Source organism: Pholcus phalangioides, unplaced genomic scaffold, assembly GCF_987345545.1.
Source record: "Pholcus phalangioides strain wild (caught in Gottingen) unplaced genomic scaffold, Ppha-v1.0 ptg000015l_1, whole genome shotgun sequence".
NCBI classification, from domain to species: Eukaryota; Metazoa; Arthropoda; class Arachnida; order Araneae; family Pholcidae; genus Pholcus; species Pholcus phalangioides.
Genome location: NW_028301608.1, coordinates 61,515,664 through 61,586,232, shown reverse-complemented (window position 1 = coordinate 61,586,232; position 70,569 = coordinate 61,515,664). Strand labels below are relative to the sequence as shown.

The following is a 70,569-nucleotide window of genomic DNA, read 5'->3' as shown; positions in this document are numbered from 1 at the left end:
TTTTTTTTATTTAATTACAATTCCATATCTTTTCATTAAAAAAGATTTGACTCTTTTACATGAAATCCAATTCCATTTTCTCAAATATATGTCTCTTTTAAAAAAAATCTTGCTTTTATTCACCTGAGCTCAAAGCGAACAAAATCATTAAAAGGAAAAACAAAATTGTATCATTAATTTTAACCTTAATATCTTTACATTTTTTCAGTCCCAACTGTTATGTTTCATACACCAGTCATTGTGTAAAGAGTTCATATATTATTTATGAGTTGATAACCTAGGCCAGGATTACACTATAAAAGTTTAGTAAAATCCCTTTTATAAAACTTGAAAAATCCAGCAATAAATCTCATAGGTTACATTCAAGCAAATGCAACCAAAGCGCTTATTGGGTGAATTTTTCAAATTTTATAAAAGAACTTGTATTATAGTGTAATCCCACCTTAGAGAAACTGTCAATCTTTTTGTTTTTGTCTTATGTCTTTTTGCTATCGTAAATTTTACAGATATCCCAAACACAAGTGGAAAATTTCTTGCATGCTCAGATTTAGTTTTTAATGGTTAAAGATGATATTTTATTTTAGATAGATTTTTTTAGTTTATCATTCGAGCTATTGAGTGAAAGAGTGGTAAGTCATTTTTTCCGTGTAGTCCTGACTAACACCATATGTGGGTGGCTTTACTTTCAATCTGTTTTGTGTACAAGGGGTTTGACTTTTGACTGTAGCTCAACTGGTTATCGCCATATTGCAGCAAATATTTATTAGTAAAAAATTAAATGACAATGTTTCGTGCAAAAGTGGTGCAAGTCATATTACAAATGAATGAGGCACAAGTTGGTGTCAGATAAGGCTTGAATGAACATGTGGGATGAGGTGATCACATCTGGTAGGGGGGTGCCAGGAAATAGCTTTTTGTCTCGCAAAGCATATCTTGAACTAGAAGCAGCAGCAGAAAAATGCCTTTTATTGTTCAATGACAGTTGCACTGGGAAAAATCATAATATCAAATTACCTTTAACATGGATGGAAAATGTCATAGGCCCAAATAATACTTTACTATAGTTGATCACAGCATATTTGTATCGGGCCACAGTTTTATGAGGAACAATTCAGACTTTGGAAAAAGTGAAACTGCTGCCAGAAATAAGATGCATTATATATTGGATTGCTTGAATATATGATGATGACGACCTGAAAGTTAATAAAGCCAAATCACATAAATAGCCCCAAAATCTTCCCGAAAGAAGGAATGATTGAAGATTTTTCCCTTTCTTTATGGCACTGATTAAAAAAATAAATATAATGAAACACTATTAAAAAACTCATTTTTAATAACTTTATTTAAGCCTTATTCCTTTGTGATTTTTTAACGAGAGTGGCAAAAATTAAATTTCATTACATGCACAAATGGTGCAAGTCATTTTTAAAAGTTTTTCTGCAAAAATCGACATAATCCATCCAATTTTAAATGGGTACCAAGCTATGGGTATCTAACTATTTAAGACATGTCTGTCTCAAATAGTTAGACATGTTCAATAGTGAGTAAACTGTAAAAAAATAGTGTTCTATTCAATGACTCAAAATTTACAGAACTTTTCATAAAAGACTAGTCTCAAAGGCATATTTTTTTACTTGCATTGCTCTTGCACTCAACGACTCATTTTATGAAGCTTCATCTTTGATTTGTCAAATGTGATAGTTTAGATAGAATAAAGTTTTATTCCTTCATACTTGATGTCAAACCTTGCATATAATATGCATCAATGCAGTTTATCGCTGTAGTTTGCATCCAATGATTTTGATAGGAGGCATAGATTTCAATCAAATGCTCAAGTTGCTCGATTTCTTGTCTTCCCTTTATCCCATCGTTATATTATTGTGTGATAATTTTATCTTAAATACTTTTTTATTTTTAACAGGTTATTTTCTGCATTAGGTGTGCTCATATTAGTGCTACTGCTGGCAGTAGTATTGTTATTAGTGGGGTTATATTAATTATATGTGTATATTTATTGTTATATTAGTGGGATTTTTTATAACAAATTTATTTTTTTAAATTTTATTTATTTAGATGTATCATTTTCTGAGCTTAGGGTTGATTTTTGGGATAATTCCTTTTTTTTGTCTTCTACAAATCTTTATTGCTTTGTCTGTGATGTATGTGAAAAAAAATGCAATTTATGCTCGTTTTTCTTGATCATATTCCCACGATTTGTTTGTGAAAGCCTGTATTACTAATAATATTTTGGTTACTAATCTTGCATGTTCATGTTCTCTCCCGTTTGAAAATATTAATGTATGGATGTGTATGATACCGGTGTTTGTTGCTAATGCCTGTAGACAGATTAGTAAAATATGTATACATATATTTCAAGCCAGTAATGTTTGCTATCTAATAATTCCTGTGAGCATGTGTCTATATGTATAGATATTAATCATCTATTTCTATGAATATAATTTACAAAAATTAATTTAATAAATATGTTGGTATATATATATATGGCTCTAGTTTTGTCTAAAAATAATAATTGAATCCCTTTAATAAATTTTCATCAGCAGGGGGAAATTTTACTTTACAGCCTAAAGAATACAACCATCTTCTAGATATGATTCTTGTCTTGAAGTCGATCATGTAAAATACTCTGAGCAATGCATTCAGCTGAATTTTAACTAGTCCAACGTAGCTAGACCGTGTGATCATATAACTGCAGTATGTAGCCAGTCTTGAGACCAAGCCGTCGCTCAAACCAGAACTGCCTTTTTGGGGTTGGTGACAGGTGCAGTCGCACCGGGCCCGCGTTTCGGAGGGACCCCTGCACTTGCAGTAATGGTCTTTAACAGAGTTGCATTATTTCAAGGGCGCCGAAATTTTTTCAGACCTATGGGATCTGGTGCCTGCGGCGAATAACATTTTACTGCCCTTAAGATACGACTTTCTGAGAAGAGTTTCCTTTCTTTAACCTCTATTACTTTGCTACAGTGGTTCACAAAGTGTTGGCCACGACCGCCTTTGATATTGGGGGGGGGGGGACGATGGACGATTTAAGATGTCACGAGAAAATTTCCTAAATAAAAACGTCCTGATGCGAGTAAATAAATCAATTTAATAACTCTGAAGCGAGAGGATGGTCCCGTATATATATTGTGATCGCACCTGTGTGTGTGTACATTTTTTCCTAAGGGTTTTGGAAAAAATTCCGTCCTCAAACGAATATAATATAATTTCACATATATATAACGCAATTAAAATTCTACATAAAATTTACTAAAAATTCTTTGAAGAAAAATCTTATTCGAGTATCTATAAAAGTAAAATCACACTTAAAAGTGTTAAAAACCACATTTTAAAAGTGTCACAAATGTGGTTTTGCGCACTTTTATGAAAAATATGAACACTAATTAATATACTTTTTTCTGAATCTAAAGATGAAATTTATTTATTTAAAATCGCTCTGCTGATTTCCTAGTTTTTGAAATCGTGATTTCCCGCGTTATGTTGGCTGTACACGTAGCATAGAAATAAGTTTTTTTCTACCCTTTTTTTATTTATACGTTATGGCGAAATATATTCTAGCACTGACAGCCCGAGTTCATACATTTGTGACCAGAGGCGTACGCAATAGAGAACAGGGCGATATCCCCAAGACGATAAAAAATTAGAAGTATTTTCAAATATTTTAGTAAAAAATATCGGAATACCCTGTATTTCACAAGTGGGAAACATTAATGAAGTAGAACCCCTTCCGCCACTTATCAAATAAAACTGTTACAATTTTTGATCAAAATCAGCGATTGGATTTTGATTAATGCACCACATGAAAAAATCAATGTACGATATTTGTAATCTCTACAAGCAATAATATTAGTTCAATTGTTGGGTTTATCTCGCAATTTTAATAGTTGATATTTGTGTGTGGTAAAAGAACATAAATAAAACTCGCAAAGTGTAATTTTAATCAGCCATAATAAACCCGTGTATTTAATATGAGAATTAAGGGCGGTTACACATTGCAAGTATTACTGATGTCAATTTACCATACGCAAATAACTGTGGAAATTCCATGGCAAACTTGATCATTTAACTAGTATTATTGCTTGTAAAATATTTACTAATATCATGTCATTGTTTTTTTCATGCGTCATATTAATCAATTCAGTTGCTAATTTCAATGGAAGAATTGTAACAGTTTTATTTGATAGGTGGCGGAAGGGGTTCTACTTCATTGACGTATTTCTCATATGTAATATAAACTGAAGAGCGAAAAAAACTGGTACAGGCATGCGTATGTAAATAAAGAGATATGGAACCAATCAGAGTACGGCGCTGCGGTCGGCAACGCCTATATAACACAATAAGTGTCTGGCATAGTTGTTAGATCGGTTACTGCTGCTACAATGGCAGGTTATCGAGATTTAAGTGAGTTTGAACGTGGTGTTATAGTCGGCGCACGAGAGATGGGACATAGCATCTCCGAGGTAGCGATGAAATTTGGATTTTCACGTACGACCATTTCACGAGTGTACCGTGAATATCGGGAATCCGGTAAAAAATTAGATCTACGACATCGCTGCGGCCGGAAAAAGATCATGCAAGAACGGGACTGACGAGAATCATTAAACGTGACAGACGTGCAACCCTTCTGCAAACTGCTGCAGATTTCAATGCTGGACCATCAACAAGTCCCCAGTAGCACATCAATATAGAACGACGTAGAGATTTCGATACCGTTCGACGTCGTTTACCGATGTCGTTCTACGTAAAAATGGCATATATTTGTCTGTATAGTTCGACCTGGCGAAATCCGACGTCGAACTATATCTGACCCCGACACCGTTCGACGTCGTTTACCGATGTCGTTCTACGTAAAAATGGCATATATTTGTCTGTATAGTTCGATGTAGCGAATCCGACGTCGAACTATATCTCTCCCGAGACCGTTCGACGTCGTTTACCGATGTCGTTCTACGTAAAAATGGCATATATTTGTCTGTATAGTTCTATGTAGCGAATCCGACGTCGAACTATATCTCTCCCGAGACCGTTCGACGTCGTTTACCGATGTCGTTCTACGTAAAAATGGCATATATTTGTCTGTACAGTTCGATGTAGCGAATCCGACGTCGATATAAAAATGTCATACATTTGTCGACGTTTACGATTACGTTGTCAGCGTGCGAACCATTCAACGAAACATCATCGATATGGGCTTTCGGAGCCGAAGGCCCACTCGTGTACCCTTGATGACTGCAAGACACAAAGCTTTACGCCTCGCCTGGGCCCGACAACACCGACATTGGACTGTTGAAGACTGAAAACACGTTGCCTGGTCTGACGAGTCTCTGTTCCAATTGTTTCGAGCTGATGGACGTGTACGGGTATGGAGACAACGTCATGAATCCATGGACCCTACATGACAATAGGGGACTGTTCAAGCTGGTGGAGGCTCTGTGATGGTATGTGCAGTTGGCGTGATATGGGACCCCTGATACGTCTAGATACGACTCTGACAGGTGGCAGGTACGTAAGCATCCTGTCTGATCGCCTGCACCCATTCATGTCCATTGTGCATTCCGACGGACTTGGACAATTTCAGCAGGACAATGCGACACCCCACACGTCCAGAATTGCTACAAAGTGGCTCCAGGAACACTCTTCTGACTTTAGACACTTCCGCTGGCCACCAAAATCACCAGACATGAACATTATTGAACATATCTGGGATGCTTTGCAACGTGCTGTTCAGAAGAGTTCTCCACTCCCTCTTACTCCTACGGATTTATGGACAGCCTTGCAGGATTCATGGTGTCAATTACCTCCAGCACTACTTCAGACATTAGTCGAGTCCATGCCACGTCGTGTTGCAGCACTTCCGCGTGCTCGCGGGGGCCCTACACGATATTAGGCAGGTTTACCAGTTTTTTTTTTTCCTGTTCAGTGTAATACTGTGTACTGTATTTTATTTATTTATTCAGTATTGTCTGGCTAAGGCCTATACAAGAGGGTGTGGTGATGGGATTTGACATATAGGCGATTGATGCTACATAAAAAATCAGATTGAAGATGGAAAATGCAGAATTTGATGGAAGTTTTTCCAATCAATAATTGTCCGGGGGGGAAACTAAATTTGAAGCAATCTGTGGATGCAAAAATTTTTTTTTGGAAGTTATTCAGTCTCTCTATTGGAAAAATGTGAAGATTTGATTAGAATATGGTTAATATAGTATCAATGTTAAAATAGCCGTAGATAATTTTGGAAAATAATGATAAGCGAGCGATATATCTATATATATCGATAATACCAACGATAAGTTGGCATTTGAGCTGTGTGATGGAAACAGAGGAAGACCAGCAGTTTAAAATAAAGCGGGTAGATTTATTTTGGATACATTACACATACAGCTTATCTATATTGCTTTGTTTATGGGGATCCCAAGTTTCGCAGGCATAGGAGAGGACAGGAAGGATATGAGTTTGGAAGTAGCACTGCGCATAAAAAAAAAAATTGTTTTCAATATTTTTTAGAAGGCATATGTTTGCTGATGAAACTTTATTTTTACACGTTTATTGGTTATGGACAAAAGTGATTGAGAAAGGCGCCATTTTCTTCATGGTGAATAAGTTCACAAATTATGGCCGTTCAAAGTCAGAATGCTTCCATGAACACAGTTTTTTTAGTTTTTTGTTTTTTGCTGCGCAGAAAAAAATTCCTTACCTTTTATAAGGCGCATTTATCATTCCGCACAGATATCGAAATTTTGTGCAGATGAAAGAAAAGGCAATGTGCCGCTATCTGGGAAAAAAGTTGGAAGGCACATTTTTGATGTTGGAATAAAATATTCCCTTTCCCCGCGAGCATCTCGGTGCACATCATGCTCCCCTCCCCCCCCCCCCACCCTCAAGACAGATCTTTAGAGGAGCCTCCTCTATAGTAAATTTATAGTGTAAAAACAAAATGCAATGAGATTTGTTCCAGGCTAGAGCCCTGATTTGAAGATGCCCGTTACCTTGCATTTCAACAAAAGGTCAATTCATGGGCGGAGATACGGGCAGCGTCAAAAGTGGAGCTGCCTGATCTAATGTATATGAGTATATGAACTGACATCATTTGTGCCCTCCCAGATGTTCATCTCCGCCTATGGGTCAACTGTTTTTCTTTTTACTTACTTACGATGATTAATGTAAGTAATGATGGTAAGAGGATGAGCAAAAATGTTGCAATTAGGGAGCTGTTGAGGTCTTAATAACTTGTGAATGAATAACACCTAGCAATGAAACAAAGGTCTCATGACTGTTGAGGGCGACTCTTGTGCCGCACGATGTGCCATTCTATTAAAGGTGCCGAATCCGAGTTGAAACGGCCAAAAAATAAAATACTTCGTCGACGAAAAAAATGTGTTGAGGGCACCAAAAATACGTACCGCACGGGCAAAGATTTTTTCTTGAGCTATCCGTGGAGAGCGACATTGAGGCTAGGAGTAACACTTCTTTTGTTCCATAATTTTCATTGGATTCTCATCTCGACCAACTTTTAATAAATAAATAAAAATCTCTTCTTCGATATTAAGATTTCTCTCTCTATTAATATCGTATATTCACTGTCATCATAGTGCTGCCATCTATATAAAAAAATACGGGGACTTTTTGGGTATGGAATTTTTTAAGGAAAAGGCTGTCTATACAACTACACTATTTTCAATTTCGCATTTTTCGTCAACATCGGAATTTTCTTGTTTAGTGGTCTTATTCTAATTCGTGCCCCCCCCCCCCGACATCCAAATCAGAGATCTCCAACCTTTTTCTAGTCGCAAGCACTGTTTGCGACATCATCAAAAGAGGAGCATCATCATCAAAAGAGGAGCATCATCATCAAAAGAGGAGCATCCTTACAAGTTTGACATACTATTGCATAGAGTGACAATGATTTCAACCCTTCATCGCAATTTGTACAAAGTGTTTACATTGGGCGTCGATCAAGTTCCCGCGAGCACGAAATCGGACACGAGCATCGAGCACTCTAGGTGGTCTAGGGAGCACCGTGGTGCTCGCGAGCAACTGGTTAAAGATGCCTGATCTAATAAGTAATAATACTTGCGTGCCTCGTCTTCCCCCTCTAAGTCGATGCATTTTTATGGCTCCCTCATACCAAGGGCGTAGCGAGGGGGGGGGGACTTGGGGGTCTGGTCCCCCTTTTGGGGTCTGGTCATCTTTTTCCCTGTTTTCGGTCATTTTCTCACATTTCGGGGGGAGGACCAGACCCCCAAGTCCCCCCCCCCCGAAATGTGAGAAAATGACCGAAAACAGGGAAAAAGATGACCAAATCCATTGTTCTGTCACTTTGGTTCCCCCCCCCCCAAAATGCAAGTGGTCCTTCCCCCCCCCCGAACGAAATTTCTGGCTACGCCCCTGCCTCATACCGATTTTCTAGTAAGTTCATAAAGGGAAGAATTAAAAACAAAAAAATTTTGATCGACTTCTCAAGTCTTTGTGTTAGAGATTTCCAGCGTTTTTTTTCCGGAGCTCTTGATGTGGGTGAGAGTTTTTTATTTTATTGAAATTAAAAAATTTCACATCTTTGTATATTGCGGAAAAAAACACCAGAAATAATTATACCCCAGGAAAAATTTTGGTAAAAACCAGTTGAGCTCTCCTCAACAAGACCGTTTTGACAGCATCATAGGTCCCCGGGCCGAGTGATTTTTCTGCGGTCTCCAAATTGTCTAGAAGTGCCTGCCTATCAATTTTCATACTTGCTCTCGAAAACTGTTTCGAGATCTCATTATCATGAAGCTCTCCCGGGACGTTGCCGGTTGAGCCCATGTGTTAAGATGGCACTGCTCCTCGCCAACGCCCACCCCCCCCCCCCACCCCTAAGAAGTTGACTTTTTGGTCGGACCCGGGCAGATGTGTAAGCACGGATGGGTAGAGACTAGGTGGGGAGAACAGGCGGGTCTGATGCCCCGGGCCACTTAAGTGATCTCGAACAGCGCCTTAGGCAAATAAAATGATCTGTAAACATTCCGAGGGTAACTCAGTTGGTCTAGGAATGTGCCACGGATCACTCAAGTCATTCGTAAATGTGACGGGGTCGCACGAGTGATCTGTGTATGTGCCGCGGGTTGCATAAGTGATTTGTAAGTATGCCGCTGGTTACTTTAATGATCTATAAATGTGTCATGGGTTGCTTAGGTGATCTGAGGGAATTTGCCACGAGACACTGAAATGATCTGTAAATATGCCTCGGGTCACTTGGATCAGGGCTGGAGAAATCGCAAAAAAAAATCTTAATTCCAAAAAACTTTTTACCCTGAGAAAAAGGTCCAAAATGATTTGCTGCTTCTTTTGACCTTTTAAGGGCATAATGACCTCTTTCATGTTGATAGGTATGCTGCTATAAATTCCAAACGTTTTGTGCTGCTCTCAGCTTGCAATTTAGTAACTACACGAAGAAAATTTTAGGTGCTAATATAAATTTTTTAGTCGACCTGGGATTTGTCCAACTCTGACAAGAAATGATCTGGAAATGCTCCGCGAGACACTGAAATGATCTGTAATCGACACTATTATCAAATGATATGTAAATGTGTCGCGGGCCACTTAAGTGCTATGGAACTGTGTCACGGTGATATGTAAATATGTCGCCGGTTACTTAGGTGATCTGGGAATGTGCCGCGACACACTGAAGTCATCCATAAGTATGCCGTAGGTGACTCAATAGTGTGAAACTGCTCCGCAACCTTAAGTGATCTGGAAATGTGTCGATTAGTTCATTTTCACAAAATTACGTTCATGTTCGCGGGATATATCAGATGGCTCAAAGGGCTACGGGTTGAACACACATGTATGCTTTAACGCTCCTTCTTCATCGAACGGCGCGCACAATGCGTGCTTGCACCGTCTGCCAAATTTTCTAGTTGCGGCCCTGGGCATAGAGGAACCGAACCCTTCTCTTTCCTCTTCCAAAATGATAAAACATTGAAAAAAATGTTTCCAAAATATTGAAATGAGCATCTTCACATGCCGTTTTAATCAATTTTTTTTTTTAAATTTGAAAAGTTTTTTTTTATAAGATTGGTTGTTCAAACTTTTTCTGGAAAATATTTCCTTGCTTTTGCAACACCAATCAAAGACAATCCAAATCTAGACAATTCCTCTGATTCCGGACAGTTCTGAACTTTCTGGTTTTATATCTCAGTTACATGTTTCCCATTTTCTCAAACAAGGCCATAGATATCGGTCTAATTTCTTCTGGTTAAATTTGACCTCGAATTGTTTTAAATACAAGTCTAGCGTCAATTATTGGAGTTAGCAATTAGTGTTTTTCTTTTTTTTTCGACTTTTGTGTGCAGAAAATGTGGCTTCCGATCACCTGCAGAGATTGCCTTCGAATGGAGTGTTGTTGTTATTATTAGCTAACTAAAAAAAGTGTCTTTGTGGGAAAACAATTTTTTTTTTCCCCAAGAAGAGAACTCATTCACTTATTATTATTCTGACGATGAGAGCGTAAACATTTTCGCGGTCTTTGAAAATTAAATAACTTAATCTCAATTTCGATGCAGTCCGATTCCGCTTGGAATGCGGACTTTTTTTCACTAGAAACGTAAATTTTTAATATTTTGGCATTTATGTGGTTTTCCCATTTGTGTGTGGATTTCTACTAATTTACCATCACCAATCTATTTACCATGTTAAAACTTAAATTGTAAAGTGTAATAAACATTGTGGTAAAAAAATTTCTCATGTAATAAATATTAATGAAAATATGATTTACCTATTCACTTATTTCAAATTTTTACCACATATATTTGATTGTGTACGCTATCCTATACAAGCATAAAATTTCAGATACTTCTAATACTTATTTTTTACAAATTTTCAGAAAATGCATTAAAAACAGCTTGCGCACATGTTAAAATATCATGACATCAATGGAAAATTATGGAAAAGATTTGAGATCTATTCGTAAATACTTGTGCTGTAATTTTTTTTTAATTCTTATCATTTATTTTTGAACAAGATTGAGACGATAAAATCTCAATCTTCTTTTTCATAATTTCATGAACACACTCATTCTTTATTTTGAATAATTTTTTATCCAATTACGTTTATTTCATGCAATTTCACCATGCATGCAAGCTTTTTTTTAATGCGTTTCTTTGAAATTTTGTATATTAGTAATACGTATTAGAGATACGTAAAAATTTTTACTGGCATAGAATGTCGCACACAAATATTATGGGTAAAAATTTGAAATAAATCAATGGATAAATAATATTTTTAAATATAATATTCCGTATAAGAAAGATTTTTATCATGTTAGAAAGTAAGAGACCCCCCAGACTCCGTAATTAATCGCTCCACGATAAATGGGCTGCAATTAGAGATTTTCAGTTATGAAGTCCTCAATGTTTTGAATTGTTCATAAAAAATCGTTATTGGTTTTAAAAAAAGAGGAAAATGGGGAAAATATTTTTCTGACTGAATCAATAAAATTTTTTGCCACTGACATAAAAATTCAAAAATAAATAAATAAATCGAAGAAGTATTAAACAATCATGACAAACACAATCATTTTTCTTTTCAATGCTATTTATTGACAACAAAAGAAAATCGAGAAAAAAAGGGGGAAAATAGATGAAGAAAAAGAAAATTTCATCGAAAAATAATGAAAGCAAATAGATTTCAGATCTCTAAAAAGGATGTTCCCTATATTCAATGGTTATTTAAATACTATATAATAGCATTAGAGGGGAAAAACAATAGTTTTCACATTTTTTGGGAGTTCAATCTCAAATATTAATTTTTTAATATAAAAAATTAATTATATCAGATGGTAAAACACAGAAAATTTTGGATTTTTCTTAACCTGAACTCATGTACAACGGGAACATCTCGGCAAAGTATAAGGAAAATCTCGATCATGACAAAAAAATAATAAATTTTCAATGCAATTAAATTTCAAAACAATCAGTATGATTTCGGAATCATGATATAATTTGAAAAATAATTTAATAAATTAAAAATAGATATACATTAATGTGACACATAATGATGGAAATTTTTACTAATTTCTTTTTAAAGCCTAATTAAAACTAGCATGGCATTCACATGCATCTAATTCCATACTTGGTCTACATTAATGCCTATTTCCGGTACACGACCGAAAATACGTACATGTGTGTGCATTATTTACTATTATTAATAATACTTAGTTTTTTATAGTTCGATGATGCAATTGAATCATTTTTTAGAAGACGGTGCAGTATAGTCTATATCACTCTAACTCAGAGGTTCTTAACCTTTATCAGCCGCGACCGAAAATCCACAACATGGTCAACTTCGCGACTCATCGACTATTTGAAATTTCTTGTTAAATATCTCTCGCTCACAAAATGTTTAGTTTTCGATTCCAGTAAAACACTTTGGCAATGGTCTAACAGGTAGTTCAATAGGGACTGGAATCAAATAATCAAAATAATGTTTACAGGAAGTAAAGATCATATTGAAAGTTACATCAAGATTGTTTATCAAAGTAAATGATACTCAAAAAAATTTGAGCCTTCAATAAAACAAAATTTTTCTTTGATAAATATTGAATTTTCATTAATTCTGCAATTATGTCTCCACAAAAATTTCCTCTTTCATTCATTTTATAACTGCTTTTCGTCAATTCTTGAGTTATTTTGTATCAATTCTGACATTATTTTTCCTGTCTTTAATTTCCAATTATCTTTCATTAATTTTGGAATTATTTTTCCTGTCTTTAATTTCCAATTATCTTTTATTAATTTTAGAATTATTTTTCATTCATTCTGAAATTATTTTTCATTCATTCTGAAATTATTTTTCATTCATTCTGAAATTATTTTTCATTCATTCTGAAATTATTTTCATCAATTCTGGAATAATTTACCATTCATTAGGAAATGTTTTTCATTAATTCTGGACTGTGAGTGGATTTTTACGACCCAGTTTAAGAGCCCCTATGACCGAAGTTTGGGTCGCGACCCATAGGTTAAGAACCCTTGCTCTAACTACACATGTGTACTTTTGTACGAACACTTGACAATTCTAAAGTATGAGTGAACGTGGATTACACAAATTAAATTTTTATGTCGTCTCCCTTGTGCCAGAGATACGAAGATGCAAATTTTCACTTTTTGGGTTTTTATCAGCAAGTTCGATAACATTTTTTTTACTGTTCAGAAGTTTTTCCAGAAACGTGAATATATATCATGAAAAAAATGTTACAAAACATTTTAGGGAAATTACATCCATAGAGTAACATAGGTAGAGAAAACATTCAATCGTCATTTCTCAAGTTTTTGAAATATGCTCATTCATGTTTCTGGTGTGAGGGGGAACGACATTGCAATTATGTTAACTAATCAAGGGGAAAATGATTAAATTCTCATAAGAATAAGAAAAAGAGTCAGGAACGAGGAAGAAAAACAAAAAAGCTCGAAATGGCATCATAAATAACAATCGAATTTTCCTTTCAATCAACAAAACATTCTCATTATATATATTAATTATTTTCAAATTAAATTAAAAGGCGGGGAAAAAAATCTTGATTAGATGCAACCTGTGCATTTTGCGTACATTTTACATAAATAATAATAATTATAATCACATATATCTACGATATAGAAATATTTTTTCCTGCGATTTTGACAACGACTATCGAATAAATTAAGTTTACATATAAAGTAATAATTATTTACAAATTCGCGGCTTATGTTTATTTTCTCTATCTTCACATTTTTTTTTTTTTTCATTGCGTGAAATAGTAAAAGAAAGACATTCAATAAATACAATGTGTGCGGAAACTAGAGATCTCGGAGGTTTAAATTGATCTTTGATCATCAAAGATCAAAACAGTTCGGTTTCGATATTGCTTTTTTTTAGACATCACGTAATTGTCCATAACTGATGTCAATCAATCAAGAAATAAGTCTGATTATCGTGAATGCCTTTTCCTTTCTTACGAACAGAATTATCAGGTACAGTTTTTTTTTTTGGGGGTGGTATGAACATGAACATTCAAGTATTTTTCAGTGTGGGTACGATGATTTCTTCACTTTTTCCCGTTTAGTTAGTTTTTTCACAGTTTTTTTATACACGAACAAATTGAATGAAAAAACAAATGAGGCACAGTTGTACTTCAAGTTGTACTATGCGGTACGTGACAGAAAGTTCCTATCTGTACCAGACTAATGAAATTGTGCACGCTATAGAGCCGTTTCGTAATTTACAGGTCGTTTTTGTGGATATCAGTGTATGCACGTCGTTTTTTTAGTCCTTTTTATTTTGCCTCGCACAGCCTGGAGAGTTCCCTAGGACGACAATTGTGGATTAATCCGTCTTCTACGGACTCTGGGTCACTCGCGGGTGGAGTAATCAAGTCCGGGACGCTCCTGTTGTGCATGTAAGAATCGTGCGACGAGGCGCTCGAGAGGGGTGAGCTCAACATGTCGCTGTAGTGGCTCGTCTTCGTGTGCCTCATGTCTGGCAATCCACCGCGGCTCATCGCCGAGTGCAGTGCCGGCACAGTTATCGGCAGGTTCAGTGGCGGTGACCTGCTGGACTCGTGCTCGTCGCTCATGTCATCTCCCATGCAGTACTCGTAGGAGCCCCTGTCCCCGTCGAGACCCTCGAAGAACACGGCGTTCGGTTGGCAGGAGGTCGTTTTCCAGTGAGTCCTGAGACCGGATGCACTGATGTACTTTTTATTGCATGTCTGGCAGGTGTACGGTCTCTCGTTCGTGTGGAGCCTCTTGTGTAGTTTCAGGTGCACGAACTGGGTGAATTTCGCCGGGCATAGGTCGCAGGCGTAAGGTTTCTGACCACTGTGCAACCTGAGATGCGTCTTGAGGTTGCTGGTGCTGCTGAACCTCTTCTTGCAGACGTCGCACTGGTGAGGTTTCTCGCCCGTGTGGACGAGGTGGTGTTTCTGTAAGTGAGCCAGTTGAGTGAAGCTCTTCGAACAGATATTGCATTTGAATGGCCTTTCACCAGAGTGAGTCCTCAAATGTACTTTGAGATTTGACAGCTGTCCGAACGTCTTAGAGCACACGTTGCACTCGTAGTGCATTTTCCCATCTTTCTTTTTCAAGGGGTACGGCAATGACCTGTACCCTCTTCCTGCGCCACCGTTCATTTTCTCAGACAGAGTCGGCGAATGAAGAACCCTGTTCATGTAGTGAGTTTTGCTTTCTTGGATCATCGGCGGTGACCTCATGAAATGCAACGAGGCCTGGTTCGGATGTGCTGCTTGCAGGCTAAGGTTTGAGATCGGCAGCTGAGGTGGATAGTCCGGGACGCGCGGTGGATGGAATGCGGATGACACGCCGTGCAACGGCATGGGCGCGTGCATGCGATCTCGGATAGCTGCGGCGTACATGTTGAAGTGGGACGCGTTGAACATCGGTGGAATGGCGCTACCGTACAGAAAGTTCGGAGGTTGCGGGAATGGATAAGGGGCCGGAACGGAAGGACTGTGGTGGGGTCTCTTGTCTGTGGAATCTGGACTACGCATTTCTTGGCTGCGTTGGTTGTTCGGGAACTGGTAACTCGTCTCCTTGACACTAGGGTGATGATGATGTTGGGGAAGGTGATTGTCAGAAACTATATTAGAGTCTGATTTCGAATTGGGTACGACGATTCTTATGGGTTCTTTTATAGAGTCCCTTCGCATAGCTGCTTCCTTCCGCAAGAGTTCAGCAGATGACATTTCGCGTTCCCGATACCTCTGGAGCAGAAGGTTTTCGAGTATTCCGGAGGTGAATGTTGCCGAGGTATCGGCTGGGCTACTATGAGACATGTCCTCGTAGGATACAAATGCCGATTCCCTCTTGTTGATGCCGTCGTCGGGGAATTTTGGACTGCTGGCGCATTTCGGACTACGCGGCTGAGGAGCCGTGTAGTGCTTCTCTTCTTCGTGAACAGTAGTGTCGGCTTGATTATTTTGTACTTCGTCCTTCTGTTCATTGTCACTTTTGAGGCTTTCTTCTTCTTTAGATTCTTTGATTATTGTCAATTTCCCAGAGCTACCGTCATCACCCTTCCTCTTTTCGTCGGTGGTGGTTTTTTCGGCGACCGTGTTCTTGTAATGGTAAGCTTTGAATATCTTTATCTTGACTTTGCGGAACTCGTTTCCGAGGTCGATGTCGTCTTCGTCTTCGGTGTCCTCGCGAAATCTCTTTTCGGTGGTTTTGTTTTTCGTAGCGGTTTCACTAGACTGAGTGGTCGTGGCACAGACGCTGGCAGCGGATTTGACTCGGTTTTTCACGCTGAAATCGAGAACAAAGTTCTCGTTCTCGCTGTCACTGCTGCTATCTTCCGGTGGGGTCAAGATATCAATATGGTGCTCTTCGTCGTCATCGGCGTCTTCGTCCATGGTTTTAGAGGATATTTGCGTCTGACTGTGATCATCATTGATTGGAGCCAATTCCTTTCCTATTCAAGAAAAAAATAACAAATGTAACCTATGAGTGGTCTGGAATATCTCAACAAAAAGTTTATTTAGAATTTTTACTAATATCATACGGTACATCGCACTTATAAAAGTTTTCATGCAATTCTTTTTCGTGCTTGATACGCTGCTATTTTGAGAGCAATAATTAGCAAATATTCATGACATTTTGCCCTGACTACAATTCCGTTCCCATACATGAGAATGGGAAAAGATAGAGAGGGACAGTGAGATTGTGTGACACTCAAAGCTAGAACAGAGTCCCTCGGGTGATGGTTTCAAGAGGAATAGCGCATTGCTACAAGTACTTACTTATTCTTTGAAGCATGAGATCTCCACTGAGAGGATAGTTGAGCCTCGTCGCGAACTCCCTGCAGTACCAGACGAGTAACTCTTGTTCGGGAAGTACGGCCTTGATGGTGTAGAAGTAGATTTGACCCTGGACTTGACAAGCGACCAGATTCTGTTCCGAGCTACTGTAGGCGGGATTCACGTACCTCATCCAGTTGGACTTCCTCTCGTCGAAACAATCCAAATAGTAGAAGTCGTCTTCGTTTTCGTAGATCTGTCAAATAAGCAAAATTATATCCGTGAGAAACTATACAATTGAACATATGTTTTTGATCACTAGTTTTTAACTGATTTTCGTGTTGTTGTTTTTGGAAGTAATACTCACTCTCCAGAAATATTTCCTGTTATCTATACTGCGTGCATCTTCTTCTGAGTATTGCACTCCTCTTAATGGACCGAATCTGGTACCTTTCGGAATGTAATCTGTGGCCCATATTCCAAGAACCTAAACAGAAAATACATTTCTGTTTATATTTGTGTTGACAAAAGTGCACTGATTAAATAGCTGCACAAAATAATTTTAAATGCCAACGAGACCTTTCTGAATAATGCGCTGAAGTGAACTCGGTGAAAAAAAAAATTTGCTGTTCTCCCACTGGGAATTAAACCTCAATTTTATTGCAATCCAGGCTAGTGTGCAAGTCCTCTTTCAGGAGGATCAACATTCGAGATTCCCGGAAGAGACCAAACTTTTTTTTTCCTGAGTTCACCTCGGCATGATATCCAGAAAAGTCTCTTTTCTTGATGTACTATAGACTGAGAAAAATTTGTCTATGTATTTTCACACACTCATGAACTTCTACTTATAATTAACCGTGATAAAAAACGGTATTATCTGACTGAAACTTCAGTCCAATGAAATCAATAATCATCGTTTCATGTTACAGATGACTCATAATTATATATATACGTCGTTTTTTTCCAAGGTCAGGATATAAAAGCCTTAATTTTCCGAATTCTGTCATCAATCTCAGCAATGAAATATGTAACGGGATATATGATATAACGGTAAATATGTTTGTAAAAGGGGAAAAAAAAGGCCTTTCGCTGCTATTGATTACAAACAACATCATAAGAAGAAGGGGGAAAAATCACTTTCTTTACTTAGAGATTAGGCTTAAGTACACCACACTGTTATTTTATTTTTTTTTTTTTCTATGTAGTTTAACATTACATGTGTGATAAAGCACAGGGAAGCTAACCTTGAATTCCCAACACGTGTACAGCGGCCTTCGTAGGAAGTTGAATGCACTAGAGACCTCTAAAAGCACTTCTCCAATCATCGAGACAGAGAGATCGGAAAAAAGTAGAGGACAGAGATAAATATCATCAACACCATCATCATCGGACTGCGCAACCATAAGGAAACGCAGCATCGCACCAATAAGATAAGGGGCACCTACTACTACCACACCAGCACAAAATCATCACAACTCGCAGCTCTCTCTAGAACAAATTCTTACTCGAGTGTTGTATACAGGCCACCGCTGCTTCTTCTAATCTACGTGTTGCCTAACACCCACTTTCTCGACCACAATCATGTAACCACTAACCTAATTTTAGTATTTTGACGAGGAAAACGGGGTTATGGGGATCATATGCATTACTTTTTGCGAATGTAATACATTGATATGCACCTTGTTCTTCTTTTATCAGTTAAGTTGGCCATGACCATGAATCTATTATAACATAGCGGCAGACCGAAATGGGCTTACGTGTCCTTAAAACCATTTGTCCGGCAAAACAGAAATAGAAATTCGTAACCCCTTCCCCTCGTAAAATGTCACGTGCCACATCTTTTTCTAATGAAGAAGGCTTTCTTCCGATTTTCAGCAGTTGCAAAGTAAAGGGGATGAGAAAATGTGCTTCATTTTCTTAAATTCATTGAGAGAAATCAGATTCACGAAATATCTTTGCTTGTTATTGATAAAATAGAAAGGTTTTTCCATATGGATATATTCGGCCTTGCTCATTGGAGGGTTAATCACTGGGATCAACAGAATGATTTTTTTAGCAAGTAGACATTAAACGATATTCCTTATACCGCAATTAGCTTTAAATTCTTAGATTTTTATGTACCTGACGTTTTTGATGCTATTTTGGTACGCGTGTATTATACCAGTTAAAGCATTTTCTAATTCTTATGATTGGAATATAATTTGATTGTATGATCCCAACGTTTTAAAATTACGTAGAAAATATCTTTTTTTTCCTATCCGGCGTACCACTGGAGGCGAATCAAGGAACATAGAAGCAATAGCAGCAGTTATTATCAAGATCATAATTATTAACATCTCATTAAAACGGTTTTTCAATGAAGTGCTCGAGACTTCACGAACTTGATAGAAATAGGACGAAGTACCATCGTGTTGGAAGATGAAACCTCTAATCTCTACTGTCAGTCTCCGACTGCTGCACGAGCCAATTGTCCAACATGCCTAGATTTGTTTTTCTTGTAGTTCACTGAGAAAATAAAGCAAACGGTTCCTGGTTCTTTGACGCCATCTCGCCGACTTAATTACAACGAATGTCATTTGAAGTGCAGGTGAAAACCACCATGATATTAAATTTGCATGTCGCTAACAATGCAGCAATAACAAGAAGTCGCAAAACACCTCCAATAATTTTTAAATACCCTGTATATTGTATTCTATCTGAGATCGTCCATTCCTTTGGGAAAGAGCACAAACCATCCCAAGATGGTCTCTCTGGGTAGTCTGCGGTCATGTCTGTCTGTACATTTTATTTATGCGGAATTTATAGCAAGATGGAGTTTTAGTATTATTACTAGCGTATAGGGAGTATAATTGTAATTAGATTGAAGAAAAATTACATTCGAGTGAGAGATTGGTCTTATTTTAGGTTGATCTACACACACAGTGAATTTTTTATTGCGAATTTTTATTCAGATACCCCGAATGGATGATTTCCAAAGTTTTCTCCCCATCGTGAAATTCGTAAGAAAATCATCGTTGCGTTGCCGGACGCATTCGAAATCTGAAATATTTTTTCCCATATCTCTCCTCAAGGAAATCGAACACATTTCTTTATAGGAAAAAATTATTTCAAATAATTTAATCAAGCATGATGTTCATGATGTAAAATTGGTGATATAACTTATTACATAGATTTGACCATCTGAGAGAAAAACTGACCTCTGAATTCACAAGGACAAGAATTTCAGAAAAAAACTAATATGATCAATATCAGTTTAATTTCTTTCTGGAAATATCAGAAATTATTTCTCACAGATTTTCCTGAAGAGAATTCATTGACTCTCAGATAATTTTGGTTAAACGTTCAGGAAAAACAAAATCTTCCTCATTTCTGGTATCGACCTCTGTTATTCAACAAGGTTATATCTTTTTACAGATTTTATTTTTCCTCGAGATGTTGTCAGAGAAAATCTCAATGATGATTTCTTCTAATTAAAATCTTGAGGGGCATGAACTGACGTTGGTTTCTCCTTGCGACCGGTCATTGCCAGTGCTATTCGGTTGATACGGGAATGGTATATTACGGAAGAGACGCGTCACAGATCAGAATCTATAATAAGTATTTTTTTGGGAAAAGGTTAGTAACGTGATATATTTCATGGTATATTCTCTCTTGTTCTTTTGTTTACGATAATTTTTCACTCTCCCTCCTTGAAGAGATTGTTCCTGAGTGACGAAGACGAGATAGTCCTCAACCTTGAACGTCGTATCGAATGAAGCGCAGGAGTCATTGACATTTTGCAACTTATCAGCTAGTTGCAAAGGATATTTCTTTTTCCCCCTAACGGTCTTTGGTAATTCCCTATGACATTCCACCCTTCAGACCCTTCATCATTTTTTTTTCATCTTTTTTTATCCTCAAACGCTACACGGGGAAGATAAATATTCCGAGAAGAAAAATACTCAAATTGATTATTTACGATTATCTACTTTTTATAAATATCTAATTAAGCATTTAGCACACTTTTACAGTTTTTTTTGTTTTTTTTCATACAAGGGTATCTTTTTTAACCGGGAAGCTATTTAGTGACTTTTTCATTCAGCCAGATACATATATGAGCCCTTCTATTTCGTCTTCCTGTATTACTAAGTTTACAGGAGTTATTTATACCGCTATCGACCGCAATAGGTCTTCAATAGATATAGCTGTACAAACAGATGAAAATTTGCAATTCGCTGGGGTTTTAGTACACCGATCTACAATTTTTGGTATTAAAAATTCTTCTTCTCTACATAAAGAAAGGGGTAATGAGCTCATACTATTATAATATTTTAAGGCAAAGTATTCAACTTACGCTGCCGAGAACTGGCGATGGCTTCAAGACTAGATTTCTCGGAAGGCTTTCTTTCGACCTATTGGCAGAGGGCCCATCGACAGGTAGGTCTGGTACTCGGTACACCGCTAACTGGTCGAATTCCTCTTCTCTTATCTCACTGAGATCCCAACTTGCATCTTCCATCGTGCTTTCAACCTATATAAACGATAGAAATGCAAATATTCTATTAACAATTTACACTTCACTAATAGAGTACCAAAATATATTTATTGTTTTATTGGAATCAACTAATTGCAGGACACCATACAGAATAATTGAAACAATATTTCGAAAATAAGTCAGCGATCAATAGTGAGATACCACATGGGGGATGCTGAGTATAATGAGCCGTCGTACGTATTTCCTAGAATCACGCGGCTGCGTGGGTTGGTACTTCCCGCAAGGCTCGCAGACCCTCCAGCGAAATACCGCGCAATGGAAAAATTACACTAGTCTACAAGGTTTTTCTTGTAGAAAACATGAAAAAAAAAATTTAGCTGCATTTATAGTATGTTTATGTACAATCCTTTAGTCAAAAAATGGGGCTAAGTCAATGTCGCAGATGCAATTAATGTTCCAAATAAGTTTTTCCATATGCTTTGTTTGCTGCTACCACTTCACATTGAATTGGGGCTGATCAGAAGTACATGCAGGGAGAGCATGGGGGACTTATGTCACTCCAAAGACGATCAAAAATTAAAAAAATATATTTTTAAATTTTGTAAAAAAATGAGACTGAATACGAAAAACTAATAAACTACCGTTATCAGCTATTTCAATCAATTTCTGTTTACTTGAATGTTTTTGGAAGTTAATAACTAAAAATGTAACTGGAAGAAAATACTCGTGTAAATCCCTGCCCCGAGCCTTTTGTAACCCCTCCCAAGTCGATCCTGCGTACGTCCCTTTCCTTCACGATGGAAAACATTGTGAAAGCTATGGACAAATCTGGCCCAGATTTCTCGCTCTCAAAAGAAAATTTTCCCGAAATTAAATGGAACAATACAAAAAGTATTTGTAAGTCCTCAAATAAGGAAGGAAACTAATGAGTAAACTAAAACTAAACTGAAAAGTAATGGTGTTTTCACATACAACTCGCTGCATGGCAATCATTCACATCTGCAATGAAGGGGTTTTTAAGGAATCAAGGTAGGTGGGGCTCTTCAATGATGAGTGATTACTGATGATTTTGCAGAAAGAAGACAACACGATACATAAGAGAAAGAAATTAATTATTTTTATAAAGTATTCGAAAAATGAGTAGGCTTATAAATTTTGTTTTGTGTATATACATGTGCACTCTATGAATATTATATGTGTGTGTATGAGGAAAAAAAAAATTTTTTTTGCAATATTTTTTTATAACAATATATTTATTATGATAAAATAAATATCATAATAAATATATTGTTGTTTGTTATTAATTTAATGGAAATTTTTTAGATTCATATTTGAATTCAGCACCTTAAAATTAGTCTAAAAAACTTATTTAACTTATGTTGTAAAAATAAACTAAAAATTGTTGACCAGTGTGACCAAATGCATTCATACACAAACAAAGAGTCATATTTCCACGAAAGTTTAAAAATAACCATAAATTTAATAAATAACTTCTTTAAAAAATTAAATTATTTAAATTATTATATAATATAAAAACTATTTTTTAAATTACCTAAACTTCTATTGAAATTATACCTGGTGGACTTTCCCCGATTATTTAATGAACTTTTACGAGTTCACCGGAAGAAACGAGGACGAAAAGAAAAGAAAAAGTTAATTTAGTTTTCAATTATTATGACAATGAGGAAAAAATTACATAACTGTTATGACACTACCTAAATTTATTTCAAATCGCTTAGCATTACGATGTTCACAATTACGCATTATAATATCACAATCTATAACTTACGTAAACAAATAAGAAACTGCCCAAGATAATTTCAAGAAAAATATCAGCACTCAAGATGAATGAAGGAAAATACATTCAGAAAATAAAAATAAAAATAAATATTTTCTATAGAATAATTCCGATATCAAAGCTAAGATTTTTGATTTTTCAAAAACACTCCCTTTTTTAAAATTATACAAATGCAAATGCAAATACAAAACTGGAAGACCCAACATGCAAATTTCGCAACAAGGTGGCTAAGAAAAAACACATAAAGAGAAAAAAGTTAAAAATTAGGAAAGATAAGAAAATATAGATAAATATATAAAATAAATAATATTAGAAAAATGTCCACAAATATCCAGCGAAAAAAAATCGTAAACATAAGGTTTTCATAGCCTAAATACAGCAACTCAAAGTTAGGAATAATTCAGAGAAATTAACTAAAATAACTAAGGTATAATGCATTGCCCGTAAAAATAATGATTGTTATTCATTTAAGTACGAATAGTTTCTCAATTACTCCTACCAAGCTTATAATATTTTATTTGAAAATTAACTATCACAAGTAAATTAAAAAAAATTATAAATTCAATTTTCAAAAAATTCATAGCTATTCGCGTTCCAATAAAACCATATCGTTGAGCATCGAGTAATATTCACAAGTACCTGATCATTCTTTAGTGTTCCCTCTTCTAAACGCATCTCGGTAAATGAACCGATATTCTCTCGATAGCCACACCACTGCCAGGTCCAACAAAGTAATAAAAACTCAAACAAAAGACTTTATCACCGAAATTTTTTTTCTATTATTGGATGGGGTTTTTTTTTTAGTCTAATTTCTTCTTTTCCCTAGCTGAGATATGTCTTCTTCCCTTTCTCTATGGGAGATTCTTATTACACTCTGGTTGAGAGATAGCGGCAGGAGAGCATATAATAATGATTTACTCTAAGACCTGCTGCACACACTTCACCTGAAAAATCCATCACCATCATATATGAGAAAGACGTCTTCTCTGAAATCTGCCAATCACGTGTGACGTCATACGGACGGAATCGTCCCGTTATATCGAGTAGGCGGAGTATCAAGATTTGTTTTGTACTTGGAAAAGGTGGACGAAATAAAATTCCTTCCAAGGGGTTGGACTTATGCGCGAGAGATTTGCTCGTGGAACCTCACGTTATTCTTGTCACTTGGACTCATCTTCATCATTCAAGAATAAATCATTCTTCTCTATTTATTCTCCACCCTCTTCGTTTCACTCAGATCAAATTTTGTTTTAAATTGGGAGAAAAATCGGCGAAATACCAAGAAATTTTAAGTGATTTTATGTATAAGTAAATGATAGAATAAATGAATAGTAAATGATATAATTTCATGTACATAAATAAATTATTTTGTATTTAAAGAAAAAGAAAACAAGGTAAAATTTTTATTTTGAATTGGGAAATAAATTGGTGAAGTAAAATGAAATTTTATAAATTACTTTATATACAAGTAAATTACAGAGATAAATATTTTTTTGTGATAATCACTCGTAATATTCATAATACGTAATTTTATTGTAAACATGAAATTTTCACTTGATATTCATAATATAAAATTTATTTTTAAAGGAGGAAAAAATTCCTTAGTATTAAGTTTTCTTAGTGAAAGTTTTTCTAGTAAAAGTTCTAAAAAAATTTTTTACTAAAAATTTTTCTTAGTAAAAGTTTCTAAGTATTTAATACATTAAAATACAGTTTAATATTATATCAAACAAAAAATATTTTATTTTAAGTATAAAAAATCTACTAATACTCATAATATATAAATTTTATTTCAAATATAAAAAAAAAATCCTAATAGTAAAATACAGTATACATAAAATTAAATACATTATTTCAAACTTACAAAAATTTCTAATGTTCCGATGTTAAATTTTGTTTTAAACACTAGAATTACTCCTAATCTTCTCTGTTGTATAAATACAGTCGAATCCCGTTATAACGAACTCCAAGAGACCGGAAAAATCCCTTCGTTTTAACGAAATTTCGTTATAAAGGAATTACAGGTTTTTGCATTTTGTTTTTACGTAAACTTATCTCGGGGATTAGAAACGTGTTCGTTAAAACGAGATTTCTGTTATAACGATATTCGTTAAAAGGGATTCGACTGTATCATTTAAAAATATAATACGCATAAAAGAAATTAGTCATTGGAAAATGAAGATGAATTAACATCTGTATAATAGGATATGCGTCTAATATCTTGGGGAATGTGGATAATTATGTTTGGTGTTCTGGTCTGTTTTATCTATTTTTTTTCATTGACACATTTCTGATTTTACATTTTTTTAGAATATTTTTTCATCTTGAAGCGATGGTATTTTTTCGGCCTGAAATATACTGAGAAATCGAATTTTCTGGATGTTATGCCGAAGCTGATATTTGGAAAGAAAAGTGATTTGTGTCTTTCAGGAATCAAACCCGGGTCCCCTTTTCATACCGGGCAAGTGCGCTAACCAATAAGGAATTGAAAATTGTGCCTCTGGTGTATTGGTTAGCACATTTTGCCCGGTGTTCAAGGGGATCCGGGTTCGATCCCCGCAAGAGACAAATCACTTTTCTTTCCAAATATGAGTTTCGGCATAACATCCAGAAAATTCAATTTCTCATTTTTTTTTATCTTGTTTTTTATGCTTTTTCACAATATTAAAATATAGTTTAACATAATATTAAACATAATAAAAAGTTAAGCATAAGTTTCTTCTAATATCCATAATATTGAATACTATTTCAAATGCTAGAATTGCAACAATGAAAAACGAAGCAACATCAATATCTGTACAATAGAACGTTTATCTAATATTGCGGATAATGAGAAAAAGTATGTTTGCTGTTGTATGCTTGTTGTATTTAGATTCTATAGATAACTATATTGAAAACATTTTTTTCTTTTCATTTTAATATACATTTTTTAATTTGTTTTCGTTTTTTTTAAATTTTTTGCCAGCCTCTGGTTGGTTCATTTGTGGATTTAGATGCGTATTTGTAGAGACAGTGTTCATTATCTAGTGATTAAACTGATAAAAATCTAATTAATCATACATAATATTTTCTGAAATGTTTTGGTGAATTAATAATTACCTCGAAAAAGACATAATCACTTGACGCAGTAAGATAAGAAAAAAATCTTATCTCGGTGGCATTGAAACAAACGGAAGGTTCGTTTCTTTATTGAGTAGAATCCTTATCACGATGACAATGAAATTGAAAATAAGCGGTCATTGCCTTCAAAATTTTCCGTTTATCTCACTGTCTTTTTTCTCTTAGTCTAGGCCAGTATAACTATTGATAGCGTATCTTGAACAACATGCTAACTTCAATTGTTCCTCTTTTATAATTTTTTCCCCCTTCTACTTTGAAGAACCCGATGAGGAAAAGAAATGATAAGAATTTTTGCATAAACCTGAACTGTTATTTTAGAGTACACGAGAACAAGGAAACCTTTATGAAATACAGAGGGGGAAAATTTCCGTTCATCCACGTGTGTTACTTTTTAACTTCTCCTTAATGATGAATAGAAAGTATAGTGTTCTTCCCCCCCCCCCAAAAAAAAGACAGTATTCTTACAAATACTTTTTTAAAAGAATAAGTTCGACCAATATTAGAACTTGAAAGCATTTCCGGCATCATATTGCTTAACAAAAAGTGATAATTTTATACTCACGTTTGATAAATGTGCGTTTGAAATCAGATCAATGGAGATTCTCTAAGAGAATATAACATTTCTCGAGTTGTAGTTCAATTCCGTCTTGTGCACCGGATGATGAGTACCATCTGAAAATGAAATGGCAATTTCACACATTAACTGTTCGTACAGATATTAATAAATAAATATTTGAAAAACATTTTAGTTATTTAAGTTATCAAATCGAAATATCGATCAAACTTGGTATTATTGCTTTCGAAAATTATATGGTTTACACAATTATTGTATACTTCGACTTCTAGGCTGGTTTAATAATAATTATTCATTCAATATACCTCTAGTCGTAATTCAGAGTAGAATTGCCTCTTATAGCATGGTAAGGAGATCATTTTTGACTGTAAAAATCCTAACGTAATTAACAAGTGTTCTATTAGACGCACTTTCAAAATGCTTTCATCGAGTATTATCACTCAAGAAAAATTCCGTAAGTCAGTCAGTAGTGTAATAAATAGCTGGCACGTGTGTTTTTTTTTTTTTTGTTGCTAGGGCTGCACACACATATCTGATGTCTTTGTGCCAGCGAGGGTAAGAGAGAGAGAGAGAGAGAGAGAGAAAGAGCGATAGCAAGTTAATATAAGATATATAAGCTTATAAATCAAAATCCACGTGGAAATTGATAAGGCAAAATGACCGATGCCTTTTTCTCTCTAATCGTACAATTACTCCAATAACTAGAAAGAAAACAACTTTTTTTTCATTATTATTTACTATTGGGTCGTTCAATATCAGTTCAATATCTTTAGAGCAATATCAGATTTCTGAGCGTTTTGTAAAAGAGAAGAATCGGGTTTTTTACATCATTACATATTTATTTGCAACACATTTTGTAGCCTATCCACCGCGGCAACCACGTTTTTGAAAACATGATTTTGGGGGCTTGAAACGCTAACATTATCTATTTTATTTCAAAAGTCAGAATCTCCGAGAAATTGACTGAGATCATTATAGGAGGGTTTGACAAATTTCTGGCACCAGTTCGCTATGGCGACTAAAACTTTTTTTTAACGTTATTACTAAATTGAAGTCTGAGGACACAGCACAATTATTATTTTTAGTTTATGTCATCGCATCTGTCAACATTGAAGGGAGTCACTGCCCTGGGGAAAAAAATTGATCATCATTTTTGGGCATGTTTTTCTAAGAAAAATTGTTTGGCTCCTAAAAAAATTTTGGTGCCTAGATTATTTTGTGATTTCTCAAGTCGTGGATTACAGTATAACCAGGGTGTGAAAAATCCAAAAAAAAAAAAAAAAAAAAACTCAGATGCCCTGTCATATTTCTTAGGAACTAAGCATACTTCATAAATAATGTCTGTTTTTTACTTTTCCGAGACTTAATGACCCCTTTTCATCATTACGAATTCGGAAAATTTTGCGTCATTCTTGAACTCTGAATTAGTAATCAAATATAGCAAATTTTAAGCGCCAATACCGATTTTATAATCGCCATTGCGACCTAGCTCATAAGATTTGTCAAACCCTTGTGTAACATTCAATTCTCAAAATCTAATTGAATTTCATTTCAACTATTCAGAATTGCTTTCGAGCACAATGATTGCATAAAGCAAGCATTTTACAATATTTCCTAGTATAAGAAAGAAAACGGTTCTTTCACAAAAAATTAAATTTTAGCTCAGAAAAACTGGCGTTAATTTTTTTTTTCATTGAGACACGCCAAAATATACCTTAGACATCTCTCAGCATCAATTTTAATAATTTTTTATATAAATCCACGCTCAAGTTTTCGTTTAAAATATGATTTATTTGTAACGCAAATATTTTATTTATTCATCAAATACTCACTGATATATTAAAAGCATATATTAATACACATTATAAATCTTTCTTGCTTTTCGCAATTGTCTGCTGTAAGTGGTTCTGTGCAGAGTGGTATAACGTGATATTACACATTCAATTTACGAAATTTTTTCGTAATACGTATATGTATGTACACAATGAAAAAAAAAACCATTTACGGCAAACCCATGCAGGTTTCTTGGAATTTGGTATGAAAGGAAATACCGAGGAGAAGCACGATGCAGTATAAGAAACCCAAAGTAAAAAAGAAAAAAATGATTTTTTTTTTTTTTTTGCCCTCGGAGAACGTTAAAAGGAAACTCATTTGAAGCAGAGAATTGAATCAGAATTCAGTGAATGGTTTCGAGATTGAAAAGGTTCCGGGAATTGGCGGAATGATTTCCCCCCGTTTATATTGAATAGTGTCACCACTGGTGAAAGAGAGGTGACTGTGATGGCTGCCTTAACACACACTCATACACTGAGCGAAATATGTTTGCATTAAGAGGAAAGGAGATATATAAGAATTTAAAAAAATATAAAATAAAATGAGTTAGCTTCAGGATCACCGTAAAGGACCTTCGTCAAAGCTTTTGGATGTGTGCTCAGAGAGTTTGTGATATTTCTATGTGTACACACACACATATATATATATATGAACTACATGGAGAAAGTCAGCGGTAACGATACGTGAGAGCGCGACATCTTCGATTTCAACACTAGAGGAGTGTGTGAGAGCAATCACACGAAGGTAGTAGCAGCATCCAAGGGGGGTAGAAGAGAAGATGTCTATTGAACATTTTTGATGCCGCTATGTAAACTTTGAGAGCACAGAGAGAGAGCGCGGTTCACTATACAGAGAATGAGATTCACGTAGAAAAGAGAGTTAACTGGCGTCGAGGTGGGTTACCTCGTCGATAGGATTGGCAACGAAACACGTTAAAAACATCGCCAAAATTTGATTTATCTCATTCAAATTCTTCAAAATTCATTCAAATTCTTCAAAATTCATTCAAATTCTTCAAAATTCATTCAAATTCTTCAAAATTCATTCAAATTCTTCAAAATTCATTCAAATTCTTCAAAATGCATTCAAATTCTTCAAAATGCATTCAAATTCTTCAAAATTAATTCGAGAATTCTTCAGTTTGATCCCATATAGAAACTTTGGTCATTTAAGAAAATTTATAACTTTCCAAATATTAACTCTTTCAGACCTTGGTGCCACAAATGTGTGGATTGTTTTTTTCTCACTGTAGAATTTTCTCTTTTGAACCTCAGGGAGCAAGGTCCTGACTTGAAGAATTGTGTAAGATTCGAGTTATAGAAATATGGGGAGTATGAACTTTAGGGGCTTTCATCAGAGGACAGCACTGTCGTCGGGGAGAGCTGTCGGGGATTTTAAGATGGCTTCCAGGAGAAAGCGCCTCCGGGAAAAATGTGATTGTTGTTGCATAAAATTTAGCAATAAAATTCTGGATTACATATTTTTTATGAAATTTTGGTTTTCACATGTTGATAGGGAATAATATTATTTGAAGTCGACACTCCCTCTCTCTCTCATATCAGCAATGTCTGCAGGTCAGCGATTCAAAATACTTTTAGTTTTAGCACCCACCCCGATATCTTAGTGTCTGCAATGTATTCTCATTTATAACAGCAGAAATTACACCCATCCAACAGCGAGAATTTTCTCGAACAATGGGGTGCATTCTATCTAGTACTAGTAAACGTGATGCGATAGCAATACCATCTCTACTAGACTACAAAAGAACTAAAACTACGTGCCATACTCCTATCAAGAAATATCACAAGACAATTTTTTATCAGCTCGTAATAGTATGCGCATAAATTTAGTAAAAACTTTTCTTTCAAGTAATTTGGTTGCACAATTTTTTTTCAACTAAGCATTAATTTTTTTTTATTATAATTCTACATCTGGGCCGTGGACCCTCGGGATCCAGGCGTTCCTTAATCGGGATCCGCTGGTGTAGGCCATTATAAAAATTGTTAAAAAGGATCAATTATTATTTTTTAAAGAAATGCGTATTTGTTGGTTGTTTTGCATTTTCCACAGCGAGATTATCCGCCAAATCCGGCAATAAGGGTACCGCTACGATACATTCACTTCCCAAGAGACAGATAGATAGAGAGGTCTAGGTTATAGTCAGAGCACGGGGAGCAACAGTAAAAGATGAGAGTCGGGAGGTTATACAGAGAGCAGCGATTTCGGTTTTAGAGAATTTGAAAAGGGACAAGGAGTACAGGAGGAGGAAAAGAGTACACACATGTGTATGTATGTATATATATGTACTCACTCAAAAGAGAAAAGATACCCGTGTTTTGTTCCCCAGTACATATAAGGTCTTTTCCGATTTCAATAGATGTACTCGAGATGATACTTGGCCTCTGTCTAGGAGTGTGTGCACAAGTACTGACACGGTACTCTTTTTCAATGAGCTCATCCAGGCATGAACATCGGGAAGTCAATATTTAGAGCTTTACAAGCGAGAAGAGGAGACACCGAATCACAAAAGAGATATTTCATACACATACAGCGCAGATGTATCGCGTACTCATTCCATTAACTCACGCGAAGGAAACGTATCCAGTCCAGACAATCTAAAGGCATCGTGGTAATAATGACTATTGTAAGTTGCATAGTACTTTGGGAACACGTGCGTGGATCTTTGCAAGTTAACAAAAATGACTGTAACGTAAAATTTATATTTAAAAAAAAAACTATAAATGCAGCATGGTACAAATAAAAAAAAAGAAGAAAATGTAGACCCTAATCACAATTTCTTTAGAGTCAAACATGATTTTGTTCCTAACCCTTTAAGCGGCACAGCAGAAATCACTAAACACCCCTTCATAATGCCATATCATTTTTAATAATGTAGGCTTTCTTTTTAACGGGTGTAAACTAATGGGTATAGAGGAAAGTGTTCCATTGAGAGATAAATTTTACAAAATATTTGGGCTTGTCGTAAGAGGCTTTCAAGAAGGCGAGATAGCTCATCAATGCCGCTTAAAGAGTTGAGAAAAACGATCCTAAATAATGTAGTTTTGACTTTTCCGCAACTTTATATCCACTTCCTACGTTAAAAGATATCGACGTGAAATTATGAAATTTTGTGGACTCCAATTTAACAATCACGTATAGAAAATTTTAGGCACACGTACCGATTTTCTATTTAGTGTGGACCTAGTGGCTAGGATTTGCCAAGCCTTAAAATACAGTATGTTTTTATGCTCGTGATCGATGTGCAGTAAAAGTCTGGTATAACGAGAATCTCACTATAACGAGTGATTATCAAAGAGCTAATGTTACAGATGCAGAAAATATTCGGTTATAGCAAGTGAAAAGAAATGGGCACAGAAATGTCAGCCTCATCTTCCTATTTTTCGGTTTTCCCACTGTACACACGGGACACGCGATGATTTAGACTTCCGTCTCTCCCAGGAACTAAGTGACCACGGTCACTGCCAGGGTGAATATGACTGGAAATCAGTTTCATTTTTTTCTGAACCAATCGTGCTAAAAATAAATCTTTCCGATTAGCAGAAAAATGTCAGTGAGTCAATACAGCCAAGAAATTGAGCAGTGGTATAATAATCAAGAATTTTAATTTTTCTGTTGTTTGGCTAAATCGATTTGATATAATACGAAAAATTCTACGCACAAAAAAGCCTCTTCAGAGAATAAGCTACTGTGAGACGAAAAATTGGTGGCTGGAGTCCTATTCATTCGCCAATACAGGGCTTGACAAATCGAAGAAAAATTTAGGTAAAAGCCAAATTTCTTAGGAGCCAAGCATATTTTCTGCACAGGAGAATAGTTGAAAATGAGACTATTCTTGGATTTTTCTTTCTATATTTTTCTACTTTTCTGGGACTCATTGACTTCCTACTATGTTGGCAAAAATTGATTCCGATAACTCTGTATTTGCCTCAGACCCTAGTTTAGTAATGGATTATGCAGAATTCTATAGGCACCAATACCAATTTTTCAGTCAACATTGCAACATGGTACCTTGAATTTGCCATCACTACGCTTATATTAAAAAAAGTTACCTAAGGAACGATTTTAATGCAACCATTTATAACCACACAGAGCAAAAAAATATAAATTCGCTTATAACGAGAAGCCTGTTTTAGCGAATGATTCTGAGCTGTCGTTATAAAGGAGTTACACTGCGTGTGTTGCGACCAAAGTCCGACTTCCAAAATAAGTCGCAGCAATTGATAATTGGCCGTATAATAATGGAAAAACATAGGAATTCATGTTCCGAAATGTTTAAATTTTGGTGAGAACAGATAAGAAACGAGGAAAAAAAAAAACACGCAAGAAATCGAAAGGGAAAAACGTGACAAACTTTCTCAAAAGAAAAATGTATAATGTACTATTACCATAATTCTTTTCGATGAAGACACACTTTCACTAAGAAACGGCCATAAGTTTCACCTTGAAAAATGACATTTTTGGATCGGCCATGAAACAGGGAAAATAAACGATGGGAGAAAGAAAATGAAATCTCCAGATCTCGAATACATTCATGAGAAAAAAACAGAGGAAAGAAAGAGAAGAAGCTTGAGTTATCTGGAAAGGAAAAACATTAAAAAAAACATCTTGTAACACAGGCTAAGATTTTTCCTTTAATTAATTAAGCATTCAAGTCATTTATTAGTATTTTAAAACATTTTTTTTTTTCATTTTTCAAACATACCATAACGTGGCCCGATCTAAATTCCAGTCACGGCCGCTATTCTTAAAAGAGTAGTAATGATTTTTACTCTTTTTTTTCTTCTTCATTCGATTCATAAGAGTTACAAGGGATAACCGATCTCCATCGTGGACGTGTCACCCTGAACGGTACCCTTTTTTGAAGTGTTATCATTCATCCTGATTAAAATTTCAATGTCACGCGTGTCATGGTGTGTCGGGTTCCGATGTTTGTCTTTGTTTTTCACGGAAAACCTTCTTTTCTTCTTGCTTTCCATCTGAGCAGGCGTTTTTCACAACGAAAAATTGTACACTGAGGTACTGTATCATAATATTGATACCGTAACCCCCCCCCCCCTCTTTTGCAGACCCCCGGCGGAACAACAACAAAAATAAATAAATATTTTGTAAAAGTAGGTCGACGGTAAAGATGGGGGTTCTGAAGCTTTTGAAACAAGTATTGATTATTATTATACCGTTAAAAAGGGTTGACCGTTTAACAAAAGTTTAACTTAACGGCCGTACATCAATTAATAAATTTTTAACGGTAATTTAAAAATTTCTGCTCCGTTTAAATTAGCGTTCCCAAACTGGGGTCCCGCGGAAAACCAGTGTTTCATTTACATCGCTAGGGAGTTCCGCCATAAATAAGTGCAAATGTTATTTCCTAGGTTCCTTTAATCGTGAATTCAAGAGCTAGCTAGCTAGACCAGCGATTCTTGCTTCAAGTACCCCCTTGGAAATGCGTAGGACGCTTGCGTACTCCCCTTAGAAAATCTTAAGAGTTTTGCGTATCCTGTGCATGTTTAGAAGTCGTATAAACCTATTGTATATCTTCAGAAATATCCAGGACGCATTTCCAGTCCTATTTATGCGTAGGAGGCTTTAGTATCCATAAATATTTTGTAAAAGTAGGTCGACGGTAAAGATGGGGGTTCTGAAGCTTTTGAAACAAGTATTGATTATTATTATACCGTTAAATAAGTATTATATAATTATTATTATATTATACCGTAGAAAATATATCTGTATTTTCTTGCATAAGAATCTTGCATATTGAGCCATGGCAAATGTTTGCACATTTTTTGCTACTTCATTCGGCTTTTCCACCCTTGCCAATTATTTTTCACGTACTCCCCGAATGACTCTTCACGTCCCTGCAGAAAGTACGTGTGCCACTGGTTCGAAAACACTGATCTAGTCTATACTTTGCATACGTTTCAGGTGATTCTTGCAACATATAACTTCAAGGGCTAATAAAACTTATTATTTCGAGGATTCCTTACATGGATATTTCTTCAAGGTCTTCTACAACAGTGGTTCTCAACCTGGGGTCAAATGGCTCCCTTGCGGTCCTAGGATATTCTAAGGGGGAGGGGCAACGGGTGAATATTATATGAAAGGGGAGTCACGACAAGTAGTGAAGGGGGTCACAGAGAACTGTGAAGAAATAGAGCTTTCAAGTGAAATATGGTGGGGGAATGTGACCATATAGACCTTATAACTCTGCTTTAGGGAGGGATGATCACCCATCTTCTCCATCAGGGCCTGTGAGATCAATTTATTTTTAAAATTTTTGTTCTTTATAAATTTGTTTTTGATTAAATTCCATTCAATCAGTAGAGAAGGCATAATTCTTAGATCAGGGTGGGATGTCCTGGATGAGAGAGACCACGAGAAGAAAATATAGTCCAAAGGGGGCTGAAAAAGGTTGAGAAACACTGCTATAGAATATGTGCATATTTCAAGAGTTTCTTAGAACAGGGAAATAATTCTGAGTGTTCCAAAATGGCAAATAAAAATGAAAAAGCGGAGAAACGCCGCTGTAGATGATGAATTCTTTCTCAATCATTCCCAGAGCTCACAAATTTCGTTTGTCCAGCTGGGTTTTTTACTTAAACGAGAGTTCTAGAGAAACAGATTTTATATTTTTCTATACGAGACATAAAAAAAAAAGCATATGTAACTGTAAATTGCGATTTCAGTTTGCTTTCCAATAACAGTGGGATGGGGGGAAAAAAGTGTTGTTCAAAACAACATACAAATAAACAGAAATATGCAAAAAAAAAAAAACCGTAAGAAAACGAGGTCACACCGAGTGGGGGGGCAGATGTCTCTGTATTTAGATGCTGATCACTTTATAGCCAGCTGCTTCTCTCTCTCTCTCTCTATGTACAGTATATGAATTGTTCAACGGCACCCTGCGGCATATAATCCGGCCGCATCTCGTCGTTTCACGCGCCGTTCCGTAAATGATCGAGCGCCGTCGGTCGCCGTGTAATCAGCAGCACTTTGATCCGCATGAAATTGGCCAATATCATTTGTTCATTTCCGTGCTCCCGCGATCACTTTCTTTATGCATTTAAGGGGTTTCTGCTTAACACGAATTCTAAAGTTCAAAGCTGTGTAGAAAAGACCACATTTCATGAACCCAGACTTTGCACTGTTGAAGGTTTTTACGCGTTCTTTTAAATGATATATAATTCCCAAAATAAGAACCCCTCCCTCCCTCTCTCTCTCTTTTAAAATTAAAATAGATTTTCCTGATGCAGAGCACATTGAGAGCCATATTATTAACGCGCATAGACAAGCGTTTCTCAGCCTATGGTCCGCGAAAATAGGACATGTGGTCGGCAGAAAGACTTGATGATTAATCTTAATGGAATGAAAAATTATTCAATTGTTAGCAACTGATATCAATAATATTTTCTTGGGTTAAAAATTAGGTCTTCATACTTGGGTCAGCATAGGCCTAGTTGGTCAATAATATTGCGCATTAAAATAAGGTTTTTTTTTTACAAAAACAGGATAATTGTATAAAGAAGGTGGTACGACGATAAATAAAGGTATGTCCCGTAAAATACGGGTCATATAATTGCTTCACCCAAGCTGTAAGTTAGTGATCCGTCGAATTGTTTCAGACGGAAATTCATGGATTATTTATGGATTCAGAAATTAAGGACCGCAGGTACAGGCAAGACCAGCGTTTCTCAACCTATGGTCCGCGACTATGGCATATTTCGTCTCCAGGCAGACTTGATAATTCAATTCCAACTGAATTTAAAATTATTGAATTGTAATCGATACTAATAATATCCACATTGGCTCAAACAAAAATTATACCTTAGGTTTACCATACGTCATCAAGGAAAATGCGAAAAATTGTGATCCTAAATGTATAAAATTGATTCAATTCATACAACTAAAATTACAGGAATGTCCAGTAATACGGGACACAAGAGGTCCATCTAATCCATAGTTTCCCAAAATTTTTGTTCCATCGCCCCCTTCTTCAGACATTTTTTCTCTCATCGCCTCCCAAATCAAGCGAACCCATAGGATCCTATGTTATACCCGTAGCTTTTATCGGCCCCCGGACCATTCCATCGACCCCCAGGGAGCGATATTGCCCACTTCGGGAAACACTGATCTAATAGTTTCAGATATTTTACTGGTCCTTGGGTTCCGAAAGGTTGAGAAACGCTGGGGACTAGATATTTTAAATAATAACGTAGCCGCGCCAACGTGCATAACTTCCACGCTGTTTCCTTCAAATACCGTATTTTCGTTGTGATATTACCGCCATTATGTTCAGGCTTGTCAAATGAAATGGTAAATAATCACTGTATTTTGCAAAATTGCAAATGTAATAAATATCACCATGGGTTAACGTTTAATGTTTAGCAGTATTCAAATGACGCTTTACCACATACAGTTTCCGTTATTAATCGCACACTCTCTCAGTTCCGAAAACGATCTAATCAATTTCAAAAACCGGTTCTTAATGTGTATTTAGTACAGTGGATACTAAGCAAATTTGCTTACTAAAGATGGACCGAAAGCAATATTTAACATCTGCCTATTATTGCTTCATATCACCCCGAGGGTAATAAAATTGCCTCTATCTCTCTTTTATCTTCCGGTCCTTTTTACTTAGATATTAGAAATTTTTACTTATTTCAATGTCAAGTTACATTTTAATATTCACCCTTCGTTCACTTTTTCTTCTTCTTTTTGACCTTCTGTAGTTCTTTTTTCTTGTTATATCACATTAAAATGTATTTTCTTCACTACAATTCTTCTTTTTTCTCTCTCTTATGCATTTATCTAGGTGTCCTTGTTTGTAATTTGTTTTGTTCTGTTTTATTCCTCTACATAATTTTATGGTTATCGCGTGACAGGATGACGACGTTTTTTTTTTTTTTTTGGTTGACGCGTTTTCACTTAAAGGTCCTCGAGGGGATCTTCCGGTGACTTTTTCTTGTGATAATTCTTGAATATTCACCATGTCCCATCATTGATTTACAGTTTGAAATTTAACCCAATGGCTCGAAATATATTTATTTCAAGCATAAAATTGCATCATCTGTGAATGAAGCATGATAAGAATTTTGTGGGTGAAAAACTCGAGGTCAGAAGACTTAAATTATGAGTGAAGAAGCATTTAAATTTTTAATCATTAAAAAAATTATTAAAGATAGTTTTGAATATGCTTAGCTTAAAATACGAGTCTTTTAAAAAACGAAAACGGATATTGAATGAGGAACTCAATGTTTTCTAAGTGATTCGATAACCTTCTATTAGAAACTTAAGCGGTTAATAGCAGGGCATGACGAATTCAATAAAGAAATATTTAAGCACCGCCAAATTATTTCAGGAGCCCAGTATGGGTGTTTGCTCCAGAAAGATGGTCCTAAATAATGTTTCTTTCCACTTCTCGAGGCTTAACACAACTCCTTCCCGTGTTAAAAGACACACTGTAATTAAATCATTGTAATGGAAATTTTGTGTTATCCTTAGACCCTAACTTATCAATCAAACATAAAAACTTTTAGTTTGCGAATATCAATTTTCTAGTCACTATGATGAATTGGCACCTAGGGTTTGTCAAGTCCTGGTTAATAATTATTAGCTAAACAAATATAATGGTTCAGAAACTTTGGTAATTTATTTTTATTTTGAATTTTTTAAATACCTAAGACGATTTTAAAACAAAATGCCATCCTGCCATCATTTTTGAGGAAACAACTAGATATTTAGTTAACCGGGCAAGCACACATTTTGGAACCGCAGTGAAATGTTAAAGGAGTGGTTACAATAGTGGTTCTCAAAGTGTGCGTCGCGGCTCCTAAGAGCGTCGTACACCTTTGCGGGGGCCGTAACGGCGTGCTTGCAATGTTATGAGTGCCTGTTCAGTCTAATGCAGCCCTAATCATTCTCCGTGAGACCAATCTTCATTGAACCCCCCCTCCCAAGGAAAATAATAGAAAATCTGTGGCGTGCATCACAGAACAAGCTGGAATAATTTTAAGAAAAGTGTAGTAAACGCGCTATTATGGGTATTTTTACAGCAGAACATTTCCAGTCAGCCAAGGGCTCATTGTAAAACAATGCAAAACATTCTGCTTTGGTGGTTGAAAAACAATGATCATCAAATATATATATACACTTTTTTTTTGCATCCATCGGAAAGTGTAAATTGGAAGAAAGTCTTTTTGTTAGAAGTTTTTTTAAGAAAGACTTTAAAAAACTAATTCTATTTCAATAAACGTCAGTCTTTCTGCATCACTATTAACCATCATATTTGGTTTGAGTGCGCTAGCCACATCTGGCCCGAGGACCATGTATGAGCCACGAGAACTCACACAAAGAAACATTTCTGTGTATCCTTCTCCAATGGAAAAACCCTGTGTATCGCAACTTTCATCTTAAAACACAACCAGAAGAAACAACTTCCGCAAATATACTATATCTATTCGAAGCCGACAAAAGAAGATCAAATGAACTTGACCGGTTCGAACTAATGACCAACCGGCCATTCCTAGGAAAGAGAAAGTGCAGTTTCGAAGCGACCTCTTCTTACATTGTTTTCACTTAATTAATGTCTTTTTTTTTATTATTATTACTTTATCTCCTCTTCTTCTATAACTAATATAGTTAGAAGAGTTGATTGAAAAAAAAACAAAAAACAAGCATTTTCGTAATCCCGCGCGATGCTTATAATATACATTGGAACGTTAATTAGTTTCGTTAGGGTAGCGGAAAATGTGACTCTTTCTTGTAGAAGAGGAAGCACAGAGATGCGATGCGGAACCGGTATCTTGATACTTTTTCTTTACTATCAGCTATTTGTCTTGTTGGAAGGGTTGTGAGTCAAGGCGCGACGTGAGCAAAATAACGATTAAATTTCGTAGAGGTCACCAGTTATTCTTTTTTTATTATTATTATCATTATCATTGCTATTTTCCTCTTTCTCATTTCTCCGACAGCATTCTGGAATACCTGAAGGCGGAAAAAGTGGCGCAGGTGTGCGCAATAACGTGCGTGTTTTATCTCTCGTACCGACGAAATACTACTACTACTAGAATCGGCACGTCTTATGTTATATATATATTGAATAATTATTTCTCGGGGACGAACTTCAAATACTTGAGCTCAACCATTTTATTTTATAAACACATATGAAGCAGGGCTCGACAGATCCTAGGTGCCATAATGACTAAAAGAACTGGGATTGGCACCTAAAATTTTTCATGCGTAATGACTAAATTGAAATCTGGGGACAAGACAAAATTTTCGGAATTTATGAGCCCTGATGTAGAGTCTCTAGCCAACGAATTTTTCTACGCAACGAAATTTTTTCCGGAACGCTGTTTCCATAAATCTACTCTACACCGAAAACTATTTCTTTGCAACGAGTTTTCTGTATATCAGTATTTTTTATAGAAAAAAAGGATTTCTATGTAGTGAAAGATGGCCTCTCCACTTGTTAATACAGCATTTACGCTCAAAGGAAGAAATTTTTCTATCTGCTTCCTTAGGGTAATGGTAGCGCACTCAAAGGGCGCTACATTTCTGTGTATATTGAAAAATTATTCCATTAGATGGAAAGTCTAATGTAATGCGTTTAACGCAGCCCAATTAAATATAATCACTGTGTAATCAAATATATATTGTTTTACGTCAAATATATGATCGATCAAATAAATCTACTCGCTTGGATTCTAGCCAGTTGTGATATCGCGATTTATATTCGGATTTGTATAATATATTTCTACAAGTTAAAAAATATGAAAATATACATAACCTCTTTGCTTCAGAGGTACACATACGTGTACTTTGATTTTTAATGGTTTTAATGGGTTTTTTTCAAGTTAAGAATTGAGGTATGCGTAAAAGGCTACCTAACTCAAATGTTCTTAGTAAAGATAACATAAATAAATTAATTTTTTTTCTCTTTCTAAAGGGTATTTTGACATACAACAAATGCAAATCAATGGAAGATTAGTTTTTTCAATGGTTAATTTTGTCTCAGGTTTGAAGAGGATATGCTCTAAAATATACTAGGTTTTATATTTTCACAACTAAGTAATAATATTTGAAGCCATGATCTTAAATAATTCAGTTTTAAGCAATACAATAAGAGAAATGATATGGTGAGGAAGAACATAACTAATAAAGAAAATTACAGATATATAATTTCTACAAATAACGAAACCTTTACTGGAATATTCACGTTTTGATTAATTTATTCCGCATCGAAAATTATTTCTATGCTACGAATTTTTTTGTTGAAATTACGACGATTCCTTTATATAGAGACTGAACGTAGAGACTTACGTAGAGAAAATTAATTAAATACCGATTCTTAAGAACAGATTCGCATAAAAAAACGAGCAAATAAGAAATTCACAAGTTGCAATGTACCTAGAAATAATATATCTCAAAGAAATTCTTTCACAAATGGATGTGAAAAAGAAAGAGACAAAGAGAAAAGATTTCTAAGATCAAATACACATCAAAAGTATTTTTGATCTTCCATAAGATTGTGAGAATACATTTACATTCATAAGAAAACATGTTATGTGTTCTTCGATTCCAAAATCAAACAATAAATGCATATCTCTCTATTTATTCTTAATAAGATCGTGTGTGTGAAAGAGTATAACTTGAATAATAATAATTCAAGAGACATGTATCCTTAATCAAAGGAATCCTTCACTTCTCTTTGATGTTTTTATTTTCCCGATGGAAGGAAACGCATGCTGCACTCTTTGGTATTATTCTTCTTATTATTATTTTTCCAATCCACAGGAAGAACGATACGGAAAATAATATCGAACAATGTCGTCGGAAGAAGAAAATACACAATTGACTTTTAATAAGAAAATCTTATATAAGAAATCCTGGAATTAGTTCGAAGAAAGAATCTCTTTGAAGGAAAAAAAACATAAATTTAGCAATGGAGCGTAAAGAAAATTTTTCTTCATATCACAATGATCAGATTTCTTCAATTGAACGCAACGTTCTGATAAATAAATATTTTCATGTGAAAAGAAAAAATTATTTTACCTTTTTTATGATATTTTCGAATTTTTTTTCCCCTTCTATTATTATTTATTTTGTACATACTTGAAGCCCCCACCATGTGGTTTATTCGCGTCTTCTCTAATGTCGTTGTTAAAGACAAGTCGCGTGTGAACATGAATCTGCCATGTCTTCTTCTTCCATGAAGAGAATCGAAGAAATAATTTTCTTTTTTCATGTACTTGAGAAAAATAAAGTTATGAGGAACGGGAGCGAGCGAAAAGGTATTTATTGTTCATCGTAGGCATGGGAAGTACAAAAAAAAAATACACGATAAGATTTAATTCTTCTCTTCTTTCTAAAACGCAATAGTATAACATTTTCAAAAATCATGAGTTTTTTGTTATTTGAAGATAGGAAGTTTTTTTGAAGATTTTTTTTTATGTATTTATAATTATAATAATTGTTCAAATGTGATATTTAACTTCTAAATATGTTGTGTGTGGCTTTGAAATCAAGAGATTGAACGATATCTCTAAATGATTTGGGAATTTGAAAAATCTCACTTTCTATAATTTAGAAATGTGACATAAATATAAAATCTCTATTATTTAGAAATGTGAAATGTCTATTATTTAGAAATGTGAAATGTCTATGTGAAATTTCTAGAACATAGAAATATGAAATCTCTAGAACATAGAAATATGAAATCTCTAGAACATAGCAATATGAAATCTCTAGAATATAGGATAATGAAATCTCTAGAATATAGGATAATGAAATCTCTAGAATATAGGATAATGAAATCTCTAGAATATAGGATAATGAAATCTCTAGAATATAGGATAATGAAATCTCTAGAATATAGGATAATGAAATCTCTAGAATATAGGATAATGAAATCTCTAGAATATAGGATAATGAAATCTCTAGAATATAGAATAATGAAATCTCTAGAATATAGGATAATGAAATCTCTAGAATATAGGATAATGAAATCTCTAGAATATAGGATAATGAAATCTCTAGAATATAGGATAATGAAATCTCTAGAATATAGGATAATGAAATCTCTAGAATATAGGATAATGAAATCTCTAGAATTTAGGAATCTAAAAACGTTGAAACCTCTATAGAACTAAAAACCTGAAATATCTAAAATTTAAAAATCTCAAACCGCAATTTAAAAATCAAAAATCTCTACAATTTAGAAACCGCCGATAATTCGGTGTTGGGAATCGCTGAACGATTCTTTCACGCAGCTCGTACATATAAAATGAGTAGAGTGCGACGAACATTGTAGAACCAAAGAAATAAAGTGAAATCACACGCTTTTAAGGTCTTCCGTCACCGAAACCAATTAGTACTCGTCAACATCCACGTTGCAAAAAAGGAATTGCGGAAAGAAAAATAAATCGTGATTTCCCTGAATTCCTCATTTCTTCTCCACTGGTCTCTAGTAGATGTTCTTGCACTCAAGGCATCCTTAAAGAGTTCCGGGAATCTCGCGAGAGAAAGCCAGCCTCAAGGGTTGTCATTTCATCGCTACATGTCGCCAAAGTTTGAAAGAAAAAAAATAGTCTTCCAACAGCGTGTTTGGACTTAATGGAGCAGAGGTGAACCTCGAAAAGAGTAAATAGAAAAATTTTGACATTCTTTACCACGTTTTAGGATTTTTAAAGGACTAAGCCTCATGCATGAGCAAATATCTTGGAGATTTCTTCAATGTCGGTAATAAATGAATTTCTAAATGAATTTCTAGTAGAGAAGGCGATACTGTAGACAGAGCCGCCCTTAGGGAGTGTGGGACAAGCGCGGCTCGCAGTTTGGAGGAACCCGCACTTACAGAAATAGACCATGAAAGTAATACACGTAAAAAAATATGCGAATATTCAAATACATTTTTTGAGGTAAACAAGGTGTCTGAGCATCAACTGAATTGATTCTTCAATTTTCATTAATTCTGGAATTAATTCTTTCATTAATTATTTATTTTCATCACAATTCTGGGTTTTTTCCATTCATTCTAAATTTTTATCTGAGAATTTTTCTTTCATTAATTCTGTATTTTTATCAATTCTCAGTATTTTTTCTTTTCATCAATTCTGAATTTTATAATTCTGAGCTTTTTTTTCTTTCATTAGTTCTGAGCTTCCATTAACTCTGGAATACTTTTTTGAATTATTCTGAAAGCTCATTGGTGCTAATTTAGCTCTGATTTTTAATTCATCAATTCTAAATTTTGCAATTGGTTCTCAGATCATTAGACCCTAATTGTTATAGGTTTTGAAACTATTTCTTTCATCAATTTAAAATTTTCTTCAGTTCTAAATTTTTATCGATTCAATTTTCAATAATTTTAATTTATTTCTAATTAAGCCTATATTATCTTAGTGTATATTTTTCAGCATTCTTGTATATTCTCCCCTTCCCCAACAAAATATACAAAATCGGTTCTAGGGGGGGATGTGAAATTATTTCCCCCCTGGGCCCTGCGTTTAAGAGCGTCCCTGACTGAAAGAAATGCTTCATAAAAAAATAATAAGAATAATAACAATACTAAAATCATGGCCAGGACTTGAAGACGGTCACGGATCCAGGTTAGAGCCGGTCCCGTGAACCATCGCCAAACGCTGCAGCGTCAATACCCGGCGCAGTGAATTATTGTACCCACAGTGTATATATATATGCGATGTCTGCTTTCCCCTCTCTGTGCCCGTAAGTACTTAACGTCCGTCCGGGAAAACTCATCGTTTTGGAAAGTTTCTCCTGCCACTCGAACGCCCGTCCTTCAGCCAAGACAGGAAGGATTTCCATTGCCTCCGGCATCAAAATAACGAGAAGATTCAATCCACTCCTGAAACCGGGAAATCGGAAAGTTTATCCTTCAACCCGTTCGAGTGGTTCCGTGGGTTTTGTGGTCGAAGTTAACTTTTTCAAGTGGCCAATTTGTGTTGGTTCCAAATCGTTAATTAACTTCGAAAACGAGAGGAAACTAAAAAAAAAATGTCGATAAATAATAAAACATTTTCTCGAGTCCTTATTATCGTTAAAATGATATTTTTCGGTCGAACTTTTTTTTTTAAATTATGATCAATATTTTCTAGTTCGTAAACATCATCGGTAATAATATTGATTTCGATTCAATTTTGGACCTTTCTACGGTTCTGCGGAACTTAATCTTATTAAATGAAGGTAATACAGCGTGTCAAATTCGGTTGTAACGACATCTTGGTTATAACCTCAATAATTGGCGGTCTGGGTTGATCCCCCCCATCAAGAATAATGTGAATGAACCTTGCTTATAATGTCGATGAAAATGCCACAAACTCGGTTATAAGGACATACTTTTCTGTCGTGTTACGGCGTTTTAAATACCTAAATAAATAATTTTTAAGAAGTTTGGGGGATCTGACGTGCTCCTAATTATCATATTCCGTATACGAGACATTGCTGTTATTTCCGCGTAATTTCGCCTTTTCCAACTTCTTCCGTTACAAAAAAGTCTCAAAAACGGTAACCTCTGTTCAAGGTTCCAGATTTCAAGATTCTAGCCAGTTGTTGATATCGCGATTTATATTCGCATTTGTATAATAGATTTCTAAAAGTTAAAAAATATGAAAATATATAACCTCTTCGTTTCAGAGGTACACATACATGTGCTTTGATTTTTAATGGTTCCTACGGAGAGATACTAGGCGGCATTGCTCACCCTTCCCCAACCCAAAAAATGCGTGGGAGTTGGCCCAATATTTATGTGTACATTTTTATTGACATTATCATTATCTTGCTTCCCCTCTCCCCAAGACCTTCAAGTCTATCTCCGCCTATGCCTCGGTTGTAACGACTACTCGTTTATAACGACAAAAATTCACAAAATCTTCGATGTTGTTGTAACTGAGTTTGAATACATTTTAATTTTATAATTATCGAATAAGGATTGAATGCAAAAAAAAAACAGGTTTCTATAATACCTGAAGGAAACCGAAAGTGTTTAAAAGTGAACGTTTTTGTTACAGCAATAAACACGCAAACACAGTCTTGAAGAAAGTTTAATGTGCAACGAAAAACATCTCAGTTTGAGGCCAATGGAAAGTAAATGACGGAAAGAGAGAGAGAGAGAGACCATAATAATAATAGTAATAAGTACATTAAAAAAAAAATGTATGCAGCTATTTCCGCGCCTTTCAAGGGCAAGGTTACGGTTAAACATCCCAACCAACAATCAATGCTACTGCTATTAACATCGCTAACATATTACACAAGCATAGCTTGCGGGGACCCGCCCGTAGAACGGGAACAAAAGGCGAATGACCCAACTTGCCCCATATCCTACTACGACCGTGTATAACTATTCTTATCATAATATGATGCTAGATTGAATAAAAACGTTGGCGAGCGTTTTCGTCTTGATTTTAAGGCGATTAATAACCAAAAAGAGCGATATAACACAGTAGTCCTATTTCATTTTTTCACCTTGATGAATCTTGAAATTTTTCTCATCCGCCAAATTTGGCTGAAGAATCGCTCAAAAGGGAAAACTGCCTTTCTAATTCTGGCAGTGATTACAACTAATATGCTAGAACAGTTGGTTCTCAATCTGATACTACGGGCCTCTCTTACGGTCCTAAGTATGGCCACCGGTGGAAAATCAAGTTGAGGGGAGGACAGAGAGCTTGAAAATAATTTCACATGTAAATAAATGGAAGTTTTGAGTGAAATATGATGGGAAAAGGTGTGATTGCTCTACCCATAGATCCATTCGGGATGGCTCGGGGACCTCATATCCATTAGGAGCAAAATCTGATGCTATGATTTTTGAGAGTACTATGCAAATATGTAAGTTCGGAGGTTCTTGAACTTTTGTCACCCACGGCTGCCTTGCTTCATTCGTGGCTCCTCTGCGGCTCCCTAGAATTGTTTGGAAAATATTTCCCACACTTATAAAAAATATTACTCCTCTTCGAAGCGTAAATAGACACACAAATCAGTATCCCCACCTCGCCGCGACGCACACTTTGAGAAACACTGATGTACGGTGGAACCCTAAACTCCACCCAGAGGTGCGGAGATCGACAATACCTATAAAATTTTTGTTTACTTGAATCTTCGCGAAAAATGAATTGAATAGGTAGAAACGGTCTCGATCTTGCATGAGGGTAGAGAGACCCCTTAATAAAACCGTGGGCCCCGCACAACAAGAAAATATGGTACACGAGGGCAAATACATAGCCTTCTATGCATGTGTTACGGTAAATGTGCGATACATCCGGTTAATATGCATAATCGCCGGGTATTTTGGTAAGTTTGATAAATTTCTCTAAATTTATCACTTTTCCCGGTGATTATGCATAATACCTAAACATCGTGTCGTTGATAAACATGATAAATCGTAATATGTGATACAATATAGAATATATATACACATGATAATTCATACACATGTATTGTATCATTATATCGGGGTACGATCGTAAAATTTATTGACATTGTATCGAAGTCCGACTATATTCATCACACGTACTAGACTCATTTTGACTTTGTTTCATATTTATCAAATTCATCAGTTACACAAGGGTATTATGCATAATCACAGATAAAGGCGATAAATTTCAAGTATTTATCGAATTTACCAACGACGATTATGCATAATCTCCGATAAACGTGATAAATTTATTAAACTTACCAAGACAATTGGTAAGTGTGCATAATAGCTGGTTAATATGTACAATATCGGTTTATCACATTTACCGTAACATATGCACAAAGTATTGAGTACACTCAGGGCCTCAAATAGTTCGGGGCTGGGGAGCAACCACTTTGAAAGCTCTTTTGATCCTAGATTTTATATATTTTCGATGGGGCGGCTCGGCATCCATAAGGACATACTTGAAACGTACGGAAGTATATTGGAAACTACCTGTATGAACAGATTTAAAATAATAATAATTCATAATTGTAATTTTCTATAATTTGAGAGTCCCTGTTTAATTTGGGGAGGACTGCCCGAGCTCCGTTAAGACCGTTGGGTACAAAAGATAGAGAGGAAAAAAAAAAACCAGAATACAGTTGATCCCGCTTATAACGTTCCCACTAATAAGATTTTCCCCGCTTAGTACGACTTATTTTCGGGGTCTCGACTTTAAATAATTATCATTAATAATTGCTTAAGACAATATTGCTAATTACAAAAAAACGTACAACGTTTTTTGTGACGGTTCTTTGAAAAACGTTATAAGCGGGATCCACTGTAAATGTTTGTAAAAGGAATCGAAATCTCACAAATAACCCGGATGGTAATAAAAAAAAAATGACTTTCACTGTTGCAGTTATACTAGTACTGTAAAGTACACAAGTAAACAACTTTCAGTTCCTCTACTACATTTTCATTTTCGAAATCACGCCTGCATTTCACTTTGTGAGGACTATGGATATGTTTTTCTTTCTCGTCCATGGTAGGTTCATCGTAGGTCATCTCCTTCTCACGAAATATCGAAACAGTATTAACGCACGCACACACCCGTGTGGGTTCGAACCCAAGGACCAACTTTTTTTTTTTTTTTTTTCACGGCCGTGGTCCACTTATTTTTACCCCCTTTCGGGTTGTTCAATACCCTACTGTATCTCTCTCTCTCTCTTCAAAATTCACTGCACGGAAAACATGAAAACATTCACATATTGCCCTCTTTACAAAAAAAACCTACCCTTTTTTTCAATACGTGGGGTTTATAGTAGACGGACGAACCCCTTTCAGGTGAATGGGGGGAAGAAATTCCCATAGAAAATGAACCAAAAAGGGAAAAAACGGATTGACTGGGACTATGAGGGTCGAAAGTCGTTGAACTTTTTGGTTATAAGGGTGGAAAATAACAGGTGGAAAAGCTGCATGGTCAAGTGAAAATTTCAAGTAACTCTTATTTTTTTGCTTTTTTTAATAATTGCCATTGTGTGGCAATTACCGTAAAAGTATTGTCAGTAATTGTTATGTATAATGCAGTATTATAATAATGCGAACCTGAATGAATCGAGATATTAAAATTATATTTTATATTCCACTGATAACTTGCCAATGACCCAACGATAGGATTTTTACCGGTCGTCCCCTCTACAGTAAATTTATAGTGTAAAAAACAAAATAGTAACGATTTACCTCTGGGACCCGGGTTCGAGCCCGGTTGGCCTGTTTTTCCCACAAATTTTTAGCTGTCATGATAACTCGCATGGCACTACTAAATGGAAGCAACTTTTCCATTTTTATTCGCGGATTGATAATTCTTTTTTTTTATCACTTCCCTAAAATTCCTCAACCAAAATATATTTTTTAAATTTCAAAACTTATCTTTTTTTTTTCAAATTTCAAATTCAATCAATTGCTTAAATTTAAAATTGAACAAATTTTTAAAATTTCAAACACCATCAATTTTTTGAAATTTTATAAATATTATTTTTTCAGATTCAAATTGAATCAAACTTTTTTTTTAAATTTCAAATTTAATATTTTTCATAATTTAAATTTGAAATTTAAACTTTTTCTTTTTCTGGATAGAAATTCAATCAATTTTTTCTTCTTTAAATTCAACTTCAATGGAATTAATTTAATCTTTTCTTTATTTAAATTTCAAGTTTAATATCTCGATTTTTTTCTTTTTCTTTTACATTTTAAATTCAAGCACATTTTCTCTTTTTTTAAAAAATTTAAATTTTTTTTCTTTATAAATTTTAAATAACAAATTTTTTCCCCAATTAAAACAAAAAATCTATTGATTATTATTATCCATATTTTAATCAGGGAATATGCTGTATATCAGCAGAAATGCCAAACGCAAAATAAAATGTGTGGTCAAAAGTTCACTGACCGGTCACTTATTGATATAAATACTGAACTTGCATCAATAGACTTGGGATATCGGCAGTACCGAGGGGGTATCACAATAACCATCCCTTCTTTATCCCGTTTCCATATAATATAAAGGACGAAGGAGATCCATTGTAAAAAAACTCCCATTTTCAGATCATTGTTACCTTTAGAGATAAGAAAAGTGACAAAAATCTGAAGAAAAGGGTTGGGAAAACTCATTCAAAGCAATGAAACGCGAGCAGGTCAGTTTTTTTCATCCTGTGTAGAATGTTGTAGAACATTTTCACTTCATCTTCAATATAATTTCATTTCATTTTTTAAAAAAAAAATCAAAAATTTTCAATTGATTTCATTTGTATGGGATCTAAAGTTCAAATAAATTTATGTGGACATACTTTATATCTGAGCTTGACAAGTCGAAAAAAAATATTTAAGAACTGGGCAAATTTCTCCATAGCATTCACGAAAAACTGCCCTAAATTATGATGTTGGTTTTTTCCTCCTTTTTCGTTTTAAAAAACGCACTGTCATGAGATCAGAAAATTTTGTGTTATTCATAGACTTCAATTTAACAATCAATTATAGAAACATTCAAGTGCCAATACCGATTTTCTAATGTCCATTGCGACATCTAGGATTTTTCAACCCTGCTGCATATAATATGTTTTCAATTATGAACATCGAAAACTTTCGCCTCTTATCGGAGGAGTTTATCTCTCAACTAGCTTAAAAAGTTATTGATTGTCTGAAATCGGATAGGTGTCTGATGGAAAAACAGACGCGAAGCATTTAATATAGGATGAGGGGAAAGTGTAATTTTTGAATCTAGTAGAGCCCTCAATCTAAGAGGCTGAAGGGTAACTGGTCCGAAGGTACGGAAATAAATACAGTGAATACTTTATTTACGGTGCACAAAAATTGATAATATAAGGCACCCGAAATAAATTTATGGTGTCCAAAAAATATAAATAAGGAGGAATAAAAAAAAAATTTTGACACCGTTAAATTTACACAGAAATAATTTTAGAAAAGGTCTCGCTCCTGGTAATGTCAGGGGGCCACAAGAACAAAATATGATCTAAAGAGGGTCAAGGGCGAAAAAAATGTTAAGAAATACTGGTTTAGTCTATCTTGTACGAAAAAAATAGCAAAATTTAGGCACAATAAAATTTATGAAGTGATACTAGTTTGTGATTATATATTCATCTATTTCTATTCTAGTAAAAGGGGAAAAAGTTCTGATTTAAACTTGCATTTACAAATTTTACCGCTGTTTGGAAAGTTCAAATTTCTACACGTATCTACGAGAAAAAATTCGGAAATATACGAATATATTTTTCAATCTTTATCTTTAGAATGCGTGACATCGGTCATACGTCAATGAATTTCTATTTCTCAGGAGCCGGCCGGCACCTGTCTGAAAGCCCTCCTCCTTTAACTTTTCAAGCTCTTATCCGCAGTTCCGGTCAAAAATTTCTGTGGGAAGATTTCGTTTTCTCCTTTCTTCCTAACTATAGGTAACAAGGGGTGTATACGTACATATCGCCCCACACACACACCCCACTTGTGGTCTGTTCGCACTTTGACCCTTATCCGTGGGAAACTTTTTTTTTCTTTCTTTTTTGGTCTGGAGAATGACCTCATAGCAAACAAGGAAGTCCGTTTGTCCGCAAATAACAACCGATATTCACATGTAAAGGCATGTTCTCACATTTCCTAGAACGTGCGTGCTGATATCCAAAGGATTTAAAATTCTATCACAAAAAAACCTAAAGACGTCATAAAAGTTTTAATAATTTGTTTTAATTTATAAATGTTCAATCATAAACTGTAAAATTCTGTTACAACGGCATCGGAGATTCCGTGAATTTTTGTCATTATAACCGAAGATGACGTTTTCAAGACCCTTTTTCAACAAAAAAAATTTAATCAGACGCAATGAAATGTGCATGAAGTTGTTATTTCATTATGGTTACGTTGACTATGTTTAATCGAAAGGAAAAATACGGGAAATCAAGGGGTCGTAGATACGAGATGTCGCTAATTCTCGCCAAAAGTATTACCAATTGTCGACGGAATCCTAAATATTGCTCCTAAATAACATGGTAATTATGTTAAAGGAAGTTTGCAGTGATTTAAAACGCATTTCACGGGGGAATAAATTTGCTTGGCAAATCTGCTAAATGAATATCGAGTCACATTCGTCATAACGTAATTTATAAATTATGCAAATTTCTAAATTTAAAATTTTTGAAATTTAATTTTAAACTGAATCTCCACTTCGTAAACATTAAGAATAAAAAAAAACCTTCGTTGAAAATACCGGGAAAACGATTCATTTTTATAGAAGACACGGAATAACGGGAAAATGCAATAATGTCCCGTGTGTGTCATTTCAATGAGAAGCAAGTCGGAAAAAATTGTTGTACCTTTTCTAAATAAATCATTTGGCATTAATAGACAAACATTCCCTTTTTTTGATGCAGTGTTTCTCAAAGTGAGCGTCACCAACCTTTGTCAGGGACGTCGCGGTGAGCTGTCGGTATTCATGTGTGCTGTTCAGCGCTGTAAAGTGGTTATTTTCGAGACTATTTTGGGGAGACACGATTAAAAATTGAATATCGAAAGGGAACCGCAGCTCGCAAAAGTTTGAGAGCTACTTCCTCAATGTGATAAGCTGTAATTCTAAGAATTTCTTTAGAAAACGCCATAAAAACGGAAACAAAATCTGTTATATCGGAGTTCGTGGTCCTATCACCGGCTTTATAAGCAAAGGCTCATTAACATTACTTTCTAAGAAAATCAGTCCGGACAGTCAATTATTGACGTTACAGCCGAGGTGCCGTTATAACCGAGTTCCACACTAGTCATTATTGCATGATGACTGAGAAAGTATACAACACGTTCATTTTCTTATGGAAAAAAAAATTCTTAAGAAAACAATTTCTTTCCTTTCCATCACTTTTTTTTTGGTACCAACTCGCTGTACACAGCAAAAGAAGAAGCGTACCACCACCACTTTCTATCGGAGCGTGCAAAATTGCCAACTTTTCGGTGGAACCAAAAAAAGAACAGCTGTTCCAATGTTCCGAGGCGTGATGAAATCTCTGACCAGCGTGAAAATACAAAAAAAGTGGCATTAGAAGAAGGGTATTGAAAGATATAAAAATATATAGTATATTTGGACGAACAAAAAGAGCGATGGTCGGTAGAGGAGAAACAAGCAGCCATGCAGCTTCTTCATACATCTCCAGTACACCGTGCTAATATCTCTCGAACAACTAAGTGATGGCACTTCCCGGCTGCGTACTTTTTCCTCCATCTTATATATAAATGTATGGTATCAATATACAGTCAGTCGATTTCGTGGTCTGTACACACCGAACTTTTTATTCCATTTTCTCTGTGTTTTCTACAGTCCTTTTATCTATCTATATATATATTCACCGATATATATATGAGACCTAAACTCCCTTTAATATATCTCTCTATATATATGTCTACAAAAAATAAAACTGTTATTTTATAAGTCCCCCTCTCCCCCTCAGTTTCTTGGTTCCTACACTTAAGAAGATCAGGAGGGGGGGGGGGACGTCTAAAGAAATTGTTTTGTAAATTACAAAGTATAATTGTGTGCAGAAGCAGATGTTGGCATTGCGTATAAAGACCGTATTTATTTTTTAATATCCGAAGGGGAAAATACATAAAAAACTATACGCTTTAGCTTTATCTCTTACTTTAATTCGATTGTGCATGCAAGTTTTCAATCCAATTTTACAATTTAAATTTCAAAGAAATCTAAAGAAATGGTTTTGTAAATTGCAAAGTATATAATTGCAGTAGCAGATGTCGGCATTTTGAAAAAAAGACTATTTATTTTCCATATCCCAAAGAGAAAATACTATGTATGCATTTTTCCATCTCTATATTTATTTGTATTTACGTATGCAAAAAATATATACTAGAAATTTTCATATGCAAATTTTCGATTTAATTTTAAATTTTAAATAAATTAAAAATACGGCACTATAATTATTTGTTTTCAATTTCGAAAAATTTTATATTGATTTTTAAATGTTGGAGAAAGAGAAATTCTAAAGTAATGTAATTACTGTATTCAGAAAAATCGTAAATACATTGTATTTGCCTTTTCGTTGGTGACTTTTCTGAGTATTTTCAGGCAAAGTTTACCTACTCTTCTAATGTAATTATTTACGTATAACAACTATTACATATTCATCAATATGTAGAGCCTAAACTACCTTTGATATCTTCCTCCATATGTCTACAAAACACTCTGTTATTCTATAAAGCCTTTCTCCCTCTCAGTTTCATGTTTCTTCTACTTAAGATCAAGGTGGGGGAAGATTTGAAGAAATTATTTTGTAAATTACAAAGTATAATTGCGGAAGCAGATGTCGGCATTGTGTGTATAGAGACTGTATCCTAAGGGAAAAAGACATAGAAATATATGTTTTATCTCTCTTCATTTGTTTCTATTTACACAACAAGTGAGAAAAAAATATAATTTAGAAAATTTCATATGCGAGTTTTTCCCATTCAATTTTAAAATCCGGGTTTTAAACAAATTAAATACGAAAAACTATAGCTATCTGTTTTCATTAAAAAAAAGTTAGGATTTGTTTTAAAATATTAGAGAAAGAGAAATTCTAAAATAATGTAATAATTTTTATTTATTTATTTTTCTTGAATTTTCGTGATTCCATTAATTTGGGAGATTTTTGTTGTAATATTTAATATAATATTTCTATAGGAAATATGATTTTCCACCGTTGTGTAGCAATTATGAAATGCATCATATAATCGAAATAACAAAGACAATTTCGAAGAAAAATAATAATTAAATTTTACTCACTATCGGAGAAAAATACATAAATACTTTCCGAAGAAAGCGCGTTCAGTCTCTATTGTATTTTTCAAAACTATTGTTGTGATAATTCTACTAACTATTTTCTACGTTGGGGAGTATTTTCAGTAAAATTATTTCAGCGAAACCAATTATTCGTGGTTGTGCATTTCGTAGTTTAAAATAGAGACGACAAATCATAGTCTTCTTGTTTGTTTTTTTTTTTAAGTTTCCGTTTGATATGATGAAATGGAGATAATTTCATTTTGTTTTGAACTTCTGAAAACTGAAATATCAAACTGGCAATTGTGTAAAATTTTCAACTTTTATTCGTATTTTGATTTACAGATACTTTTATACATTATATACGTAAATTGATTTTTCCGAATAAATAGTTGAATCACGTAATATCTCTTAAAAAAATTATCTTTAATTTGTTTTTGTTTCGCTATTTCAATCGGAAAAATCTTCAGAAATTGTATATTGATCGTTTTAATCGGAAAAGCTTTCAGAAATTGTGTTTGATTGGAAAAATCTTTGATAAATTGTATTTTAATCGGAAAATTTTTTAGAAATCGAAGCCATTTTTGAGGTATCGTTCCTCCTTACCGCTTCCCTGATTCTCAAAAAATCGAAACGGGCCTGAATAACGTGCATGAATGATTAAATCGGCAGGAGGCTTCTGACAAGAGGTTTCTATAAATAATGCATGTGTGTACCACACAAGATATATATATATATAATATTTTTTTTTCTTTCTTAATCCTCACGGAAGCCCTGATCAAGGTTCAAGGTCATTTATACCATCTTCCCGTATTACCAAAACGTTATTTCCCGGGTATTCCCTTCCGCGTTTGGGGCCTAAATATGGGGCTTGAAAATCGGGACACTTTCGGTTCACCACCTTTATAAGATACGTATAAAAAAAAAAATCAAGAAAAAGATCCCACAGATCACCTCGCCCTATTCTTTAGTATAGTTTTTTTTTCTTTCTTATTTCTTTGATGCCATCATCATGACGGCAAACAAGAAATGAAGGGGGGGGGGGCTAAATATTTTTAGTATTAAAAAGAGAAGGCCAGGTGAAATCAGATTTTTTTTCTCTTCTTTATTTCTATATTGAGAGTGGGGAAAGTTCTTGAAGATGAAGAAAAAAAATTTTTTTTTTCATTTCTTATATAAAAGTTATTTCCTAGTAGGTCATGTCCTCACCAAGTACTGTTATTCCTCTTTTTCTTTGTTCTCGAGGTCAGGGTGACTTGCGGGTTTTTTTTTCTACCTTATCTTGAAATATTACTTGTTATTTTTTCTTCTTCTTTTTCTTACAGGGTTCATGGGAGAATTTTTCACCAATCACTCGAAGTTTTCATGGAATTCAAACGAAAAATTCGAAAATGTTTTGAAAAGTATCCGTGACAATCATCATATGCCAGGTCTATGGGATGTCTGTGCTCAACACAACTTAAAGAGGGGGGTTCAAGTATAGAAAATTAGCCGGGTCAAATTGACCAGCCTGTATCTGTACATGTAGCTCAAGGGTGCTCATCCTTTTCGAGAGTGCGAGCCACTTTATTTGTTTGGAAACGTGTCACAGGACACCCAAGTCATATGGAACTGTGCCTCGGGTTGGTAATCTGTAAATGTGCCACAGTTCATTTCTTTGATCTGAGACTGTGCCGCGGGTCAGTTAAGTTGTCCGTAAATGTACCCCGTGATGCTTCAGTGATCTGAATATCTGCGCCGCAGGTCACTTGAGTGATCTGGAAATGACCACGGGCCGATTAATTGATCTGGAGCTGGCATTCACAGCAAAAAAGCCGTAATGTGGGTAAAATACTGTTTAACCTAACAATACTTATATGAACAATGATTAAATTCATTTCAACAAAATTGGGTTTGTGGTCTCAGGCTACATCAGATGGCTTCGGGAGCCACATTTGACCCACGGAGCATAGGTTGAACATGTACGATGTAGCTTATGTCTGAAAATGATCATGCTGATTGATATCCAATAGGACGCTATCGCGGGATACGTTATTGTTGAAATTCATGATAATGTTGATAGTCGATAGTGCCGTAATCTAAGCACTGCAAGCCTCTAGAATTACGTTCTCAGAAACATGAGCACGAGCTCCACGGCAGACACAAATCCTGTAATTTTTCATCAGATTATCTGAAAATGGTCTTTTATTGGATTCCATACAGCTAAAAAAAAAAAAAAAAGAATCAATGAAACTAGAATCAGGGCTTTCCTTCAAGAACTTGAATATGTACTGTGTATGGGCCCTTACAAGAGTAGGGCTGACAGGGCTCCAGCCCGGGAACCTGAGACGATTCCTATCATTTGGTTTTCCACACCATAAATTCACTACAGTGGGGACCCAGGAAAATCTGATCGAGTGACCGCGAAAGATCCTAGCTTCGGCGCCCTGCCACAGTATGTGGGAGCCATGGTACTGTGCTTTATTTAGTTAACACATTGAACTATTCAAGACATGCCTCTAAATTAACTTAATGTCATAGTATACCGTGAGGATAGATTTTCTGGCAGCTTGGCGTGGAAGTTTAGCGGTCAGCTTGAAACAATACTTTTAATCCGGATAATCTCTTTCGGAAGAATAAACATAACGAATAAAACGGCTTCCTTTCAAAACGTTCATCGCTGTTGAATAACCGATATCTTTAAGCTGTTATTAAAGCGGACATATACAGTATTCCTAAGAAAAATAAATGAGAAGATTTATTACCCGCTTTTCATGAAAAGAAACAAGAAGTAGGAGGAACGTGAACTTTATCAGATGCTACAGTTTTGTTTTTTTTTTTTTTGGTTTTTTTCCTCGCAATAAACAGCAGCGGCTCGTACAGAGAAAGAAAAGACATCATCATCATGGATAGCCATGATATAGAGTGAAAACTTGTTAACAAAAGGGGTGACCTCGGACATACGGTCGTCACGGTCAGGCCGTTTTTTTTATCGGCATGAGCGACTCCGAAATGCGTCGGTGAATACGACGACAGAATTCCGTCGTTCACCGATTCCCAAGTTCAGGATTTGCTCTTTTAATAATAACGGACGAAGAATGAATGATATATATATATATATATTTTGAAAAAAAAACCATTTCCGCATTTAGAATCATTTCCAATTTTTATTTATACACGTATTAAGATAAATAAAATGACTTATTTGTGATGAAATGCAATACAAAATACGAACAATTTATCAATCTCTTCCGGTGATATAAGGCTATTACTTAATCTTTCTCACCTGAAAAACAGGCGTGATGACCTTTTTTATGAAATTCGTTCAACTTCCTAGTTATCTGCCCTCCCCGGAAAAACAGGAAGTATTTTCTGAAATGGATAATTCGTGGGATTTTCCATAGAAATTTAATGTATAATCGATGAAAAATTCCATATATACCGAATACTTAGCTTATTGAGAATCAAAATGATATGAATACTAATACACTTATACGCATGGACGTATTCAGGCAATATTATCTTGTATAGAGGAAGGCAAAATTTTAGGAGTGGGGAGGTAATTTTTGATTATGAAAATATCAGGTAAACTACCTCAGGTAAACTGCATTTGTGATATGCAATACTGAAGATTCAGTATACTGATGAAAAAAATGATTTAATTTAAAAGAGAACAGTGTCGTAGAATTTCATTCCGAATTCTTCTATCCTAAATAGATTTAATTAAGTTTGGAGTTAATCGTTAACATCCTATTTGCTTTTCCGGTCGAGAATCGATCACTATTGTGTACCTCATTGTGCAATGCTTGGTCATCACCAAAGGGTATAAAATGTTTCATTGAACTGCAGAGGTGTAAAATTTTTGGAAATTATTAGGAGAACTTGAAAGTATTGGGGGTTGGTCTTGAACTAAATACTTTCTTTAGGTACTATAGAGACGATAACAAATATTAGAGAGGGCTCGGGCCCATGAGCTCAATATATATGCGGTGAAATGGCATTAAAGACTTCAAATACGAGTCTGCGATACATGTACTGTGCAAAAAAAAAGCATGAGGTTTGAAGTTAACTTAGTTTTATTTGAACTTCCTAATACTGATCGCCAAAATATCAAGTCCAAAAAAATAACTAATTGTTTTCAAATAACATCAAATGACATTGAAAAGTCATCGTCAGAATGATTCGCAAAATATATTAATAATAAGTCATGTTTCCTCTTCAAGTCAGATCCTGTCCTTGTATTGAACGTAAGTTCAATAAGATATGATATCATTTCATCTCTCTTAATAGGAATTTTTCGAATTTTCTTTCCCGCATCAGTTCAAAGACCTCAGAAAAAAAAAACCAAGTCCTTATATATATAACCATAGTATTGCTATTACACTAGGTAGTTGTAAGCAATGAGGTAAGAAGAATATTTACCGGTAAAAAAAATACAAAAAAATTAAAAACACCTTAGTGTACGACATTGAACCCAAACACACAGAGAAAGAGAGGAAAGGAAAAACAGTGATGCAATTACAACTTCAACCTATTTAGCATCTCATTGCCATTTCTTGTAAAAAGAAAACAAAAAAAATAATATGGAAGGGAAATTGAAAGTAACGAGACGTTATTTGAGGATTTTCCTCCTTTACTTACAGACATACAAAATGCTCGTGATGGGTTTTTGTGGGTGGCTAATGCGTAATCTATGTCACACACTTTCAGATTCCGTTTACAATCTTTGAGGTTTGCAAGGGTTGTGTCTAGTTCATTAAACTCTATGTTGAGGTTTATGTAACGGAATACAATTTTCAATAGCGGATATGACTTATATAATATAAATAAAAATTTCAATTCATTTTTGATCATTTATCGGATTTTGCATGAGAACACTCTTCTGCTGAATCTTGATTTCCACAAGTGAAGAGTGTATCCAAGACTGAGATTCCTTTGAAACCCCCAAAATATCATCGTATATTTGTTAACTCACATCAAGCATTTTATAACACCTTTTCGGGGGGTGGGGGGAGAAAAGATCTTGAGACACGATGAGTGCGTTTTTAAAATATTTAAAATCTTGATAGTGATTCTCTGTTAGTATAAAACAGGGCCAAAACTAGGGGGGGGGGGTGCGGGGTGGAACAATTGTTCCGGGAGGCTAAATTTAGGTGGAAACCAAAAACACCATTATAAAATTATCGAATTTTAAAGGTGCGGGGGTGTCAAGAATCATAGTTACGACCCTGGTGTAGACTGTATGCGTATTTTAGGGACAATATGTGTATAATATGTAAAACGACGGAACCATAGTGAAAGTTTTTTTTCATCACAATATGAAGTGCAAAAAAATCATTCTAATATTGTTAGCATGCAAGTAAGGATCACAGCATAAGCTTACTGAGCGAATCATTACCCAAATGCAGGGTCAATCAATTCAAAAAAGTACCGTGATATTTCGTTCTTTCCAGTGTCATATGTACAAGCTCATAATAATAGAAATTTCAATTCCAATAACATGGTGAGCCTTTGAAAATCAGTCCAAATATTAAAAAAAAAATCTAGCTTCAACGTCAATAACTTATGATTAACATTAAGTAAAACATTTGATTATAATTCTAATTATAGCTATATATCCTAAATTATGAATCATAAGACACATTGAAGTCAGTTCATAGAATACCGCTATTATTTATGTTTATCTAATTATTCTCATAATTACTATGTATTTATAAGAATATAAGATTATAGTAGTCAATGGTAAGGAAAGATATTCAAACAAAATATTAGATGTGCTGACGAAAATGCCAATTAAAACTTTTGGAAGACGAATGTTCTTGTAATTGATTGATTTAAAAATTAATGATAAAATATTATTTTTCCTTCGAGACCAATATGTTCATCATTTAAATTTCAGCATTAAAATTACAGTGCCTGGGTCAATTTCGACTTATATTGAGAGTAATGTAACCAATGTCTTATGAATATCATAAAAATAAATAATACACTCATTCACATATGTAGACCATTCTCATTAATTCCCTAATGAAAAACAATTTTTTTTTTATCACTGGAGAAAACTTTTTCAGTAGTAAAAATTCTTACCTTCATTTCTTCTCAATATGTGGCCAGTATAATCAATGCAGAAATGACGATGAAGCTTTTAGAACAAATATCCGACACTTCTCACAAATTTACTCTGTCCATCAAATAAATGTTTTTCAAGTCCATCTAAGACAAAACTACGGCTTTTCTCGAGTGGGAAAAAATAATAATAATAACTATAAAAATGTTTGTTGAAAACAAGAGACAAATTTTTCTCTTCCGAAGCGTTGACTTTGAAAAGAAACGATGGTACTTTTTCTTCTTCTTATTTATTTTTTTTCACATAGGATACGATTGACCTCGCGCTCAGGTAGAGAGAAGAGCCACACGCGTTTTGCTCCCGCACGATCTACAACCTGTTGACTGTCTGAGGAGGACTCATACTAAAAGTTTACTAACGGGCTCGCACTACGAGAGGAGGGTAGAGATGAGTCGCAAAAAAAATAACAGAAAAAGTCGGGCCGAAAAAAAATGAAAACGCGTAGGTAAGTAAAAAGAGAAGAGAGAGAGGGGAAAAAAAAAACCTGTAGTAAATCTTGTCGTGACGTATCACCAGCTGTCGACCAATCACGGAACTTGCCTTCAAGTTCACGAGCACGCGTCTGCGCACTTCGGCACCGGTAGCAAAAAGCGGGAATTGAGTCTTCAGATCTTTAGGTCTCTGTTTCTTTTTCACACTATAGCATTATTTTCTCATGGGAGTCCGTCTTGAAGTCTATAAGTTTTTCTTGGAAGTTGCCGAAACAACAAATACCAATTCATTTCTAAGAAAGGAGCCTTTTTCTTTCTGTGACTATAGTGTTTTCACCTTATCGTACTGGTATTATTTCCGTGAAAATAGAGAAGAATTCTAATCCGTATCTTAAATTTTGAAATCTTATTTCTATTATCTAGATAAGCGGTTCTCTCAACCTTTTTGACTGGCGGAGCCCTTTTTGTTAAAAAATTCTATGCCGGAGCCCCGAAGGCCAACTTTTTAATTATTCATCAAAAGTCACTGATTTATATATTTTTACTATTTAAAAATATTTATAAATATTTTTTTAAACTTTACTGCTTTTTATTTTATTTTCCTGAAGCGGCTTCGGAGCCCCTGGAGAGTGCACAGGGAGCCCCAAGGGCTCCGCGAAGCTCCGGTTGAGAACCGCTGATCCAGATTATAGTTTAACAACCTTTTTTGCCTCTCATCGCCCCCTTCTTCAGAAATTTTTTTCTCCCATCGCCCCAACTCAATCTAATCCATAGGATCCTATGTTATATCCGCAGCTTCTACCGCCCCCCTGGATCATTCCATCGCCCCCCAGGGGGCGCTAACGCCCACGTTGGGAATCACTGATCTAGTTAGACTGAATCTACTGTATGTACAGTATGCAAGTTATCAGCAGTGCCTTTTTATCGTAAGGGTGAACGAGGCACGTCCCCAGGTTCCCAAAAATTATTCAACATACAGTTACTCTTTCATCTTCAGTTTTCGAATTCTGTTTGTAGCATTGATGAACAAATTGTAGAAGCGAATTGCATTCTATAATCAACAAACGCCGCAACATATTTTCAGAAAATATTTTGAAAAAATTTATGTTACAGTTAACGTCCATGTCACCGGCCACGTCGCACATTGGCCAGACTCCACATACTTCAGCAGAGGAAATTATTGGGTCCCCTTCCATTAGAAAAAGTGTATAGTTGAGGTTTTCGGGATCCCTCAAAAGTCGGTGCCCAGGGTACACGTCCGGCTTGCGTGTCTTTTGTAGTGAATTTATAGTACGAAAAATCAAGAAATAATAAACATCGTCCCGAGGTCCCAGAGTCCTCTCAGCCCCACCCTTAAGGGGGCAATGAGTGGGATCCAAGGAGCTCATGTTCGGCCAGGGCCCAAACTTGTTCGGAACGGACCCTAGTTATATTTGCTCAATGCGATACGTTTTGTGGTTCCCCCCTTTATATCAATAGTACGTGTAGGTTTTCCGAAAATTGCGGAGAATAAAGTTTCAAACACTTTAATTTCCTTATAATGAAAAATGTCACGATGTGAGAGCAACATCGTGAGTTATCTTTCACGACTTAATAAAAATAGGACTGCCGTGATTTCAGGTAAATAATACTCATCCAGAAAAATGACCGCAGAAAAAAAATACGTTTCCGTATAAACCACAGTGGTTTCGTATGAGCCGCATGCAATTTTCATTCAAGAACTTAATGAATACAAATTAATTGAATAAAATCAAAATTTTATACATGTTTAACCTGCCGTCTGCTTAGTTTGAAAATTTTACAATATTACCGATCAATCATTAGTCATTATCCTCGAGTAAAAATATTCTTAAAAATTCATTAGAATCGAGGAAAAAAAAGTTATTAGATAGACCGCGACTTTACGGAGAATTGCGGTAATTATATAAAATTTAGTAGGCGTGTGCTCACATGTGTGTGTGTGTGTGAATTACATATACAGTAAAACCCCTCTTAATGGACACTCCTCAGATTCCGTCACCTCTCTTTTACGGTAAAAATTAGCATTTGAAACCCCTGATTAACGGTCACCCCCTTCTTTTACGGGAGAATTTTTTTTGTCCTACCTTTGACCGCAAAAGAGAGATTTCACTGTATTTACATGGCATATCAGTTTTGCATTTTTAATCGTTGGTGAAGAACTGCAAAAACTATATTTTATTCTATTCATAATTAAGGAATTAAAATGCAAAATCTTGTAAGTACCAAAATAGCAACAATCTAAATTTTTCAGTGGAAAGAATGTATGCTGAATCAGACTGTAAGCACTGAATGTGCTTAAGATATGCCCTGCTGAATAAATCAGATTGGGCAAGACTGGTTAGACTGTTAACTGGTGTGCTTTTTGACAAAATCAGAATTCCGACTGATTCTAATAAGGTGGACTTCAGCTCTTTTATGGCGTTGATTATGGCTTTTGAAACAATATACGGATTTCGGAAGTTATTTAATTCACATCCCAGCCTCCGTTAAAAATTAGAAGCCTCTTTGGTCTCTTACGAGTCATCTAAGAGGATGAAGGCCATTTTCGGGCCACTGGTCTTTGCCTGGGATAGTTCCCTCGTGAGAGGTATTGCTTGGAAATTTTGGAAGGCAAGCAACAGTGGAAGTTACATGCAGCTCCGTCCCAATTGATGGCATTGATTTTCACTGGCTATTCACAATTTTACGAGCATCATGGAGTTTAATTGAACGATTTTTTTAGAGACTAAAACCAATCACATTCCTTATAAAATATCTGGTTTTATCTGCTCATAAAATGAACCTTGACTCACCATGATAACCTGATACCTGTTACTGATATAAGAAACCGAATATTATTACACATAAAATTTATGTTGCGCGTGTGCCAAATATGCTGTAACATAAATCCAGAATGGGGGTAAAAAAAATGGAGTTCGGGGAATGATTATATCAAAAAACGCGAAGAAATCATGTCGCACCTGGTACTAGTAACGGGTTCAAGCAAGGCGCGGGCAAAATAGTTTAAGGTAGACTCGAACAACAGAGGAGGAGCGGGGTGAAAAAAAAAAGAAGAAACCCGGAGACATGTTAACCCTGAACTTAAAGAACGGAAGAGGAAGTGAGCTTCTTCCGAGCGGCGTCTTATAGCCACCTACGATTCTATTAAAGACCTATTTCTTTTAATCTTAGTCCCCCTCCAATCGTTCGAGGGTCTATTCATAGAAGAAGGGTGTCTGGCGTACGCCCGATTGTTGAAGGCACCCGGAACTCTCCTTACAGGGGGACGCTCCCTCGAACGGGAAGCAAGAAAAGGACCTAAGATCCGGATTCTTCCGCGTAGGATGATGATACTGTACATTCTTCTCCTGTACACGGAACTTCCAAGACCCAAATTTCTGAAGGGGGTTGCTTTTTTTTTAATGCGTATTTATGCGTATACATTTTGATAACCTCCTAATCTTCCTCATATCACGCTTTTCTTATTATCAATTTTTTTTTTCTCTCTCTCTCTCTCCGTATCCTTTAAGCAGGTACAGTCGTGGCCGCAGTACGTACAAACGCATTGTACAGAGAGCGGCACGTGCTGCTGCAGGCCATCTACGGAGTTAATTTTAAAACGGTGTGCTCTAGATTTAACACAAAAAGACCAATACCCCATTACTTTTTTTCTCCTTCGGGACTGGGCACCTAAATATTTTTTGTATAGGTGCCCATCTGCGCACGCTTACAGAACATGCAGTAGAGGGTGTTTCGGTACAATATGTTCGGTTTTTAAAAAAAAAAAAGAAATAGCTTTGTATTTTAGATCCTGGTCAGGCAGACCGTCTTTTGTGTCTGTGTGTTCTGGTGGTGGTGCATTGATGAGCATTTTTTTTCCTTCTAAATCGAATTCTTTTTTTTTAAGGTAAAGACACGGAATGGGTGCGGGGACAGCAGGTGAGCTTTACGGACATAAGAAAGAGGCCGGATGAAGCCTCCTGGACGAATGTAAGATGCTGACGCGTTGCGTAAGGTCAGGAGTGTGCACCGAAGATAATAGTTCACCACCTTATTACGAAACTCCTCCTACTCAATCGTTTGAGTACATTGGTCTACTAGCATGTGTAGTGCAGAATAGAACCTATGGCACTAGCTTAGGGGACTTGGGGGGCCAATGCCATCTCTAGGCCATTGGCACGCTTCGCCCTCGAGGCCGCAGAGTACTCCTTTTCTTCTTTCTATTCTTTAGAATGTGCTTATTTTTTCTGCACTAAATTTCATGGCACTTCCTTCGTAGACAATAGATTTTAGCCTGTGTTGAGTCGTGTGTGCGCACGTTCCGTTGTCCTTCCGGACGATGGTTGTATTGTCGCAGATGTTTCGTCAGCCAATGACGTTCTGAACTATATCTTTGCTGCCGTTCAATTTTTCTTCTCCTCCTAATTTATAAATGGTTCATCCGGATAATCTTTGTCCAGAATTATAAGGAACCTTCAATGCATTCTGTACATGTACTCATTACATATGTCCGACATACAATACTTTTCCGACGGATGCTCTAATTTCGACATAATAACAGCCTATACCGAAAAGACCATCATCTTAAGAGAATCTTACTACCACCTTGAGATATACAACGATTTGAGCAATACGACATTGTAAGCATGCCCAGGCATATGCCCTCAGTGTCTCAGAAGCCTCATGACAGCCTTGCAAATAACTCCAATTGCTATTTTTTTAGCTGTCTGGAGTCCCCAATGCATTGCTCAGTTTTAAGTCCCATAGTGCTGTCAAGATGTCACTTGAACTTGCAAGTACTATCTTAATAGCTTCATGGGCGGTCAAGTATAGCAATTTATTGATACTGATACAATTGATCATAGTTTCCCAAACTTTTTGTTTCATCGCCCCCTTCTTCAGAAATTTTTCCCTCATCGCCCCCCAACTCAAGCGAATCCATAGGATCCTATGTTATACCCGTGGCTTCTATCGCCCCCTTGGCCCTTTCCATCGCCCACTAGGGGGCGATATTGCCCACTTTGGGAAACAGCGATAGATGATCGTTGGATTATAAAGTTGTATCAATGCTACCCAAACTTTTCACGTTCTTGTCGCGCTTAGAAATCAGATTAGAGTTTTGGCGATCAGTTATTTGAAGATCTCGTTGAACTTCAGCGGCACATCCTAGTTCCTCGCTGCATTTTTCAATGTGATTTTCTTTCTAAAACAGCTCGTAGTACTCTAGTGTCTCACCTTTTGTGATTCTCCAGGTTCCATTGCAGTATCTAATATCAATTTTGAAGTTCGTGTAGAACTCGATAGCTGTGATTGTCATAAATGAAATTTCTCATTCTATTATAACAAAACTACAGGGTAGCTTCTTTCATATTGCGTTTATCCACAGCTAGAAAAATCTGCCTACCAATTTGCATACTTACTCTCGAAAATTGTAACCAGGTCTCATTAGCATGCGGCCCCTTCTACACTTGAAGCGCGACTGTGGTGCACTGATTACAAGTCCGAGAATTATTAAATTTTTCAATATAGTTTTCTCTCTAAAGTAGCTCGCACTTCTTCGTGGCAAGCCATTCGCGATTCTCTGAGTTGTGTAGCAGCATCTAAGACTAATCTTCAGTTTGTGTAGAACTGGATAGCTGTGAATGCTATCGATGCATTTTCTAATTCGATTATGGAAAATAAAAACACAAGGATAGCTTCTGGCATATTGAGGAGTTTACTCACGGCCGTCTTAACAGCACCATGGGCCCCTGAGCAGAGCAAAGTAATTTTTCTGAGGCCTTTTACCTGCCTACCAATTTAAATACTTACTCTCGAAAAATGTATAACATCTCATTATTTCATAAGGCCCCCTTCTGTATTTGTGTCCCCCAGCTCATACCCGGTTGGTCCCATGCATTAAGATGGCACTGGATTAATCATTTGTTCATTTTTGTCATACCACGGTCATTTTATGCACAGGAGGGCTAATTAGATTGGGGCTTACAATTTATCGCTTATTCTGAACGCCAGCGTTTGACATTTTCGCCTTTTTTATACTAACCGAGAGATTGGCACGCTTACCCCACGGTGTGGGACACCCTGCGGTAGCAATTGGTTTTTAGTGGACATGTTACCGCCGTTCCTGTTGCAACCCCCTCATCAGGAAAGTTCTGACAATTACGAATAGGGTATCGAACTCGCGACACCTCTAAACATCCTTTGGTGCTTTTAGGCGAGTTACTTATTCACCTGGGCTACCGTGCCTTCATGTGGGTCTATTTATCTCTTTTCTATATCGTGAAAGTACCATAACCAGTCTCAACGAACTGAAATTGCTTTTGGAACGGGCCTAGATTACTAATATCGTGTACTGTATTTTTTTCTGTAGGAAAGAATTCGTATTCAAAGAGGCATACGCTTGGGATGTACTGAAATGCTGGGGAAATACCTGCCAAAAGATAAACAAAACAAAAAAAATCCAATAATTTTTTATCCTGAGCCTGTGCTCCGTTGACCCGCACTTTAGGACACCACTGGCGAGATTTGAAGTTGAATGAATGACCAAGTTTGATTAATGATTGCTGTGAATCTATAACAGTTAACAAACCGAATTATAAGCTATTTTAAGCATGCATTAGCCTATATTGTACATATCGACGGCCCAGTCCAAAAAGGCAACAACTCAGAAAATTGTATCTTTTTAGTTATGCGCCCCACGAGAAAAAATTATTTTCTACATATTGCAAAACAGCAATAACAACTCCCATTTCTGCTTATACGTTCGTGACTGTAATTAAATCTCTGTTGAATCCCATTCAGTTCCATACAAAATGAATCTGAAATGCAGATATCTTAGAAAAATAGAATTATGAGTTGTCTTTTGAACTGGGTCGTCGATATAGTCAGTTATATATATTACAGATAGTTTTATATTAACCGGAATATACTTTGGACTTATTTGAAAAAAATACTTGCAAGATTAAAAATATATTTATTTCCACAAAACATACATAAAAAAAAGGAAAAGAAATGTATCGTTGCCAGTTTCTCAACTTCTGTTGTCCATTTTTCTGTGACCAAAATGACTTTCCTTCTTTTTTTTCTTATGCGGATTTTTCTTACATGAAAAGGAAGAGAGAGAGAGAGAGAGACTCCCGATTCACTGATTTCTTACATCTACAAAAGAGAAAAAGCAGAATTTTAGCCACTTTGAAGATGAAGATCACGAGGACTGAAGAATGTCCGATCGGGAGAAGAAAAGCCATTCTAAGAGTAAGTATTAAAAAAAAAATAATAATAATAATAATAAAACGGCAATATATAGGAAGATCACTTTATGGTCGAGGAAAAATTCCTCAGACGGTTAAAACATTTTCTAAAGTGACAGTTATGAAGCTGAAAACACCATCTGGTGCCAAACTTTTCACTCTTATATTGATGCTCTTTACACCACGGTGCAATTCTTCTTATGTCCATTAATATTTCTTCCTTTTTCTTTCAAGAAATAAGAAAAGAACAGAGAAAGGAAAATCGGAAATAAAATTGAATGTGTGCACACTAAAAACTAGGGAAGTAGTCGAACTTCTGGAGCCTGTAGGCGTGAAATTGAGAGCTATTTTTTATCCTTTAAAGAAGTAAAGAAAAGAACAAACTTTTTTGAGTGCTGTGCACAGTACTTGAGTGTTTGGAAAGATCCTCACTCTTTTTACTTTGGAAGTTTTGATGCTTAAATGGGCATTTGAAAGATCAATTCTAAAAAATGCTGTTGATGTCGAAATGGAAAAAAATGAAATACGTGAAAAATTCAAGTTTTTTTTTTCTTTTAATATTTAAAACTTATACTTATTTATGAAATTTTTCTCTGGTCTTTTTTTTATATTATTGTCATTTGTGCCAAGTTCTTACGTCAAATATATAGGGTGTCCCGTAAGTCTTAATGCGGCCTTTATCTCATCAACCGTTCGTCGTAGAGGTACCGTTTCAATTTGAAAAAATTGCTCAAAATCCATTCAAAAGTTATTCTGTACCTGTTTTGAGTGTGCAAATACAGTGCGTAAAAAAATAAAAAAAATTCTTATCCTTTAACTTCCAATTAGAGAGTTGTTGCCCCGTATCTCCCGAGGCTAACAGAAAAGAATTCCATGTTTTTAAGTGCGATATTCGCTGAGATATTTGAATTCGAAAATTGGAGAAAAAAATAGGAAGGGGCAGCAGCCATGATTGAAAGGAGCGTTGCCTGTTAGTTTTTGTTTTTGCTGTTCTTTCCCAACTTTTCTCTGATTTTTTTTGAATTGAAATATCGCAGTGAATATTACAGTTAAAAACATGGGAATTTTTTTGTTATGCTCAGAAAAGACAGGACAACAAATTTATAATTTTAAGTTAGTGGAGAAGGGAATTAAAATATAAAAATTTATATTTTTTTTAATTCTGTGACATACTGTGTTTTGACTCTCAAAACTGCTTCAGGATAATTTCTGAACGCCTTTCGGGCATCTCTTAAATCATACCTCTACGACAAACATTTGATGAGATAATATGGCGCATTAGCACTTACAAGACACGCAGAAGATTATTATAAGACGATTATTTTTTAAATGAGATCCCTCTCAAATACTATAAATATTTTTATATATACTTTAATGAAAGCATTTAAGATTTTAATAGTTGGTTTTTTTTTTCTGGAATTTTAACTTCAACAACATGCACCTTTTTCAAAGATCATTGAAATTTACCCATATTTTGTGCCTTAAAATTTTTCTATAAATCATTTTAATAAGAAATCCTCTCTTTAAAATATGTAACATCTTAGTTTTGAAAGACAGAAGATTTCAAGACATTTGATCAAGTGGCATTGGAAAAATGTACAGAAGGCGTTCAAAAATTATTCTGTACCAGTTTTGAGAGTGAAAATACAGTGTGTCACAAAATAACAAAATATAATTTTTTTTATACATTCCCTGCGTGCTCTAACTCCCAGTTAGAAAATTGTTGCCTTGTCTCTCCTGATGCCAACAAAAAAAGTTTCATGCTTCTAAGTTCAATATTCACAGAGATATTCGAATTCGAAAAATGGAGGAAATTTGGGAAAGAACGGCGTTATAAATGCGTGTAAAATGGTTTTTCCACATTTAACGCTGCTCTTTTCCAAATTTCCTCCGTTCTTCGAATATCTCTGTAAATATTGCACTTAGATGCATGGAATTTTTTTTTTTGTTAGCAACCGGAGAGATGGGACAAAAACTTTCAAACTGGGAGTTAGAACATACGGAGAACGTATAAGAAAAATTTAGATTTTATTATTTTGTTACACACCGTATTCCCTCTCTCAAAACTGGTATAGGATAATTTTTGAACGGCTGTTAGAGCATTTTTTAAATTGGAATTATTCCTCTACGACAGACAGTTGCAGCCACTTACAGGACACCCTGTATAATGCGACAGTAGTCTACATTAAAATATGTGTTAAAAATATTTCTAGTGCAGGTAGAACAAAAACTCAAACACAGACGCAGAAAATTTCTTAGTATTTGAAAATTTAAAAATTCGAAATGTGTTTTTTAGAAAATTTTGATGCACCAATCCCCCATTTAGATTTGGTCGTCTTGTGTGGCACGGGTTTCCTGTGCCCCTCTGCGTACTCTCCTCTGCTCGTGGGCTCGATTGATCAAATCAAAGATGGAGGCAACCCCTTCCCCCCCAAATTTTTAGTTT

The 70,569-nt window shown here is 35.4% G+C and overlaps 1 protein-coding gene across 1 annotated transcript; it reads right to left on the bottom strand.

The window, feature by feature from the left end:
• Window positions 1–13,775: 13,775 nt before the first annotated feature.
• LOC149076411 (uncharacterized) lies at window positions 13,776–60,787 on the bottom strand. The gene is made up of 6 exons (XM_089243966.1): window positions 60,403–60,787; window positions 26,738–26,847; window positions 21,117–21,293; window positions 17,151–17,270; window positions 16,787–17,039; window positions 13,776–16,458 (listed from the first exon to the last, which is right to left on the bottom strand). The coding sequence occupies exons 3-6, from the start codon at window positions 21,279–21,281 to the stop codon at window positions 14,306–14,308; spliced, it is 2,691 nt and encodes an 896-aa protein (XP_089100092.1). The 5' UTR covers window positions 21,282–21,293; window positions 26,738–26,847; window positions 60,403–60,787; the 3' UTR covers window positions 13,776–14,305.
• Window positions 60,788–70,569: the final 9,782 nt, after the last annotated feature.

Bases quoted from the DNA above. Each gene is read 5' to 3' on its own strand.
- LOC149076411 (XM_089243966.1), bottom strand. From the start codon at position 21,281: ATGGAAGATGCAAGTTGGGATCTCAGTGAGATAAGAGAAGAGGAATTC. The intron at 17,271-21,116 runs GTAAGTTGAATA...TTTTCTGTTTAG, and splicing joins CATCGCCAGTTCTCGGCAGC to GTTCTTGGAATATGGGCCAC. The intron at 17,040-17,150 runs GTGAGTATTACT...CTTATTTGACAG, and splicing joins ACAGGAAATATTTCTGGAGA to ATCTACGAAAACGAAGACGA.